This window comes from Salvelinus fontinalis, chromosome 9, assembly GCF_029448725.1.
Source record: "Salvelinus fontinalis isolate EN_2023a chromosome 9, ASM2944872v1, whole genome shotgun sequence".
NCBI lineage: Eukaryota > Metazoa > Chordata > Actinopteri > Salmoniformes > Salmonidae > Salvelinus > Salvelinus fontinalis.
Genome location: NC_074673.1, coordinates 56,746,774 through 56,818,862, shown reverse-complemented (window position 1 = coordinate 56,818,862; position 72,089 = coordinate 56,746,774). Strand labels below are relative to the sequence as shown.

The window sequence follows — 72,089 nt, the reverse complement described above, 5'->3', positions numbered from 1 at the left end:
AACCTGGTTCATGTTATATTCGTATTTGTGGATTAAATGACTTCTACGCGATGCCTTTTATGAAGGTTTTCAAGTTTGTTTTTGTGCCATTTGCACTTGAAGTCAATAAAAAGAAGTGAATACGTCAGACTTTCCCAGCGCTATATAAGATTCTCTATTGAGGGTAGGTCATTCTGATGGAAAACTTGTTATACTGGCTGAATTTCTGCCTGCTTGAACCGCACTAGCTCAGATACACAAGAAAACATTAAATGACCCTGGGAATTGATAGGACATCGCTCAGAGATGCACAAAAATGATATAACATTCAAAAGTCAACAAAGTAACACCAAAAACTTTTCAGCGCTAATTGAACCACAGAAAAGACAAGGCTATTACCACTTCCTCAAACCTCTTTCCATTGACATCACTGTCTCGTTAACACTGATATTATCTGACAAAGCAAGTAAATGATAGCTCTGGTCTCTGTACCTTGGCCTTGCCACGGTAACTTCCTATCAAATCATGCTGTCACAAGCATCATTTTTGATTCCTCCGTTTCGCCACTTTGCTCAGTGTCCCTCGCTTATGGCTCTCAGAGTAATGGTGATGCGGTGCTTCGTAGCATAAAGAGGCCTTTCATTCTCCGTCGATGCACAAACACACAAACAACATCAACATGATGAGATTATCTACTGACAGAGAACAACAAAGTCCCCAAAAATGTTTTATTGTGTTTTCCGTGTCATTTTAATACAAGCCCGGTTACGGAAAGCCCTGTATTGTAAACAATGCATGGAATGCATTAACAATACTTGGCCTAGAAACATCCTAAAATAGCTCATACACATAAATTAAGTGTATCACTTGAGAACATCACTTGAGAACGTCTGTGTTGTTGACTCAGAATTCAAAGTTTTGGAACAGAGCTGTTTTCAACGGAACAGGCCTCTGAATTTTTCAAACCCAATTACCTGCCCTGAGAATTTGGACAGATTACTCTCCAGATTACTGATTACTGATGATCACGTGATTAGGCACTCACAGCTGAACATATAGCCAGCCTCCTGCAGTCTAAAAAGTGTATGGTTGAGGTATTGTCCCTAGGGGACAAAAAGGTAAAAAAACACAATGTACATTCAGCGGTACTTATATGATCTGATTGTTCACTACCTTTTATAGTGGGCATGGTTTACACTGTGATGTATTTGTGCCAACCATTAGTGGAAGTGTTATACCAGTTTAAGTGGTCTATGGTTATTTAAAAGCACAATATGTGAGATTCTTCAATGAAATAGCTCTAAATGCCAGTCTGGCCTCGGTGGCCGCAGCTCGGTGGCCGCAGCCATTGGTCGGGTCGCCTTTCACGGGAAAATTGGCCTGCGTGCTCTAAAAGGGACACATACGTAATAGGTGTGGCCACTTGCCTTTTCTCAAATTTTATTGGTCACATACACATGGTTAGCAGATGTTATTGCGAGTGTAGCAAAATACTTATGTTTCTAGATCTGACAGTGCAGCAGTAGCTAATATCTAACAAATTCCACAACAAAACCTAATACACACAATCTAGTAAAGGAATGGGATAAGAATATTTAAGTATAAAATATATGGATGAGCGAGCAGTGACAGTAAAGAATAGATAGTGAAGGATACAGTATACAGTATATACATATCAGATGAGTAATGTGAGATATGTAAACATTCTTAGAGGCATTATTAAAGTGACTAGTGTTCCATTTATTAAAGTGGCAAATGATATCAAGTCTGTAGGTAGGCAGCCGCCTCTCTGTGCTAGTGGTGGCTGTTTAACAATCTGATGGCCTTGAGATAGAAGCTGTTTTTCAATCTCTCTGTCCCAGCTTTGATGCACCTGCCCATAAAAACAACATCCTCTCTGGGCAGCTTTAAAAATAAAAGTAAAAAATATGTTTGATGTCTTCTGTGCCCATATGAATAACCCCTATGATGTAACTGGAATGATGCGAAAGATGTTCTTCTTCTCTGTTTTTGTTGTATTATTTCACTGCCATACTGTGTTCGATCTTGTCGAGCCTTGTCTCAAGAGGACCACAATGGAAATAAGTCCCAGACTTTATTGTGTCTTATCCTCAATGATTTTACTCATGTATATGTATGGCGCTTTCAAGTTTTACGTGTGCTTCTTTTTTTAAATGGTTGAATTAAAAACTAAACTAAACCTGCACTGACCTCACCTTCTGGATGGAAGAGGGGTGAACAGGCAGTGCCTCGGGTGGTTATTGCCCTTGATGATCTTTTTTGCCTTCCTGTGACATCGGGTGTTGTAGGTGTCCTGGAGGGCAGGTAGTTTGCCCCCGGTGATGCGTTGTGCAGACCGCACCACCCTCTGGAGAGCCTTACGCTTGTGGGTGGTGCAGTTGCCTTACCAGGGGATGATACAGCCTGACAGGATGCTCTTAATTGTGCACCTGTAAAAGTTAGTGAGGGTTTTGCGGTGACAAGACACATTTTTTCAGCTTCTGGAGGGTGGACCATTTCAGAGGCGATGGGGAACGGGCAGTGGCTGAAGGAGGCCAGATGGAGCTTGCCTTTTGAGTCTTATTCTGGGCACATACCGTGCATGCGGTGATGAAGGCAGAGGCGTCAGGGACCATGGTGCGCCACCAGAAGCGTTGTCGGAGGAAGGCCAGGGTTCGACGGGACCCCGGCTGACATGTAAGCCTGGAGGAATGAGCCCATTCCAGGACCTGGGACCGGGCCGAATCAGGAAAGAACATCCGGTTAGCCTGGGCACCCTCTAGAGTCCGGCTGAGACAGCCGAATTCTTTCTCTTTGCTCTTGTTTTCCTTAATAGGATGTCTGTGGGCGGAGCCGGGAAGGTCGTCAGAGAAATGGGACACACCTGGGCTCGGGTGTGTCCCAGGATAAATGCACCTCTTCCCCATTCATTGGGAAGACTCTCTCCATGCAGACACAGATTTTGGTTGTGGCATTTTTGTGGCTGTTTTTGGTTGTTTGCGTTGGCACCTTTCAACACCCCTCATCACATTTATGCACGCAACCACTCACTTTACTGATTACTGACTACACACACACCATTGATAATTATATTTAGTTTACTTTAGTTAATAAATGTATTTTGTTATTCCTTATCTCCACGTTGTCTCCCTTTTTGTTACGCACTTTGAGCCGGTTCGTGACACCAGTGAGTCCGACTCACCCGTCGCCGATGATTCTCGAGGGAACTCGGGTGGCTTCGGAGCTTCTCGGAAATACAGCCTTCGGGGACTTCAGGATTCCTTTGGAGGTGAGCAAGCAGCAGCGGACGAACGAGTGTGACCCAGACCCGACCTCCTCTCACTCCTGCGTTCACGTAGATGCCCATCAATCCTAACGGTAAGGGCGATGAGGGAATCGAGGCCGAAAGGTAGCTCCCGAGCTGCAAGCTCATCTTTTATCTCCCTTGATAGTCCGTAAAGGAAGGTATCGAACAGGGCCTCTGGATTCCAGGCACTCTCGGCGGCCAATGTCCGAATATCTACAGCGTAGTCTGTCACACTATGGGAGTTCTGAATTAATTTCAGTAGTTTTCCTGCCACCTCTCTTCCGGGCACCGGAGAATCTAAAACCTTCCTCACCTCCGCCATGACATCTTCCAGTTTATAGCAAACACCGGATTGTTGCTCTCAAACAGTCGTAGCCCAGGAGAGTGCCCTTCCAGACATTAGAGTAATAAAATACGCTATCTTTGACTGATCTGAAGGGAACGAAGATGGCTGTAGTTCAAAAATAAGGGATCCCTGGGAAAGAAACTACCGGCAGGTTCCAGGATCCCCAGCATATTGCTCCGGAGGAGGTAAGCGGGGATCTCGGGTAGCCGAGGTAGGCTGACCAAACCCACCACTGGTAGGGGGGTTATTGAGCGACTGGGAGGTCTCAGATGTGGCTTGCTGCCTGTGAGACAATTCATGGAACTGCTCCATTAACGCCTTGAACCCCTGGACAGGCAAGAGTTCATAACCAGGTCAGAGTCCAAACGGTACAGGGCGGCAGGCAGGCTCAAGGTCAGGGGCATTCAGTATGGACAGGCAGGCTGGCTCAGTGTCAGAGCAGGCAAAAGGTCAGGCAGGAGGGCTCAGTGTCAGGGCAGACAGAATGGTCAGGCAGGAGGGCTCAGTGTCAGGGCAGGCAGAATGGTCAGGCAGGAGGGCTCAGTGTCAGAGCAGGCAAAAGCTCAGGCAGGAGGGCTCAGTGTCAGGGCAGACAGAATGGTCAGGCAGGAGGGCTCAGTGTCAGGGCAGGCAAAAGGTCAGAACCCGGGAGGACTAGAAAAGAGAGACTAGGAAAAACAGGAGCTTGGAAAAACGCTGGTTGACTTGGCAAGACAAGACTAACTGGCAACCAACAAACAGAGAAAACAGGTATAAATATACTACTACTACTAATAATAATAATAATAATAATAATAATAATAATAATAATAATAATAATAATAGGTAATAGGGAAGATGGGTGACACCTGGAGGGAGGTGGAGACAATCACAAGGACAGGTGAAACAGATCAGGGTGTTACTGCTGGTGACACTGTCTGTGATTCATTTACAATTCAATGCACACTTAACCAGCATGGCATCAACAGCATTCTGCAGTGATATGCCATCCCATCTGGTTTGCGCTTAGTGGGTCTATCATTTGTTTTTCAACGGGACAATGACCCAACAAACCTTCAGGCTGTGTAAGGGCTATTTGACCAAGAAGGAGAGTGATGGAGTTCTGCATCAGATGACCTGGCCACCACAATCACCTGACCTCTACCCAAATGAGATGGTTTGTGGTGAGTTGGAACACAGATTGAAGGAAAAGCAGCCAACAAGTGCCCAGCATATGTGGGAACTCCTTCAAGACTGTTGAAAAGCATTCCAAGTGAAGCTTGTTGATAGAATGCCAAGAGTGTGCAAAGCTGTCATCAAGGCAAAGGGTGGCTACTTTGAAGAATCTAAAATCTATTTTGATTAAAAAAATATATTGGTTACTACATGATTCCGTATGTGTTATTTCATAGTTTTGAAGTCTTCACTATTATTCTACAATGTAGAAAATTGTAAAAAATAAAGAAAAACTCTGGAATGAGTAGGTGTGTCCAAACTTTTGACTGGTACTATATATATTTATACTCTGGATTCTGACATTGCTCATCCTATTCTTCCATTCTTTTACTTTTAGATGTCTGTGTCTTGTTAGATATTACTGAACTGTTGGAGCTAGGAAAACAGGCATTTCGCTACACCGGCAACAACATCTGCTAAACGTGCATGCGACCAATAACATTTGATTTGATTAGTCGCTACTCAGCAATGTTGATTCTAAGATCTAGCCTGCTCATTTTAAATGTAAGTAATTTAGCTGACACTCTTATCCAGAGCGACTTACAGTAGCGAGTGCATATATTTTCGTACTGGTCCCCTGTAGGAATCAAACCCACAATCTTTGTTACAAGCACAACGCTCTACCAACTGAGCCACATGGGACTCAGACTGCATTGTGAAGACAGCATCATCAAGTATGGGTGTCTCTCAGTTCACACACTTCCTCACTCTCCTGGAGATCCCACTCAGGCAACATACACATGAAACCAGTGGTGGAAAAAGTACCCCATTTTCATACTTGAGTAAAAGTAAAGCTACCTTAATAGAAACTTACTCAAGAAAAAGTGAAAGTCACTGACCAAAATACTAGTCGACTAAAAGTCTAATAGTATTTGTTTTTACATATACTTATTTATCAAAAGTAAATATATACTGACCAAAAATATGAATGGAACAATTTCATCGATTTTACTGAGTTACAGTTCATATAAGGAAATCAGTCAATTTAAGTGAATTCATTAGGCTCTAATCTATGGATTTCACATGACTGGGCAGGGGTGCAGCCAAGACCAGCCAATCAGAATGAGTTTCTCTCCACAAAATGGCTATATTAAAGAACAGAAATACTCCTCGGTTTCATCAGCTGTCCGGGTGGCTGGTCTCGGACGATCCCGCAGGTGAACAAGCCAGATGTGGAGGTCCTGGGCTGTTGTGGTTACACGTTTCTGTGGCTGTGAGGCCAGTTGGACATACTGCCAAATTCTTTAAAACAACGTTGGAGGTGGCTTATGGTAGAGAAATTAAGATTAAAGTCTCTGGCAGCAGCTCTGGTGGACATTCCTGCAGTCAGCATGTCAATTGCATGCTCCCTCAAAATTTGACATATCTGTGGCATTGTGTTGTGTGACAAAACATTTTAGTGGACAATGGGGACAATGGCCTTTCATTGTCCCCTAGCACAAGGTGCACCTGTGTAATGATCAGTAGAATGTAGAAAGGGAAGCCAGGCTTCCCCAAAAATACAGAAAAAGTTATAATTTGTCTTTCGTCCGTGTTTCATAAATTTTCCTTCAATTCACAAGAGGCTGAATGTATCTCACAGGAGAAAGCATCCGAGCGAGCGAAACAGTGCCCCTCTATCTCTCTGTGTAGGCCATCTATCTGATACTGTCTGTTCAAAACAACATTGTTTCCGCCTATAGCATTGAATGCAAAAGAAGCCAGCGAGCATGTGGCCTCCCTTGACAAAAAATAAGTATAATAATGTAAACTGAGCAAGCTCAACTGTGAATGGTCCTGGCGAAAGAAAAAAAAGAAGCCAGCTTGGATTTGGCATCTCTCCTATCAAATCTCTTTGAGAGTATACGTCAATAACAAAAACAACTTGAATTGTTGCATCACGTTGTGTTGTTGTCCTCCGGATAGGGATTTGAACTTGTGGTTTTACTTAATTCTCCGTAATGTCCAATGATTATAACGGCGATTCTGATCCAACCATTAATTCATACATTGTTGTGCCCCTGGCCTGAGAGGATGGAAGTTCAATATGGACAGTAGCTAGATGTAAAAGACTAATGTTAACTAGCTAACGTTGCCCAATAATGGAAGTTCGGCTAGCGATTAAACATTTTAGCCAGGTAGCTTAGGACAACAACAAATAAAAGCGTGTACTGTATGACAAAGTGAAAGACCGTTTCATCAACATGAAAGAGAAGAGGATGGTATTGGCGTTTCTCTACAAGTAGGGTGAGTCAACATGGTTTACTACTTGTACGAATGCGCACACAAACAGAAATCAGAACCACGGACAGCCACATATTTAGCTTATGTTGATTGGACTAAATTGTTTTTGGTATCTTTTAGTTGTCACTGTATTAGACTAAGCATAGGTGGTTTGATGATGTTGAAATGGTGCTGGAAAAGTGGAGGCAGCTCCTGTTTTCTTTGCAACTTGCGGTAACTCTCTGTGGTTCTAAATCAATAGTTGTTTAGTGGTCCGAAAATGTCAGAAACATTAAACTTGCTTAACCATGCTGTAGGTCATGTAACTGTCTGTTACATGCAATATGCGTTGTGGACTTCACAGAGGTTGCTATCTGGTTTTGTGATAAAACAAAGTGTGTGTGATGGAGAAGTCCGTCACTGGCCGCAGGCAGCATTTGGTAAGCTAACAGATCAACACGCACACTCATCTCTCCTCCCTGCTTCGTTGTCAGCTAAGTTAGCAATGTGGGTCGACACACAAGTTAACTTAGCGATGTCAGTTCATACATTACACACATTATTCTTACCCCCAGTAACAGTTTGGTATGGTATAAGGAATAGGCAGACAAGCTTTCATGTTTAATTTAAGTCACGTTTATTGTACTCCCGTGGCTTATTTTTCAAATTGGTATGTTTTGTTTCTAAACGTCTGCGCAAGAGTGAAGGTTTCATCGAGTTGTGAGATAGTACTTTAGCACATATAACACACTGTGGTTGAGGAAAGGCACTACTCCCAATATAAGTGAACCCCAAATCAATGTAGTTCATGTTTGTGCCTCTTCGATGGTCCAACGTCCATTGATCAACAAATGTAGAATTACTGATGCCAGCATTGGATGTGCTCGTGGAAGCAGAACAACTTGTGTCGTCGACAGGTAATAGCAGTACTACCAGTAGAGCTAGTATGTGTCTCTATGGTTGCGGGCCTTACTTTTTTTAACCATGTATCAATTTCCGAGCAAGCGGAATGAGCAGAAGCTACGTTTGGCTACATATGGACCGTTAGTGGAATTCTTGCGAGAGAATAAGAGTTAATGTGATTGGATGTTAATTATTTGACTAGGCTTCCTGTGTTTGACATTGTGTTATTATTTCGACTGAACACTAGATGGTTTAATTTGACTTTTGGCAGTGAAACGAGGCTACTCATGTGAGAAAAAAACCTCACCCAAATGTATAGTCCCGTTGGAAAATATAAATGGACTGTTTGAAAATGTGAATCACATTTTTATTTGGCATACCCCCGACGGCATTGTGCCTACCCCTGGGGCTACCCCATTTTGGAATAACTCGATTAAGCCAAAAATAAATATGACGAAGTCCAAGGCAAAACTAGAACAATCTGACAACCTAGTAGAAGACAGGGACGCACAACTTGATACCCTGCAAGCAGTTTTGAACGACACCACTCAAAGCAATAATGTTTTAGTCCAAAAACTGCAAACCAAGGACGATCAGTTAATGAACACAATGACAAAGTTGGATGAAAAAACAGCGCAACTCATTGAAGTCGCTGATCAAATGAATGATGAGAAAACCCAGGTGTGGAATGTGGAAAACTTGAACTCTAAGCAAGCGGAGGAAATCTCATCGCTGAATCTCTCGCTCTGCACTCAAGACCTCTCCCTGCAAACCATGGCAGATAAGTATGAGGCAGAACGGAGCAAGTGCGACACTCACATGTCTAAAATAAATACTCTAAGCGCCCAAGTGGACTCCGCGATGCAACAGAATACCACCCGTCGGAAGTAACTCCAAAACAGTCACAGCATGACTACCTGCAGCGTGACTACCCAGTATTGAGCAGGAGCACTCACTCCAGTTAGAGGGTGTGGAATCAAGGATTTGAGCAGTGAATGATGACACACAAACACGGTATCTACCATGAAACAATAACACCAATAGCCACAGCAGTAAAACTAACTATAAAGAATGTTCCCAACCAAACAGGTACGGCAACAACCTGTTCCTTTACCTTTACCTTACTTTTCCTTTACGCACCGAAAGGGTCAGGGTACAAGAGTAACAAGGGTGGCAAAGGGTTCAATGACGACCGAAGCAGAAACCGGTGCTCTCTAGAAGCTCTGCTAAGAGAAGTAAAGAAGCGGGGAAAAAATGAGAACGAGGACAAAGATAAGTCGCCATGACTAGGCGTGGACTCGCCGAACAAAATAACACCATTTGCGAGGACATAAACGATCAAATTACCCCCGCTCTCACTCGAAACCATATCCAGCACCTGCTTGATCAAGAAAAAAGCCCACCAGCTTTGACTATAGACTCAGATACAAATGTTGCAACACACAACGTAAGCAACATCGCAATAGCCAATTCCACTCAAACTCTGATAGAGGACCCATTTGATAGAGGACCCACTCCACATTGTTGGGGATATGACGAGGAAAAACAACTCAAACAGGCCATACCTCAAAACAGTCTTGGAGGACTGCTTAACCTGTGATGCGCTGATTGACTCAGGCTCGACAATTTCCCTCATTTCTCAAACTTTGCACGACGAACTCAAAAGGGCAGTGGACCCAGCAAAACATTGGTTAAAAACGGAAGAATGCGACACTAAACTGTGGCTTCACTCAGGCTACCTAGTCTCTCGCCAGGTGTCTCCTACATAAACTAAACTTCCTTATCCACCCGGTGTACGTGACTAGCTTTGACACCGAGCAGATGCTAATTGGGGTAGATTTAATAGACCGTTTGATACCACTAATGGATTGGAAGACCGACCAAGTCTGGTCACAAATAACCATGCCACCTCCATTGACACCTCCGCCTTCATCAGAGGCTACTTACACCAGGAACGTACAATCCCTCCATTAGTGCTCAGACTGTCCGCAATAGGCTGAGAGAAGCTGGACTGAGGGCTTGTAGGCCTGTTGTAAAGGAGGTCCTCACCAGACATCACCGGGAACAACGTCGCCTATGGGCACAAGCCCACCGTTGCTGGAACAGACAGGACTGGCAAAAAGTGCTCTTCACCGACGAGTCGCGGTTTTGAATCACCAGGGGGGATGGTCGGATTCACGTTTATCGTCGATGGAATGAGCGTTACACCGAGGCCTGTACCCTGGAGCGGAATCAATTTGGAGGTGGTGGGTCCGTCATGGTCTGGGGCGGTGTATCACAGCATCATCGGACTGAGCTTGTTGTCATTGCAGGCAAATCTCAATACTGTGCATTACAGGGAAGACAACATCCTCCTCCCTCATGTGGTACCCTTCCTGCAGGCTCATCCTGACATGACCCTCCAGCATGACAATGCCACTAGCCATACGGTTCGTTCTGTGCGTGATTTCCTGCAAGACAGGAATGTCAGTGTTCTGCCATGGCCAGCGAAGAGCCCGGAACTCAATCCCATTGAGCACGTCTGGGACCTGTTGGATCGGAAGGTGAGGGCTAGGGTCATTCCCCCCAGAAATATCTGTGAACTAGCAGGTGACTTGGTGGAAGATTGGGGTAACATCTCACAGCAAGAACTGGCAAATCTGGTGCAGTCCATGAGGAGGAGATGCACTGCAGTACTTAATGCAGCTGGTGGCCACACCAGATACTGACTGTTAATTTTGACCCCCCCTTTGTTCAGGGACTCATTCAATTTCTGTTAGTCACATGTCTGTGGATCTTGTTCATACAAATATTTACACATGTTAAGTTTGCTGAAAATAAACGCAGTTGACAGTGAGAGGACGTTTCTTTTTTTGAGTTTAGATTTACTGGTAAATGAAAAACCTGTATAGTCTGTTTGGTGCCTAATAATAAACCTACAACAGTAATTATAATAAGCCTTACCTACGAAACTCAAGTTTATTGTCATCATATGATAGCCAAACAGATGTCACAATGAGTTCTAGACCTAATATGTATTGGTAAAAAGTGACATAAAATTTGTGACATATGTGTTTCGTTAAAATGAAACCGAAACAGTATGATTCTATCAAGATTAGTTCAAGCTTTTTTAGCTCTCCCAGTCATGTTTCACACGATAACTTATTACCCAGGCTGGCTAGAAGTGACACACAGTCGGGAACACCGCTCAATCAAAACAGTAACCAGTCACAGAGAAATCATCCAGTACCTGATCCTCCCATGATCCTCCCATGATTCTCCCACTTCTCTCCATACGCCCATTAAGGGTCATTCCAGCATGCAGCTGCCTATACTTTACCAGACCAGGCACTGATATGGTGTCATTTCCTTCTCACAAATTGAAAGCGCAAGGGGGTATGTGCAGAACACGGACAATAATGTTGAGAGCAGGTGGAGAGTTGAGAATTCCCCCCCAAAAATCAAGCCGTTGTCACGACTTCTGCCGAAGTTGGTCCCTCTCCTTGTTCGGACGGCGTCCGGCGGTCGACGTCACCGCTTTCTAGTCACCACCGATCCATGTTTCATTTTCGTTTTGTTTTGTCTTGATCATACACACCTGGTTTCCATTCTATTAATTATGTTCCTTATTTAACCCTCTGACTTCCCTCTCTGTTTTGTGCGTTATTGTTTGTCATGTGGGTTTGTGTTGATAGTGCTCTGGATGATTGTGTTTGTTCCTTGTTTGGAACTTTACGTATATTTTGAGTAAATTTGGACTATTACTCATATCTGTGTCCTGTGCCTGACTCTGCATTTTCCCATTCACCAACAACCTCACAGCCGTAGAGGATCATGTTGGCGAGCTGAGAGAGAGTAAAGAGCTCAAACAAACATGTGTGCCCAGAAAATGGAATTGAGCGCATAAAAATTAAGTGTGGAGCATATGAAAAGACAATATGTTCAAATCGTCTTACCCGGAACCTTTCTTAACACTTGTAATTATCATTTTTCACTTGCTTTTTTCAAGTGGCAAATGTCATTTTCTTTACATGTTTGTGTTTTTTTTTCACTCGTCCATTCTGTGTATTTACAGGTGATTAGAACACTTCTGGTCATTTTTACATATATTCATTACACCTGTCCAGTGAGTATTTACAGGTGATTAGAACGCTCGTTATGGTCATTTTTACATATATTCATTACACTTGTCCAGTGTGTATTTACAAGTGATTAGAACGCTGTAATCCAGAGACTCCACCCAGAGACTGGGTGGGCCGACCACTGGGGGACGAGGGCTGGCGGGGGGGATGAGGGGGACGGGGGCGAAACCCCCCCCACCGATGGCCAAGGCCACCAGATGGCTCCATTACATCCAGCCAGCTCCCTTCCTCAGCGATATGGGGGAGAGGGCCAGAGAGGGCTGCCTACCCCTGCCCAAGGCCACCAGGGGGCACCATTACATCCAGCCAGCTCCATGCCCCAGGGTGATGAGGTAAGAGGGCTGAGGTCAACCAAGACAGTGGGGGGCTGTCCCCAAGAGTGGCGGCGGGGGGGGGGCATCCCCCACCAACGGCAACCAGGGGGCGCCACTACATCCACCCAGCTCCCTTCCACAGGGACGTTGCCTAACCTCCGCCAGTGGCCACCAGGGTGCGTCACTACATCCAGCCAGCTCCCTGCCCCAAGGATGTGGGTGTTGAGGGCCAGAGAGATCTGAGGCCGACCCGGGAAAAGGGCCGACCCCCGGCCACGGCCACTAGGGGGAGTCACTGCATCCACCCAACTCCCTGCACCAGAGAAAGGGGGAGAAGACGGCCGGAGAGGGCTGGGCCCAACTCAGGGAAGGGGGCCGACCCCCGGATAGGGTGCCCAATCTCTGCACTCTGCCAAGGCAGCAAGCGGGCGCCACTCCATCCAGACAGCTCCCTCCCAGGGAGGGGCACTAGGGAGATTGGGGGAGAGTGCCAGAGAGGAATGGGGCCTACCCAGGAGAGAGAGACCAACGCCCGGAGAGGGGGGCTGACCCCCTGCCCCCACCACCAGGTGGCGCCACAACATCCACCCTGCTCTCTGCACCATGGAAGAGGGGGGAGACTGCCAGGGTGGGGTGGCCGACTACCAGAGAGAGCCCGACCCCTACCAGTGGCCACCAGGGGACACCACTAGATACACCCAGAGAGGGCTGGGGCCGACCCAGAGAACGGGAGCTGGCCCCCGGACAGGCAAGGACCAGGAGGCACTACTTCATCCAGCCAGCTCCCAGCCGCAAGGACATAGCCCAGTGAGTGTGGGCCAATCTCCAGAATGGTCCTATCCCCCGCCTACGGCCAGCAGGGAGTGCCACTACATTCAGCCAGCTCCCTGCATGGGCTGGGGAAACCCAGAGAGGGAGGGCCAACCCCCGCCCATAGTAAAGGCCACCAGTGGGTACCACTACATCCAGCCAGCACCCTGTCCCAGCTGTAGAGAAATAGTAATGGCGTATTTTTGTAGGGACTAACTCCGCCATGGTTCGTTCGACAGCCCGGGGTAATGAATGGAGTTTGTAGGGGTTTTTGATTATGGCCAAAAACTACTTTTTTGGTAAATACAGGCTTAGGAAATGTTATACATTTTGTTCTATGAGATCATCTTCATCAGCTAATGTCATAATTTGGGATTTTTTAAAAACATTTATGTTTTGAAAAAAGCACATAAAGCACATATAGGCTTCACAATTGATAAAGGTCATGTTAAATGACTGATATTATCTCATAGAAGTAAACGTAAAATATCTCCTAAGCGTGTCTTAACCTCAGACCTTATTTTCAGTGTTTTGTCATACGTCATATTTCTACCATTATAATAGTACATTTACATTTGAGTAATTTAGATGCTCTGGTAAAATGTTACTAAATACAAATAACTCATATCTCTGGTGCATATTTTAGCATTTTTCTTACTGTTACACACATTTTCAGCCTTTGTTGGTCTTATTACACCAATATTTACTAATTTATGGCATTGAAAAATCTATTCAGTTCCTCCACATTGAAATGAATGGTGGCCAACTTGAAAATAGGCTGCTATGACTGATTTTACACAAAATCTATGATGACTCTCTGCAAATTTTCCAATGGGTAATCTTGTGAAGAAATCATCTAGCATGTGATAATAAAGCACACCCAATACTGCCTCAATATACCCCAAAATGCATACAGGTATGACCTTTGACCCCTCAAGGTGGACCCATGGAGATGTCATTATTGTAAAAATTATTTTATACCTTAATTTGTGTTGTAATATTAAGTTAACATATCAATGGCCTTATTTTGGTACTGGTACTCCTTATATATGCCTCGTTATTGTTACTATTTCGTTATTTATATACCAAATATTTTTCTAACTTTTTAACTCCGCTTTGGTGGGAAATGGGCTTGTAAGTAAAGACACCCGTCGTATTCTTTTATTTTGCAACGATTGTTCCCTGATAATACAAAATTACATTTCAGACCCTCTATCCTCTTGACCCAAACAACCAATGCCAGTGATAACCACATGTAGATATGTCACATGCACAGGGTCTCAGGTATAGTTGCAGGGTACAGTGAAATACTTCAGCTCTGAGCGTCAACAGTGCATCTGAGTGAAACAATAAAACATTTAATAATAATCATTTAGCTACCTCCCATAAGTGGGTATTATACCAGAATATGACCCTCAATGATTTTCACCAAGGTCCATGTATAAAACTTTGCCACCCCAAAGTGGACAAATAAGTCAAACTAATTTGAGATGCTTACAGTGACTCAAATTAAGAAGAAAATGTTGAACCATGTTTGTCCTTGACCTGCATTGTGCAGTCCATATTTTGCTTTAAGTGTGCTTTGTATGCGTTTTCTGCTGTTAATTCAGAACCCGTTTAGTTTCTGTATAACATGAGCAATACAAAAAGGCTATTGCTATTGATATCATAAAAGTGTCCTAGTGGTTAGCTGACTAATTGAATGACTGACTGACTAATAGACTCCCGGTGATGACAACAATACAACTCTAGAGCTCCATTCCAAGATTATAGTTTATCGTTTTTCACATTAATTAGCTATCCATCATTTTTCCTTGTCTGAAGTATTAAGCTGCATGTGAAAACACATTTTAAATGGCACTTTCCATCCACCAGATGTGGTTGTTTTGTGAAAAGTACCTACTTTTTCAAAAACTCCATGTGTTTGATGGATAAATTAAAACAATATTGGTCACCATACTTTCCAAACCAGAAAGGCTGGATGAAAATATTTTCCAAAAGGGAAATTATAAAACATTGAGAGACATAAGCTTTTTGTGCGTATGGAAAATGTCTGGGATCTTTTATTTCACTTTAGGTGTTGCATTTATAGTTTTGTTAAGTGTATATACGTCCATGTGAAAACGTGCTGCAAACTGAGACGTCATTGCTCAAATTGGTAATCCAATGTTTTGAGAATTGCTGGCTAGCCCTGTTTCCAGTACATAAAATGCAAATATCTAATATTATCTTAAGGCTTCCTCTGCACCGTTTCTTTTGTCACTGATAGGCTGTACATTTACCTGCTTATTGCCTGACATTGTCCAAGTTCTGATTTCTCATAATTCTCCCTTCCTCCTCTGATGTATTTATTCCATGTTGCCCACTTCCCCACCAGACAGTAGCAACAAACTATTAAAAATGGTGCTAATTTCATTCATCAACTTTTTTTAAAGGGTAGTAGACATTTACAGTATATATTTACAGATCATAGTCTAGCCCAAAACTAATGACTGTTTCAGCATGTAAAAGGTAACAGTAAAAAACAAATATCATTTTTGCAAACTTTAAAAGAAGGCAACATAAAATGAGTGAGTTGTGACTGAATAGATATGTAATAAACATTTCAAAACAATACATTATACTATAGACCTGCTAAGTTACTCACGCCCAGCATAAAACACTTTAGAAACAGACTCTAACCAGAATAGAAAGAGTGGGAGGCCCCGGTGCACAACTGAGCAAGGGGACAAGTACATCAGTGTCTAGTTTGAGAAACACACCTCACAAGTCCTCATCTGGCAGCTTCATTAAATAGTAACCGCAAAACACCAGTTTCAACGTCAACAGTGAAGAGGCGACTCCAGGATGCTGGCCTTCTAGGCAGAGTTCCTCTGTCCGGTGTCGGTGTTCTTTTGCCCATCTTAATCTTTAATTTTTATTGGCCAGTCTGAGATATGGCTTTTTCTTTGCAACTCTGCCTAGAAGGTCAGCATCCTGGAGTCGCCTCTTCACTGTTGACGTTGAGACTGGTGTTTTGCGGTTACTATTTAATGAAGCTGCCAGTTGAGGACTTGTGAGGTGTGTTTCTCAAACTAGACACTGATGTACTTGTCCCCTTGCTCAGTTGTGCACCGGGGCCTCCCACTCTTTCTATTCTGGTTAGAACCAGTTTGTGAGAGAGTGGTACACACGTTGTACGAGATCTTCAATTTCTTGGCAATTTCTCGCATGGAATAGACTTAATTTCTCAGAGCAAGAACATACATTTGTCTTATTTTATTGATTTTGTCCATAAGGCCTATGTTTTGTCCATTTGCCACATATGATCATAGGAAGTCGGCTTCCGAACCCAAAAGTCAGTGAACCAAGTCCAAATGGCATAAGAAACATCCAAATTATATATAATTTATCACTATGTTAAGCTCTGAATCAACCTAGAAGGTCCATAGGAAGTAAGAATTTCTCATTGATGTTGATTCAGCATGTCCATTTCATAATGGGAAGTCATTATGGAGATACACTGGCAATGGACACTGTCAACTTGCAGAAGAGCTGTTCACACAGACAATATAGCATATGTGTAATGGACACTGTCCAATCGCTTGTTGGTGTTGATTTCAGCCTTTCCATTTGGTGATGTTACAGTTGAAGTCGGAGGTTTACGTACACCTTAGCCAAATACATTTAAACTCAGTTTTTCCCAATTCCTGACATTTAATCTTTGTAACAAATCCCTGTCTTAGGTCAGTTAGGATCACCACTTTATTTTAAGAATGCTAGAATGATTTATTTCAGCTTTTATTTTGTTTCATCACATTCCCAGTGGGTCAGAAGTTTACATACACTCAATTAGTATTTGGTAGCTGATAGAAGAATTTGTATGTTCAAGATAATGACTAAAGTATTCCACCCTGAAACCATATAATAATCCAATAATGACTGTGACTAGACTTTTTAAAGACTAGGTCATTGTGTTACTATTTCGCAATATGAGCAGGGTATAGTTGAGACATTCAAGGACACCTGAACTGTCGACTTGTGATAACGGTGAAACTAATAACTGGAAAGAGGCCTCCCAACCCTAGGGAGGAAAAAGCACTGTTAGAAATGGCTAGGCTTGCAGAAGATGATGAAACATGTTGCAGAAGGGTGATATTGTATGTGAACTTTGGAAAAATACAGCCCACCTAAAGAGGTGGAGTTTCTACTGATGTGAGTTCATTTGTGTGTGTTTGTGCTATAAAAAGATTGTGTTCTCCTTTGAAGACAGAGCGCTCTCTGAATAAAGTGTTGATCTATTGCAGACTGGGACTTTGTCTAATTCTTCATTAACCAGAGCCTTACAACCTCTGGGAATTGGTCAAAGTGATAAAATATTTCAGTTAGAACATTGGGACAGAAATTCTCGTGACAGTAGCATTGCCTTTAGATTGTTTAACTTGGGTCAAACGTCATTTTGGGTAGCCTTCCACAATAAGTTGGGTGAATTTTGGCCCATTCCTCCTGACAGAGCTGGTGTAGCTGAGTCAGGTTTGTAGGCCTCCTTGCTCGCACACGCTTTTTCAGTTCTTCCCACAAATTTCTATAGGATTGAGGTCAGGGCTTTGTGACGGCCACTCCAATACCTTGACTTTGTTGTCCTTATGACTTTGGAGGTATGCTTGGGGTCAATGTCCATTTGGAAGACCCATTTGCGACCAAGCTTTTACTTCCTGACTGATGTCTTGAGATGTTCAATATATCCACATAATTTTCCTACCTCATGATGCCATCTATTTTGTGAAGTGCACCAGTCCCACCTGCAGCAAAGCACCCCCACAACATGATGCTGCCACCCCCATGCTTCACGGTTGGGATGGTGTTCTTCGGCTTGCAAGCCTCCGCCCTTTTTCCTCCAAACATAACGATGGTCATTATGGCCAAACAGTTCTATTTTTGTTCCATCCAGACCAGAGGACATTTCTCCAAAAAGTACGATCTTTGGCCCATGTGCAGTTGCAAACCATAGTCTGACTTTTTTATGGAGCAGTGGCTTCTACCTTGCTGAGCGGCCTTTCAGGTTATGTCGATATAGGACTCGTTTTACTGTGGATATAGATAGTTTTGTACCCGTTACCTTCAGCATCTTCACAAGGTCCTTTGCTGTTGTTCTGGGATTGATATGCACTTCTCGCACCAAAGTACGTTCATCTCAAGTAGACAGAACGCGTCTCTTTCCTGAGCTGTATGACAGCTGCGTGGTTCAATGGTGTTTATACTTGCGGACTATTGTTTGTACAGATTAACGTGGTACCTTCAGGCGTTTGGAAATTGCTCCCAAGGATGAACCCGACTTGTGGAGGTCTACAATTTTTTTCTGAGGTCTTGGCTGATTTCTTTTGATTTTCCCATGATGTCAAGCAAAGAGGCACTGAGTTTGAAGGTAGGCCTTGAAATACATCCACAGGTACACCTCCAATTGACTCAAATTATGTCAATTAGCCTGTCAGAAGCTTCTAAAGCCATGAAATAATTTTCTGGAATTTTCTAAGCTGTTAAAAGGTATAGTCAACTTAGTGTATGTAAACTTCTGACCCACTGAAATTGTGATACAGTGAATTATCAGTGAAATAATTTGTCTGTAAACAATTGTTGGAAAAATGACTTATGTCATGCACAAAGTAGATGTCCTAACCAACTTGCCAAAACTATAGTTCGTTAACAAGAAATTTGTGGAGTGGTTAAAAAACAAGTTTTAATGACTCCAACCTAAGTGTATGTAAACTTCTGACTTCAACTGTAAATCCTTCATTAAATACATTGTAAATTTACAATTGTACACTGTCCATTTGCAATGTCTTTAACCATCACGAATTGGAGATGCTCTAATATACTGCAGAAATGCCCAATTGACTGGCCAGTTCATGGGATGGCAGGATGGCCGAACAGTGACAGTGGTTTCTCTCCATCGTTGATTTCAGCCTGTCCATTTTGTGATGCAAATCCCTCATTAAATATATTGCTAATGGACAATGTACACCACTCATAGCACCTTCTGTTAAAACCATATCAAAACTTTCAAAAACATAGTTACATTCGAGCTGCGGGGTCCATGTGAAAGCCTAGCTGAGGCGACCCCGAATCCCGAGTTTCGGGTCAATAGGTCATTCGGAGCCCGAGCAGCGACCTTAATTAGTGATGAAAATTCACTTATTTCGGTGTTGCTACGGGGTCCCTGGGCGAGCTATCGGCCAGAAACGTTTAAGGTCAGTCTCTATGGGTTTCAATGCACCTCGTTTTGTGATTCTGGGACTTTTCATGTAGGCTACTGTGGCTATTTGAACATAATATAGACATAACAGTGGCCTACCATCAAAAACAATGGAGATAATGCATCCAATAACACTTTAAAATGGAAATAGCAGTTCTGTCGTTCAGCCTACAGTATCAGCCAATGTCTGGTGTTCAACGTAGGCCTACAGAGACTTTTTTTTAAAACATGCAGAGCTTGACATTAACCTGTCCATCCACTTGTCCTTCGGACAAGGTGGTGACTGAAAATGTTTTTGTTTGATACAAGAAACCACAAAATAAAATGCATAATTATTCCCATACCATTATTAGAGAATCAGACAAATTATGTTACCCTCTGCCTGTTGGCTACTTAGCGAAGGATATGAACAAATGTGCACACGTGGCTACATGTAGCTCTCGCTTTGATCTCAAAACAAGTGCATCTACTCTCGACCGCTGTTGCTGTAAACAGTCCAGTTCAAAGTGAACGGCACAGATCCATATACGGCAATGGTTTATTTGCATATAGTCCTACTGAAGCTCCGATTGGGTATGGCGCACCGGTCTGCGTAGAGCCCTCAAACTCAACTCTGGACCTCGAAGCCAGTTCGACTGCATTTTTTCATTGTCACCATCTAATCAGGGACTGATTTAGAACTGGGAACCCAGGCGTATGCAATTATCAGGTAGAACAGAAAACCAGCAGGCTCCGGACCTCGTAGGGTAAGAGTTGTGCCTGAGTGGTGCCTATCAATGCAATAGAATCCTACTCCGATGCGTTCTGCTTACAACAAAATCTCTTGTATAGTTAGTTTAGCATACTAAAGTTTTGCATAGTTCGTTTTGGCTCGGTATGTTGCATTGAAAGTGGCTAATATTGCGTTGATTCGATCACAATTCCCACAGTAAAGGGAAACGTTAACAGTGTTAACAGGGAAAACTCCAGAAAGTTGAGTTCAATCTTGTGCTTCTCTGAATATTATGATATTTCTACTGTGCCGCAGGCAGCTTAGAGGGAACATTGGGCACCCCGGCAACTTTGATAAAAGACAAACACTATCAGTTGTATCGAGATGGCTATGCATATTCATGGCATGAGGCTAGTAGCATAGCATCGCTCTATACTGAATGCAGGCGGTTGACGTCAACAACCCTCATTTAATTTTCAAAAAAGGATTACAATAATGAGATGACTCCACCAATCCAAAGAAAGGATAGGTGGGAACTAGACAGCCCGCTGTTCCGCTTTGTGGATAACGAATCCCATTATTAGGGAGGAGAGACATGCATCTTGTCAGTATATCCATAATCTTTGGGTATAATAAGGACTAAAGACTGCCTCCATGATGGCTAACCTTTGTTTTCAACGTAATCTACTCACGTTCGCATACGCCATTTCGTGGTTGCTGCCATCTTTCTTACTGGGATTGCCTTGCCTGCGCTGGATAGCAGTATCGCGCGGACATACTCTGTCAGAGCATGTGGACAACCGGCACTTCCCCTGGCTAGCCGGGGTCTTGACCTCAGAGCATGAATATAACATGTAAATATCTTTGGTTGAGAGTGATGAAGGGGGGGGGGGGGGGGGGGGGGGAATTATAAAAATTGAATAATTAAATGGCTGTTTTGTGCACTAAGGTGATGACTAAAGTGTCTTGTTAGGAATTTTCAAATTTGACTTACACAAATTACACAAATTCACACATCACACACCACATCAGATACACAAATTCCACATCAAGGTATTGCAGTTTAAGTGCTGTGTTTGTTGAGTGTCCTTCCCTATAAGCGTGCTGAAAGTATGTTGTCAATTTGTTTACTGTGAAATAGTATTGTATCTGGTCAAACACTATTTTTTCCAAAAGTTTACTAAGGGTTGGTAACAGGCTGATTGGTCGGCTATTTGAGCCAATTAAGGGGGATTTACTATTCTTAGGTAGAGAAATAACCTTTGCTTCCCTCCAGGCCTGAGGGCACACCCTTTCTAGTAGGGTTAAATTGAAGATATGGCAAATAGAAGTGGCAATATCGTCCGCTATTATCCTCAGTCATTTTCCATCTAAATTGTCAGACCCTGTTGGCTTGTCATTGTTGATATACAGCAACAAAAATTCATCTCTTCCACACTCACTTTACACAATTCAAAATAACAATGCTTTGTCATTTTTCTTTGTCATTTTTCTTTGTTTCGTAGTGTAGTTTCTTCTTCTTTTTATTGAGTTTAGTCACATGATTTCTCAATTTGCCAATCGGTTCTACAACCAGACCTATTTGCCATCATCCCTCAACCATAAAATTGTTCAATTCCTCATCAATCCATGTCGATTTAGCAGTTTTTACAGTAATTTTCCTAATGGGTGCATGCTTATTAGTAAACTGGGATAAGCAATTTCATAAATGTGTCAAGTGCAGGGTCTGGTTGCTCGTCATTACACACCACAGACCAGCAAATATTATTCACATCAACAACAGAGGAATCACTACATAACTTATCGTATGACCTCTTATACACTATATTAGGCCCAGCCTTTGGAACTTTGGTTATCCTAGATATGGCTACTATATTGTGATCACTACATCCTATGGATTTGGATACTGCTTCAAACAAATGTCTGCAGCATTAGTAAAGATCTGAAGAACAGATGTTGATGATTTCATTCCTGTACTGTTTGTGGGTTGAGTGGTAACCTGAACCAGGTTGCAGGCACTGGCTACAGTTTGAAGCTCTCTCTTGGATGGGCAGCCTGATGAAAGCCAATCAATATTTAAAATCAACCAGAAAGCATAACTCTATTGACAGCACATACATTATCAAGCATTTCACACATATTATCCAGATACTGACTGTTAGCACTTGGTGGTCTATAGCAGCTTCCCACCAGAATGAGCTTTAGGGGAGGCAGATGGACCTGTAGCCATATTACTTCAACAGTATTTAACATGAGATCCTCTCTAAGCTTTACAGGAATGTGGTTCTGAATATAAACATCCGCACCTCTGGAATTTCTGTCTTTTCTGTAGATCTTATAACCAAGTATTGCTACCACTGTATCAAAGGTATCATCTAAGTGAGTTTTAAGAGATTGTCAAAATATGAATGTCATCTGTTAACAAATGATTGATTTCATGAACTTTGTTTCTTAAGCTACATATGTTAACGTGGTCTATGTTCACACTTTTCTGGGATGCTTGATTGTTTTTCCTGCTTTACTGGGAAGCTTAGAAGAGGTAGACATGCTCTGGTTATTTTTATTAGTGCAGGGTGAGCTGCACACAGTGGACTTCCTACTATGGCACACCACCTCAATGCTAACAGTATAACTCTGGTTCATAGGCACATGATTACCGCGTACAATAGCTGTAGGATCAGCAGAGGCATTACGGGCAGTAAGAGGGACATACATTAGGTTACTTACATTGTGTCTTCCAACGCCCCTGGGATAATGTACATTTGCTGAAGCATTTTGACAACTCAGCGACACAATGGTAGGGATTAACTGAGCTGGGCTTGGGTCATTGATAAGTGATTGTCTCAACGCAGCCTTATAATGCTGTGAAATGATCCAGGAACCTAAATGGATTTGGGTGGATCCTATCCTCCTTATAAAACAAGTTTTGTTTCCAGAAGGTATCAAAATTGTTAATGAATGTTACACCCACAGAGCTGCAATAGTCTCCTAGCCAGTTAAGGGGGGCTAAAAGTTTGCTGAACCGTTCAATGCCACGATTTAGGGAGGGCAGAGGGCCAGTATAGTATTATGGGCCGTTTGTTGGTGTTAAATAGGGACTTTAAAATCCATCTTCAGCTGTTCTGAGCTGACCTACATAATGTAATTTGACCCCCCATTAATCCCCCATACCCCCCTGACAGTATCAGCCCCCAGTGACTGACTCACAGCCTCGGGAAGCAACCAGGTGATATCCTGAACTTTTTGCCACAGGTTAAAAACACTAAGTCTTTGCCTCACCATCGAACTCCCTATCACAATCGCCGGAATGAACCAGCCTCTGCCGTGTCTCGAAGCAGAGGACAGAGCCACAGAACTCACCTGAGTTGGAATTGTCCATAGAGCTCCGAGACAGGATTGTGTTGAGGCACAGATTTGAGGAAGAGTACCAAAAAATGTCTTCGGTATTCAAGGTCCCCAAGAGCATAATGGCCTCCATCAGTATTAAATGGAAGCAAGTTGGAACCACCAAGACTCTTCCTAGAGCTGGCCACCCGGCCAAACAGAGAAGGTCCTTAGTCAGGGAGGTGATCAAGAACCCGATGGTCACTCTGAAAGAGCTCCAGAGTTCCTCTGTGGCGATGGGAGAATCTTCCAGAAGGACAACCATCTCTGCAGCACTCCACCTGTAACGCAGACGCTGGGAGTCAGGAAGCAAGTACAGGGGGTGAATTTAACAATAAATAGAACATGGAACAATACAAAACAAGAGTAGCGTCGGGACATGAGAAACATAACTAATACTGCCCGGGGAAAGAACCAAAGGGAGTGACAGATATAGGAGAGGTAATCACAGAAGTGATGGAGTCCAGGTGAGTCTTATGAGGAGCAGGTGCGCGTAACGATGGTGGCAGGTGTGCGTAATAATAAGACAACTGTCAACAACCAGCGCCAGAGAGGGGGAGCGGGGGTAGACGTGACAACACCAATCAGGACTTTATGGTAGAGTGACTAGATGGAAGCCACTCCTCAGTAAAAAAGCACATGACAGCCCGCTTGGAGTTTTCCAAAAGGCACCTAAAGAATCTCAGACAATGAGAAACAAGATTCTCTGGTCTGATTAAACCAGGATCTAACTTTTTGGCCTGAATGCCAAGCGTCACATCTGGAGGAAACCTGGCACCATCCCTACAGTGAAGTATGGTGGGGGCAGCATCATGCTGTGGGGATGTTTTCCAGACTGCAGTGAAGGTTTACCTTCCAACAGGACAACGATCCTAAGCACATGGCCAAGACAACGCAGGAGTAGCTTTGGGATAATGTCCTTGAGTGGTCCAGCCAGAGCCCAGACTTGAAACTGATCGAACATCTCTGGAGATGCCTGAAAATAGCTGAGCAGCAATGCTCCCCATCCAACCTGACAGCTTGAGATGATCTGCTGAGAAAAATAGGAGAAACTCCACAAACACAGGTGTGCCAAGCTTGTAGCATCATACCCAAGAAGACGAGTCTGTAATTGCTGCCAAAGGTGCTTCAATAAAGTACTGAGTAAAGGGTTTATGTAAATGTGATATCACATTTAATAGATTTTAGAATAAGGCTGTAACATAACATAATTTTGAAAAAGCACTGCATTCACTAAGTATTCAGACCCCCATGCACTGTCAACTGTGGGACCTTATATAGACAGGTGTGTGCCTTTCCAAATCATGTCAAATCAATTGAATTTACCACAGGTGGACTCCAATCAAGTTGTAGAAACATCAAGGATGATCAATGGAAACAGGATGCACCTGAGATCAATTTCAAGGGTCTGAATTTTTTTAATATTTTTTTTATAAAATTGCAGAATTTCTAAACCTGTTTTTGTTTTGTCATTATGGGTATTGTGTGTAGATTGAGTTAAACAAATATATCATCCATTTTCGAATAGGCTGTAATGTAACAAAATGTGGGAAAGGCAAGGGGCCTGAATACTTTCCGAATGCACTGTATGTCTGACTCTGGCATTATAACTGAGAAGAATGGGATAAGTGGTCGTCATTTTATCTCGGCAGGCTTTTTATTCGAGAGAAACAGTGGTGTAGTTGACCTTGGTCAGTCAATCGACTGCTCTTCCCTCTGCCAGCCACTAGCTGACTTGTCGGTTTAACCCCTTCAACTTCTGGCAAATCTTTGTTTTCATTGCAAGAATTTACTATCTGTGATGTGCTAGATCCCTGCCCTGCATTTAATGCAAATAAAACTGGAGCTGATATGCTTGATCCATTTTTGCTGCAGCTCTCTGCCCCCGATTGCTGAATTATTAACCCATAGGTTTTACCTGACGATTATATATCTGGTACTATCCCCAAGGTTTGGAAGGCGGCCTATGTTCTCCCATTCACAAAGGTGGTGACTCTTGTGATCAACCTGACAGAGCTTGAGAGGATCTGAAGAGAATGGGAGAAACTCCACAAATACAGGTGTGTCAAGCTTGTAGCATCATACCCAAGAAGACTCAAGGCTGTAACAAAGTACTGAGTAAAGGTCTGAATACTTCTGTAAATTTGATGTTTTTTTTTAATTTATTTTTTATAAATTTGCACAATTTTGAAAAACCTGTTTTTGCTTTGCATTATGGGGTATTGTGTGTGTAGATGGGTGAGGAAAAACAACAATTGAATCCATTTTAGAATAAGGCTGTAAAACGTAACAAAATGTGTAAAAAGTCAAAGGGTCTGAATACTTTGAATCATATGTTCTAATATGCATTAGTGTTTCGAATTAACCATCACCTTTGAAATGCTGTGCATTCCATTGTGTTAGGCTTTGAAACAACATCCACAACAATCTTTTACTGTTTCAACCTGCTGTTGAACTTCTTTCCTCAAACGGATCATCACAGTGAGGTGAGTTGTACATGTACGATAGGCCTACTGTTTTGATGGTAAGTGTTTGTAATTTTCTATTGAATTTGCATTGATGTCAAAGTGGTTAGAGGAAGAATAGAGCCCTGAGTACGAGGCCATTAGGAACGGATGGTAGTTACAGTAGCAAGTTGGATACTACCAAAGTATTGTAACGACCCTGGGTTTATAAGCGCGGAAATCGACTCTGCCGCTCGAGCATGCTTTTGCGGCACAGTCGATAGCGCGCCGGACCTCGGGCTAGGAGGTCGAGGGTTCGAGACCTGCTCCCTGCCTGTTTCATTACATTGGTGTCGGAAGTGATCGGACCTCGCATCCACGACAGTGCGTGTGCTTGGCCGGTGAGCGCGTTCCTGTAAGACGTAAAGTCGCAAGCTAGCGCGAGGACGCGCTCTTTGAAAGGAGGGAGTAGTGTAACGACCCTGGGTTTATAAGCGCGGAAATCGACTCTGCCGCTCGAGCATGCTTTTGCGGCACAGTCGATAGCGCGCCGGACCTCGGGCTAGGAGGTCAAGGGTTCGAAACCTGCTCCCTGCTGTTTCATTACAGTATGTCCAGAGTGCATAAAAGGAGATTACCGTGACTCAACGGTCAACTGTAATTTTGATCACGTGGAATTTTACTGCAGTCATGACACATGACTGCCGGTAATATGGTCACTGCAACAGCCCTACAGCCAACAGGCCTCACAACTGCAGACCACGTGTAACCATGCCAGCCCAGGACCTCCACATCCAACTCCTTCACTTGCGGGATCATCTGACACCAGCCACCCGGGACAACTGATGAAACTGTGGGTTTGCACAACCAAAGAATTTCTGCACAAACTGTCAGAGAGTCTCAGGGAAGCTCATCTGCGTATTCGTCGTCATCATCTGTCTGCAGTTCGGCGTCAAAACCGACTTCGGTGGGCAAAATGCTCACCTTCGATGGCCACTGAAGAAGTGTGCTCTTTGGGTATGAACCCTGTTGTCAACTGTACCGGGCAGCTGGCAGACAGTGTAGCGTGTGTGGGTGAGCGGTTTGTTGACGTCAACATTGTGAAGAGTGCCCCATGGAGGTGGGGTTATTGGTAAGGGCAGGCATAAGCTACGGACAACACACGAGTGATTTCCTTATATGAAATGTAACTCTGTAAAAATGTTGAAATTGTTATTTATATTTTGGTTCAGTGAAGACGTTCATTCTGGTTTATGAACATCTACAACCAGGAGCTCAAATTTCTTGGGAACAGAAAGATTTGAAAACCATGAAATTTGATTTTACATATGGCCCCTCTTTCCTTTAATCTGTCACATCTAAATAGATGAATCACTTACTTCAATGTCTTTATCAGAGAAGGAACCATTTAACCATGTTTCCTAGAGAACTAGAATGTCAGGCATGAGCCCTAAACCTGAGTGTCAATTGTGTCCATTTTTTCTATCATACTTGTCACATTTAGTTGCATAAGCGTCAGCCCCCTATGAAGTGTAAAGTCAGAGAGGGTATTAAGATCGTTCCCATAAGAGCTAACAGGCATAGGGTCATCGGCAGCTATTTGTTGAGTGAGATGAGACTTCGTTCAAGTCCCTGGCCAACCACGTGACAGCAGAGCAGTCTGGACATTTGACAGACCTCCCTCAAGTTGCTGGATGCAGGGGAGAGAACTGGGAGAGCAGTGTTGGTGGAGTTGCTTTGTGAGATGGTGGAAGGTGTGAACCCATGTTCACAGTTATTCCATTGTTATATGAATGCCAGCTGAAAAGTACCAGCGACCCCGCTTTGGCCAAGTCAGAGCAGGTCCGCTGAGGCCATGGCCAAGTGTGTCACTGGAGCCGGGCCGTGTAGGTGGAAACAAACGTCTGTGCCTTTTTGGTAAATTCTCAGTGGAAATTTGTCACAAATAAAGCCAGAACAAATGTTCAAATTTTTCATTAGATTTTATTGAAAACTTTATAAAATAACATGCGACAGCAGCATTTCATTTTTTGTTTATTATCCTTTACATGTTCACATTTATTCAAACGGTAGAAAATGGCTTTAACAGCCCTCTCAGACCAACTGCACAGGCAGATGCTGTGACAGAAGGGATCTGCTGCCCTCTTGTGTCTAAGAGTGGGAGTTCACTTACCCGACACCACGCTATAGGCCTTTTTTAAAATGTTTACCTTTATTTAACTAGGCAAGTCAAACAGATCTTAGTCTCGGAAACACGACCCTAGGCAGCACAGTGACCAAATTTACATGCGCACAGTATTCCAGATAGTAGCTCATATCCCGCTTAAGGTCTTATTCTGGAATGAATAAACTGAATATTCTTCATTTAAGTTATAGGTTAAATGGAATTGTAACAGAAACACAGACTGACAGGAGGGCCTATAACCTCTCACATGCAGTGCAATATAATACTAACACTAGCAGTAAAATTATACAACAAATGTCTTGGAAACAAGAGTGAAGAATATTAATATTATACTTTTTAATACTACTTTAAAAATTTTTTTTTTATTTATAAATCTCTCGAGTTTAGTACGGAAAATCGGCAAAATAAACGATGATTGAATTATTTTGGTTGTACGAACTGTGCAGGTAGCCTACCTTTTGGAAGTGATTTGACAAACCAAATGAAAATATCACACGTCACCCGTGATTTGCAAAATTGAGCCTCTGCACTCCACCAAAAACACCAGTAAACAGGATACATGTCCCAATATCCCGTCTAAGATCAGCATATCCCAGACACCTTATCCGGGTTCCTCATAACCGAGATACAAGCCTTTTCAGGTTATTATAAATGGGATATGACGTTCATATGCATACACTCAAAAACAGTACACTTCAGTATCCTGAATAATAACGGGATATTGGTGCGCATGTAAAAGTGGTCAATGACTAGGTTCTGGTTTCAATGATGGTCTCTTTTGGCATAGAGGAACTACATCACTGCTTATGCCACTACTTTATCCCCTTGAATAAAATACTAAATAGATTTTGGCGGCAACTTTTGATTCACAAAGTTTTGGCATGTCTGCCTCGTGATTAGTTGGGAGAGTCCCCAGATTCCCCCCCCCCCCTATCAACGTAGGCAGTGGCATAGTTCCTCTATGCCGAAAGAGTCCATCATTGAAACCAGGCTCTAGTCTCTGTTGCTTGGGGTCGGCTTTTGGAGAATAAGCAGGTTTGGGGATCAATCCCATTTCAGTGCCGTCATTTGAAAAGTAAACATAGAAAACAACAATTATCAAGCCAATACTTTGAATTTCAATCATCAGTTTCCTGGATTGAAATTCTGATCCTTAGCAACGGGCACGGTAGACTGAATTCCCAGGCCCACGCCTAAAATAATAAAAAATAAAACGAAATTCTTAGTGTCATCTTCAAGACACTCCAACATATGACATAGTACAAGAAAACAGGTACAGAATTAGGGATACTTCAGCTAAACAGTGTTTTTTTGTTGTACTTTGTACAGGCAGCCTGCACATTCAAATGGGGCAAAAATGTTCTGAAACCAATTTAAAAAAACTAATTTGGAAAGTATTCAGAGCCCTTGACTTTTTCCACATTGTTACATTACAGCCTTCATCAATCTACACACACTCACAATACCCCATAATGACAAAGTGAAAACAGGTTTTTAGAAATGTATTACAAATAAAAAACGAAATACCTTATTTACATAAGTACTCAGACCATTTGCTACGAGACACGAAATTGAGCTCAGGTGCATCCTGTTTCCATTGATCATCCTCGATGTTTCTACAACTTGATTGAGTCCACCTGTGGTAAATTCAATTAATTGGACAGGATTTGAAAAAGGCACACACCTGTCTAAATAAGGTCCCACAGTTGACAGTGCATGTGATCAATGGAAACAGGATGCACCTGAGCTCAATTTCGAGTCTCATGGAAAAGGGTCTGAATACTTAAATAAGGCATCAGTTTTTTTATTTATACATTTGACATTATGAGGTATTGTGTGTAGATTGCAAAATAAAATAAAAAATCTTTAATCCATTTTAGAATAGGGCCGTAACATAAAATGTGGAAAAGGTCAAGGGGTCTGAATACTTTCCAAAGGCACCGTGTACACACTACCGGTAAGAAGTTTTAAAACACCTACTCATTCAAAGGTTTTTCTTTATTTTTTACTATTTTCTACATTGTAGAATAATAATGAAGACATCAACACTATGAAATAACACATATGGAATCATGTAGTAACCAAAACTGTCAAACTAATCAAAATATAACCACCCTTTGCCTTGATGAAAGCTTTGCACACTCTTGGCACTCTCTCAACCAGCTTCATGAGGTAGTCACCTGGAACAGATTTCAATTAACAGGGGTGCATCGTTAAAAGTTAATTTGTGAAATTTCTTTCCTTTTTAATGCCTTTGAGCCAATTAGTTATGTTGTGACAAGGTAGGGGTGGTATACAGAAGATAGCCCTATTTGGTAAAAGACGAAGTCCATATTATGGCAAGAACAGCTCAAATAAGCAAAGAGAAACGACAGTCCATCATTACTTTAAGACATGAAGGTCAGTCAATACGGAACATTTCAAGAACTTTAAAAGTTTCTTCAAAGTGCATCAAGAGCTATGATGAAACTGGCTCTCATGAGGACTGCCACAGGAATGGACGATCCTGAGTGTTACCAGCCTCAGAAATTGCAGCCCAAATAAATGCTTCAGAGTTCAAGTAACAGACATCTCAACATCAACTGTTTAGAGGAGACTGTGTGAATCAGGCCTTCATGGATGAATTGGTGTCAATAAACCACTACTAAAAGGACACCAATAAGAATTAGAGACTCTCTTGGACCAAAAAACATGAACAATGGACATTAGAGCGGTAGAAATGTGTCCTTTGGTCTGGAGTCCAAATTGGAGATTTTTGGTTCCAACCGCCGTTTCTTTTTGAGACACGGTGTGGGTGAACGGATTATCTACGCATGTGTATTTCCCACCGTAAAGCACGGAACTGGTGTTATGGTGCTTTGCTGGTGACACTGTCCGATTTATTTTAAATTCAAGAGACACTTAACCAGCATGGCTACAACAGCATTCTGCAGTGATACACCATCCCATCTGGTTTGCACTTAGTGGGACTATCATTTGTTTTTCAACAGGACAAACGACCCAACACACCTCCAGGTTGTGTAAGGACTATTTGACCAAGAGTGATGGCGTGCTGCATCAGATGACCTGGCCTCCACCATCACCCGACCTCAAGCAAATTGAGATGGTTTGGGATGAGCAGAGTGAAGGGAAAAGCAGCCAACAAGTACTCAGCATATGTGGGAACTCCTTCAAAACTGTTGGAAAAGCATTCCAGGTGAAGCTGGTTGAGAGAATGCCAAGAGTGTACAAAGCTGTCATCAAGGCAAAGGGTGGCTACTTTGAAGAATCTAAAATATATTTTGATTTGTTAAAAAACAAAAATGGGTTACTACATGAGTCCATATGCGTTATTTCATAGTTTGATGTCTTCACTATTATTCTACAATGTAGAAAATTGTAAAAATAAAGAAACACCCTTGAATGAGTAGGTGTCCGAACTTTTGACTGGTACTGTGCACAGACAGACACACACATACATACATGTATACACATATACATACATATATAGACACATACATCACACATATACACTATACATACATATATGCAAAATGTTCAGAAACATTTCTGGAAGGAGAGAGGGAAAGCATTACAATTTAAAAAAAGGAAACTTTTGAGAAATATATATATGTAGACTTCAAATGGCGATAAACTCCTCTCCGACTCTAAGTTGCACTACAGCCCAGTTTATAACCACCACATAACATGTTAAATAATTGGTGTTTAATGAGAAGCCGCCTTCATTTAAGGTTTAGAGCTGCTGGTATTACATTCACAATATATTATAAATGGCATTAAGCATGTTCTAGGTCAACAGGCGGTTTGGAACAATTTTAGCACAAGTCCTCTACTCTCCATCCAGTGACATACACACTGTAATACCTATTGCGACTCACAACTAGTTATTTTACACCGGATGGCGCTTGTAATTACAGACGGAACCAAGGTGCCGAAGCTCATGTCCCAGCAAGAGTCACCATCGAGCTCTGAGCAGTGCAAAGAAAGACTGCCCATTTTAGTCTCATCTTTGTGATGTGCTTTTTTCTCTCCCTCATTTATTGGGAAGGTGATCGCCAACACAAGTGGATTCAGTCTGTAGCCAACATCCACAATGTGGACACCTCTCCACGCAAAAAGAAGTCCCTTCGTGTCATCTCGGCTCGATATTCGCCCGTGATGAACAAACAGTGCGGCGAGGGGCAACGGGTTATGTAATACTGTAGCTACCACTTCAACTTGAAAGCCCACGCTAATTGGTACCCGTCACCTGGCTTTTGGCTATTCCGAGACGCGTTTCCCCATGAATGACGCCAGTGTGATTAATTAAGACCTTAAAGAGCCTAATTAAAAACAGGTGTGTCAGACATGGTTAACATTTCTCCAATGGCTGTGTGTGCGCCCCGCATTCTTTAAGGACATTTAGAATTGTACAGACGTTCATTCTGTATTTAAAGCTTTTTTTGGGGGGGCCGGCTTTGCATCCCTCCTTTGAGTCCAATTTGGTTCGAATACCATCATCTGTCATGTTACAGCCATCATTACCACACGTTACTATGATATAACGGTTGCACGGTTGACTTAATTGCCCGAGCGCAGGTTGAGTGGCACAACCCAAATGGTTTAGACCAGGGTTTCCCAAACTCCATCCTGGTTACGCCCCCTGGGTGCACGTTCTGTTTCTGCCATAGCACTACACAGCTGATTCAAATAACCAACTCATCATCGGGCTGTGATCATTTGAGTCAGCTGTGTAGTGTTAAGAGGAAAAACATGCACCCAGGGGGGGGGTCCCGGGCCCGAGTTTGGGAAACCCTGCTTTAGCAGAATATGGCTTGAGCAGGGATGAGTTCAAAGCTTTGGCTGTTGTTTAGCTTGTAAGTAAGTATGTCTGCTGGCCCCTTGGGGGTTCTGCTCCTCTCCCTCCCAACCCTTGCTTCATCCTGATTACATTTTAAGTTAACATAATTCTGCCATGGTGAAAACAAAATCTATCATCTGTCCCAACCCAATACCCTTTGTGATCCCAGTTTCGCAAACAAAAACAATAATCATATTTGACCCAATTCAATTTCAACTCATAACAGAATAAGAAAATCGCCGCCCGTAAAGTTCCCAGCACGATTACACAATAAACGTACATGAGGTAAATCCCTGTAGTATGGGATAGCTAGCCGACACCACAACCCCAAATCCCTGTTCGGTGTTATGTTCTGTGATTAGTGTTAACAGTGAAAAGCCAGCACAGGAATGACTATGACATTGTTCAGGTAGGCACAGGAACAACATCCCCCTTCCCCCAGACACACCTCTCCTAACACCTCTACACTTGTGATCCAGGTGACCTGTGTGTGTGTGTGTATGGCGCTGCAGCGCGGCTCTTTTTTGTCCCTTTCCCCACCCCCTACCAGCGGCAGGCTCCGCCTCTCAGGACTTCCTGTGTCGGAGTGACTCGGAGATGCCGTTGAGTTTGCTGCGTCCCGACGGGGTTGCCGTGCCACCGTTGCCGCGTCCCGACGGGGTTGCCGTGCCACCGTTGCCATGGGGACGGCCGCAGTCCCCCGTGACCTCCTGCTTCCGTCGGCGAGCGTCTTTGTAGCGGAGAGTGATGTCACTGCGGGTAGAGCAGAGGAGGAGAGTCAAGGGGGACACAGTGGCACACACACACACACGTTAGGATGTTTACCAGCCTATATAAGCCTAAACGTTAGCACATTTCTTCACACACTTACAAATACCCTGATTCTAAAGCACCCCCAATGGTTTTGAACACGCTCACCCCCATCCTCCCTAAGGGACAGTGTAGAATAGTAAGACATACATAGGTTGTGTGTTTCTCAAACAGCTGGGGAGGAGGACACGACTTTTCAAGTCTCTGTTTAAAGATGGCATGTCCAGACTACATGCGGCTATATTCCTCTGTTCGCTTCAGAACCATGACTAAAGACAGTTGGTGGAAGGTGCAGGGTGAGGAGTTGTTGATCTGATTGGCTATCAGAGGATGGCGGGTGGAGTCAGCATGCTGACTGACAGATTGAAGGGCAACAGTCTCATAGCAACAATCTCCCTATTTTCATAGCAACAGTTCCCTGTGAAGAAACCCTTGGCCACACTTGAAAAACGGCCAATAATACAGCCAGGACGGCCAACACTCTTCTAGAGAGCTACTGGGTGTACTCCGGCCCTGCTTTAACACACCTGATTCAGTTAATCAAGCTTACCCGACTCCTGAGCTGCTGATTTGTAGAATTATGTGTGTTCAAGCAAAAATGTTGACCGCTGAGGGTAGTAAAGGACTAGAGTTGAGAATCTGCATGCACCCAAGGAGGGTAACCCTCCCTCCAGAAGGAGGGTAGCTCTCCAGGAGGGTTGGCCACACTGGATTTGCCAGGGAGAATTGTTAGAAAAGCCCTCAGAGATAACATGACACGTCAGCTTTAGAAAACCGGCCGTGAGCTTCAAGCCATTTTTCTACTTCTTGCAGGGTGACATGGCATGTTACAGGAAATAATCATTGACACGGCATCTCACACCACCAGCTCATGCCATGTCATACTTTATAAACTGTGTTGGTGGCTGAGGAATGAGTCCTACAGTGCATTCGGAAAGTATTTAGACCCCTTCACCTTTTTCCACATTTCATTAAGTTACAGCCTTACTCTAAAATTGATTAAATTGTTTCCCCCCCTCATCAAACCACACACAATAACCCATAACGACAAAGCAAAAACAGGTTTAGAAATTGTTGCAAATGCATAATATATATATATATAAATGATATATATCACATTAACATAAGTATTCAGACCCCTTACTCAGTACTTTGTTGAAGCACCTTTGGTAGCGATTACAGCCTCGAGTCTTCTTGGGTATGACGCTACAAGCTTGGCACACCTGTATTTGGGGATTATCTCTCATTCTTCTCTGCAGATCCTCTCGAGCTCTGTCAGGTTGGATGGGGAGCGTCGCTGCACAGTTATTTTCAGACCTCTCCTCAGATGTTCGATCGGGTTCAAGTCCGGACTCTGGCTGGGCCACTCAAGGACATTCAGAGACTTGTCACGAAGCCACTCCTGCAATGTCTTGGCTGTGTGCTTAGGGTCATTGTCCTGTTGGAAGGTTAACCTTTACCCCAGCTTGAGGTCCTGAGTGCTCTGGAGCAGGTTTTCATCAAGGATCTCTCTGTACTTTGCTCCGTTCATCTTTCCCTCGATCCTGACTAGTCTCCCTGTCCATGCTGCTGAAAAACATCCCCACAGCATGATGCTGCCACGACCAAGCTTCACTGTAGGGATGGTGCCAGGTTTCCTCCAGACGTGACACTTGGTATTCAAGCCAAAGAGTTCAATCTTGGTTTAATCAGACCAGAGAATCGTGTTTCTCATGGTCTGAGAGTCCTTTGGTGCCTTTTGGCAAACTCCAAGCGGGCCGTCGTGCCTTTTACTGAGGGGCTTCTGTCTGGCCACTCTAAAAATAAAGGCCTGATTGGTGGAGTGCTGCAGAGATGGTTGTCCTTCTGGAAGGTTCTCCCATATCCACAGAGGAACTATGGAGCTCTGTCAGAGTGACCATCAGGTTCCTAGTCACCTGCCTGACCAAGGCCCTTCTCCCCCGATTGCGCAGTTTGGCCTAGCGGCTAGCTCTAGGAAGAGTTTTGGTGGTTCCAATCTTCTTCCATTTCAGACTGATGGAGGCCACTGTGTTCTTCGGGACCTTAAATGCTGCAGAAATGTTCTGGTACCCTTCCCCAGATCTGTGCCTAGACAATCCTGTCTCGGTACTCTACAGACAATTTCTTCGACTGTATGGCTTGGATTTTGCTCTGACATGCACTGTCAACTGTGGGACCTTATATAGACAGGTGTGTGCCTTTCCAAATCATGTCCAATCAATTGAATTTACCACAGGTGGACTCTGATCAAGTTGTAGAAACATCTCAAGGATGATCAATGGAAACAGGATGCACCTGAGCACAATTGAGTCTCATAGCAAAGGTTCTGAATACTTACGTAAATAAAGTATGTTGTTAGAAATTTGCCAAAATTACTAAACCTGTTTTCACTTTGTCATTATGGGGCTTTGTGTAAATTGATGAGGATTTTTCTTTTATCAATTTTAAAATAAGGATGTAACGTAACAAATTGTGGAAAAAGGGGTCTGAATACTTTCCGAATGCACTGTAGTCATAGCTTTCCAAATGTTCCAGAACGGCACTTTGAAGTTGACCACTTCCACTTCATTTAAAAGTGTTTTCACTGATCAAACCCTTTTCTAATTGAGGAACAATCTGAGAGAGAAAAGACAAAAAGGCCCGAGTGTGAAGTCAGAAAACAAAACAGGAAGAGGATAGTAGTACGACACGGCATAACCGAAAACATGCATCATGAGATGGATTGATTCTGTGGAGGGAAAACATGGATCCATTTTGGATCCAGAGAAGGTGAGGTGGTGGGTGATGGCACCACGGCAGACCACAGCTACGTAGGAGAAGAGACACAGCCTCGCTCCTACACCTACCTCACTGGACATGAACATTGCCCCTAAAAACGAGAAGGGACAGGAGGGGTGGAGAAAACAGACAAGAAGCTTTAACATGCAGGGCTAATATACCCAGTCACGTGCAGCATGGGGGGGAAGGGGGCAACATATTTTTTTTTTGCACACTCAGCCATGTAAAAAAAAATACAACCATTATACCATATGGGGAGGTGAGGGGAAAAAAAGGAAACCCCCTCCATAAAATGGACAAAAAATACATATTAAAGGAATAGAAAAACATAAATAAAATAATAAATGGGCAGCAATTGAACATAAGGTTCCATGAAGAATCAACATAAATGTATATCTTCATAAACATGAATTTCATGCAAGGCATTTCTTATCAATTAACAATTCATTAATGTTGATGGAATCGGAATGTTAAGTGTTACCAAAGCACATCTGCATGGCACAGGTAACAGAAGAGACCAGAATGACTCCAGTTCATGAACCCAACACCGCTGAAGACCTCTTTCACACCAAACATGTTACGGTATATCCACACTCGTGTCATTATTACTACGTTCTACAACAGAGGACTCAGAAGAGGAGACCAGGCAGACTGGTTGGCAGCTTACCGGATGAAGAAGCGCCACAATGTCCAGCTGAGGATGAGGACGATGCCCAGGAACCAGCATTGGGTGACAAAGAAGGGGATGGGCAGCATGATGGTCCTGGGGTCGTATTTGACTACGATGAGGAACTCGGTCACGGTGATGGCTGCCACCAGCCAAGCCTGCTGCCCCAGCTTCCTATAGAACTTCCTGAGGGAGGAAGGAGGAGACAAGAGGCGGAGGATGTAATTGCTAGACAGGGGAAAGGGGGATAACCTAGTCAGTTGTAAAGATGGTGTTACTAATACTCACGGGTCGTCCATGAAGTCGTAGATCTCCCTCATGGCCACGCCGCCCACGTTGACAAAGAAGACGAGGCGAAGCAACACCAGGTAGTGCTCCGGAGGCATCCACAGCACAAACTTCAGGTAGAAGGTGTTCAGCTCCGCCAGCAGGAACTAAGGGAGAGAGAGAGAGATGGAGAGACAGGCAGGGAGATTGCAGAGAGATTACAGGTCAGAGAGGAGGAAAACTTGAGTAGAGAGAGATAAGCGACAGATTAATGTGGGCGAGAGTGAAAGTGAGAGCGCAACATAGACAGAGGGTGACGGTCGACAGAGTTAAGTGAGAGGGAAATGAGAGAGAGAGAGCAACAGTGGGAGAGAGAGAGAGATTGAGTCTCACCATGAAGATGATTCCCAGGACAGCCAGCCACCTGCGTAGGTTGGAGGCAGGCTTCCACTCAAACTTGACCCAGCTGTAGGGTGTGAACTGGAAGGCCATGCGCTTGATCTTCCCCCTGATTAACAGACACACACATATCGTACAAGATCCACCCCGAATAAGAAACGAGAACATTCTATAAAAAAAACTACTACTGCAAACTCTTTGATAGGAGAATATTAGTTAAGTAAACAATGGCCATATCTATAACTCTTATGACATTGGGACTTGGAACATCTTTGGGCACAAGCTTAACGAAGTGTAACCAAGGTGCGCGGCGTACTTGTATGTGGGGATGTTCCACAGCCCCTGCCACTGGTAGGGCTTCATAGACAGCCAGCCTAAGGTCTTCATCCCAGCGTAGATCCCCAGGCCATTACACACCAGCACATCCATTATCCACTGAAAGACAGACATGACATTTAGGATTCACAGAACAAGACATGGCATTCAGCGTTCTCGAAAAGACAAAATCCTAACTCAAGTGTTCTGCACATAGCATTCAGCATCTGACTAAACACATCATTCAGTATCTACTTCGAGGGAGACATAGCACTCAACATCAACTGACAGGCACGTCATTCAGTATCTACTGACAGCGAGACAGATCTACTGACGGGGCGTCAGGTAGTCTAGTGGGGTTAAACGCATTGGGCCAGTAACCGAATGGTTTCTAGATCGAAGCCCCGAGCTGACAAGGTAAAAATCTGTCGTTCTGCCCCTGAACAAGGCAATTAACACACTGTTCCTAGGCCGTCATTGTAAATAAGAATCTGTTCTCAACTCGCCTAATTAAATAAAAGGTTAAATAAAAAATAAAATGAACATTCAACTGACACACTTGAAATTCAATAAAGCCAGTTGCTTTTGAATTGCCTCCCAGTATCAAACCTGACTCAAACATCCATTATTCAAACTGTAATCAATAACTAAAATCAACACTGGACAAACGTATCCTTGTCGGGACCCAATTGTGTGTTATGAAGAACAGGTACGTACATGGTCCCACCAGCACTCAGAGAAGTTGGGGAGCTGGTGCTCCAGACTGTACTCCAGGAACTCAAACATCACACTGATGATCATACACATCCACCAGTCTCTGATCACAAGTGTCTGGACAGAAGAAGAGAGGGAGATGGAGACCGCGAATTCGGTTGTGGTGGACTTCCGTAAGCAGTTGCCCACCACTGTGTATGATGATTTTATATTGCTAACTCTAAGTATGAAATACAGGCATAAATATACAGTACGCTACTCAGACCCACCTTAATATACCAGCCAAGAAAGTGCGCTGGGACAAAGCCATCCATCTTGTCCTGCAAAAATAGCATTCGTGTAAATATTTTTTAACCTTAGTCAACAGTGACCTTTGGGACGGCCATTTTATAAGCTACCATTGCTATTGTGCTACAGGTTAATGTGTGCGCGCACGTGTCTTACCCAGATGTTATGCCAGGGGTCGGTAGTGTTCCCCGGGTCGTAGATGAGGCAGTTGCCGCCATAGTCCCTCTCCGGCAGGGCTACCCCCAGTTTGGGGTCAATGTACTTCATAAACTGTCTCCCATCACGGACCGTCTAATGAATGAGGGAAAATTAAGTATACACAAATAGATAGTATTTAGTGCTAGTCTATATGTACTTGTCTATGTATACTGAACAAACAAAAAAACGCAGGATGTAAAGTGTTGGTCCCATGTTTCATGAGCTGAAATAAAAGATCCCAGAAATGTTCCAGACACACAAAAAGCTTACTTCTCTCAAATGTAGTGCACACATTTTTTTTTTTACATCCCTGTGTGTAAACATTTCTCCTTTGCCAAGATAATCCATCCACCTGACAGGTGTGGCACATCAAGAAGCTGATTAACCTGTTTGGGCTGCAGGGGCAGTATTGAGTAGCCGGATAAAAGGTGCCCATTTCAAACGGCCTCGTACTCAATTCTTGCTCGTACAATATGCATATTATTATTACTATTGGATAGAAAACACTCTCTAGTTTCTAAAACCGTTTGATTTATATCTGTGAGTAAAACAGAACTCCTTTTGCAGCAAACTTCCAGACAGGAAGTGGAAAATCTGAAATCGATGCTCTGTTCTAGGCCCTGCCTATAAATGTCCTTGATATATATCAGTATACATGCACTTCATACGCTTCATGCACTTCTTCCACTAGATGTCGACAGGCAGTGAGAGAAGAAATGGAGTGTATAACTTGATCTGGGATCGAATAAATGCTCTTTGTATGACGCGTCACCAGTTTCCTGTTTTCTGGAGAGCGCGTGAAGGGACCTGGTTTTGCCTTCTGTACAGCTGTCGTTATAGATGACTAATATCTCCGGCTTTGATTTTATTTGATACATGTGACAATATCATCGTAAAGTATGTTTTTTCAATATAGTTTTTTTAGATTATTGAAATTTTTTCGGGACGTTAGGCGTGTTGCTTTGTCTGCGTATGTTCAGGAAGGAGAGCTTCGCGCCACTTTGCTAGCTTTCCGTGCTAATTGACTGGAGAAGAGGACATTCTAAATCCAAACAACGATTGTTCTGGACAAAGGACCCCTTGTACAACATTCTGATGGAAGATCGTCAAAAGTAGGACCCATTTTATGATGTTATTTCATATATCTGTCGAACATGTTGTACTAGTAGTTTGCGGCCAGGTTTTGGGCACGCTCTCGCCATAACGTAAACTGCATATCGTAATGAAGTTATTTTTAGAATTCTAACACGGCGATTGCATTAAGAACTAGTGTATCTATCATTTCCTAAACAACATGTATTTTTTAGTTATGTTTATGAATAGTTATTTGGTCAGAATATGTGAGTGTCTGAAAAATATCTGGACATTGTGGGAAAAAGATGCTACGTTAGCATAATGTATAACCACTGATTTCAGCTCTAAATATGCACATTTTCGAACAAAACATAAGTGTATGTATAACCTGATGTTATAGGACTGTCATCTGATGAAGCTCATCAAGGTTAGTCAAATTATATATCTTTTGCTGGTTTGTTAGGATCGCTAACTTTTGCTGCTGGGGAATGGCTTGTGTTTCTGGCTATTGTGGTAAGCTAATATAACGCTATATTGTGTTTTCGCTGTATAACACTTTAAGAAATCGGAAATATTGGCTGGAATCACAAGATGCCTGTCTTTCATTTGCTGTACACCATGTATTTTTCAGAAATGTTTTATGATGAGTATTTAGGTATTTGACGTTGGTGTCTGTAATTACTCTGGCTGCTTCAGTGCCATTTCTGACGGTAGCTGTGATGGTAGCTGCAATGTAAAACTGATTTATAGCTCAAATATGCACATTTTTCGAACAAAACATAGATTTATTGAATAACATGTTATAAGACTGTCATCTGATGAAGTTGGTTCTTGGTTAGTTTGGTTGGTTTTGTGCATGCTACCTGTGCTGTGAAAAATGTCTGTCCTTTTGTATTTAGAATAAGGAAAAATGTCTGTCCTTTTTTTATCCTTTTGTATTTGGTGTTGAGCCAACATAAATACACGTGGTGTTTTCGCTGTAAAACATTTTAAAAATCGGACATGTTGGCTGGATTCACAAGATGTTTATCTTTCAAATGCTGTATTGGACTTGTTAATGTGTGAAAGTTAAATGTTTCTAAAAAATATATTTTGAATTTCACGCCCTGCACTTGAAGTGGCTGTTGTCATATTGTGCCCGGCTTCGGGCTTGCAGCCAGAAGAAGTTAAACAGCTTCTTTTTTTTTCACCTTTATTTAACCAGGTAGGCTAGTTGAGAACAAGTTCTAGTTTGCAACTGTGACCTGGCCAAGATAAAGCAAAGCAGTTCGACAACAGAGTTACACATGGAATAAATAAAAAACACAGTTAATAATATAGACGAAAAATAAGTCTATATACAATGTGAGGAAATGAGGTGAGATAAGGGAGGTATAGGCAAAAAAAAGGCCATGGTGGCAAAGTAAATACAATATAGCAAGTAAAACACTGGAATGGTAGATTTGCAGTGGAAGAATGTGCAAAGTAGAGATAAAAATAATGGGGTGCAAAGGAGCATAATAAATAAATAAATACAGTAGGGGAAGAGGTAGTTGTTTGGGCTAAGTTATAGAAAGGCTATGTACAGGTGCAGTAATCTGTGAGCTGCTCTGACAGCTGGTGCCTAAAGCTAGTGAGGGAGAGAAGTGTTTCCAGATTCAGAGATTTTTGTAGTTCGTTCCAGTCATTGGCAGCAGAGAACTGGAAGGAAAGACGACCAAATGACGACCAAATGAGGAATTGGCTTTGGGGGTGACCATTGAGATATACCTGCTGAAGTGCGTGCTACGAGTGGGTGCTGCTATGGTGACCAGTGAGCTGAGAAGGCGGGGCTTTACCTAGCAGAGACTTGTAGATAACCTGTAGCCAGTGGGTTTGGCGAAGAGTATGAAGCGAGGGCCAACCAACGAGAGCGTACAGGTCGCAATGGTGGGTAGTGTATGGGGCTTTTGTGACAAAACGGATGGCACTGTGATAGACTGCATCCAGTTTGTTGAGTAGAGTTTGAGGCTATTTTATAGATGACATCACCGAAGTCGAGGATCGGTAGGATGGTCAGTTTTACGAGGGTATGTTTGGCAGCATGAGTGAAGGATGCTTTGTTGCGAAATAGGAAGCCGATTCTAGATTTAATTTTGGATTGAAGATGCTTAATGTGAGTCTGGAAGGAGAGTTTACAGTCTAACCAGACACCTAGGTATTTGTAGTTGTCCACGTATTCTAAGTCAGAGCCGTTCAGAGTAGTGATGCTGGACAGGCGAGCAGGTGCGGGCAGTGATCGGTTGAATAGCATGCATTTAGTTTTACTTGCATTTAAGAGCAGTTAGAGGCCACGGAAGGAGAGTTGTATGGCATTGAAGCTCGTCTGAAGGTTTGTTAACACAGTGTCCAAAGAGGGGCCAGAAGTATACAGAATGGTGTCGTCTGCGTAGAGGTGTATCAGAGAATCACCAGAGCATCATTGATGTATACAGAGAAAAGAGTCGTCCAGAGAATTGAACCCTGTGGCACCCCCATAGAGACTGCCAGAGTTCTGGACAACAGGCCCTCTGATTTGACACACTGAACTCTATCTGAGAAGTAGTTGGTAAACCAGGCAAGGCAATCATTTGAGAAACCAAGGCTGTCGAGTCTGCCAATAAGAATGTGGTGATTGACAGTCGAAAGCCTTGGCCAGGTCGATGAATAAGGCTGCGCAGTAATGTCTCTTATCGATGGCGGTTATGTCGTTTAGGACCTTGAGCGTGGCTGAGGTGCACCCATGACTAGCTCTGAAACCAGATTGCATAGCAGAGAAGGTACAGTGGGATTCGAAATGGTCGGTAATCTGTTTGTTAACTTGCCTTTCAAAGACCTTAGAAAGGCAGGGTAGGATAGATATAGGTTTGTAGCATTTTGGGTCTAGAGTGTCACCCCCTTTGAAGAGGGGGATGACCGCGGCAGCTTTCCAATCTTTGGGAATCTCAGACGATACGAAAGAGGTTGAACAGGCTAGTAATAGGGGTTGCAACAATTTCAGCAGATCATTTTAGAAAGAGAGGGTCCAGATTGTCTAGCCCGGCTGATTTGTAGGGGTCCAGATTTTGCAGCTCTTTCAGAACAGCAATCTGGATTTGGGTGAAGGAGAAATGGTGGGGGCTTTGGCGGGTTACTGTGGAGAGTGCCGGGCAGTTGACCGGGGTAGGGGTAGCCAGGTGGAAAGCATGGCCAGCTGTGGAGAAATGCTTATTGAAATTCTCAATTATAGTGGATTTATCAGTGGTGACAGTTTTCCTAGCCTCAGAGCAGTGGGCAGCTGGGAGGAGGTGCTCTTATTCTCCATGGACTTTACAGTGTCCCAGAACCTTTTTGAGTTAGTACTACAGGATGCAAATTTCTGTTTGAAAAAGCTAGCCTTAGCTTTCCTAACTGCCTGTGTATATTTGTTCCTAAATTCCCTGAAATGTTGCATATCACGGGGGCAATTTGATGCTAATGCAGAACGCCACAGGATGTTTTTGTGCTGGTCAAGGGCAGACAGGTCTGGAGTGAACCATGGACTAAATCTATTCCTAGTTCTACATTTCTTTTGGAATGGGGCATGCTTATTTAAGATGGTGAGGAAGGCACTTTTAAAGAATAGCCAGGCATCATCTACTGACGGGATGAGGTCAATGTCATTCCAGAATACCCCGGCCAGGTCGATTAGAAAGGCCTGCTCACAGAAGTGTTTTAAGGAGCGTTTGACAGTGATGAGGGGTGGTCGTTTGGTCGCAGACCCATTACGGATGCAGGCAATGAGGCAGTGATCGCTGAGATCTTGATTGAAAACAGCAGAGGTGTATTTGGAGGGCGAGTTAGTTAGGATGACATCTATGAGGGTGCCCGTGTTTACGGATTTGGAGTTGTACCTGGTAGATTCATTGATCATTTGTGTGAGATTGAGGGCATCAAGCTTAGATTGTAGGACGGCCGGGGTGTTAAGCATGTCCCAGTTTAGGTCACCTAGTAGCACGAGCTCAGAAGATAGATGGGGGGCAATCAATTCACATATGGTATCGAGGGCACAGCTGGGGGCAGAAGGAGATCTATAGCAAGCGGCAACAGTGAGAGAATTGTTTCTGGAAAGGTGAATTTTTAGAAGTACAAGCTCGAATTGTTTGGGTACAGACTTGGATACAGACTACAGAACTCTGCAGGCTATCTTTGCAGTAGATTGCAACACCGCCCCCTTTGGCAGTTCTATCTTGGCGGAAAATGTTATAGTTAGCGATGGAGATTTCAGGGTTTTTGGTGGTTTTCCTAAGCCAGGATTCAGACACGGCTAAGACATCCGGGGTGGCAGAGTGCGCTAAAGCAGTGAGTAAAACAAACTCAGGGAGTAGGCTTCTAATGTTAACATGCATGAAACCAAGACTTTTACGGTTACAGAAGTCAACAAATGAGAGCACCTGGGTAATGGGAGTGGGGCTAGGCACTGCAGGACTTGGATTAACCTCTACATCACCAGAGGAGAAGTAGGATAAGGGTACGGCTAAAGGCTATACGAACTGGCCGTCTAGCACTTTCGGAACAGAGTAAAAGGAGCAGGTTTCTGGGCTCGATAGCATAGATTCAAGGCATAGTGTACAGACAAAGGTAAGATAGGATGTGAGTACATTGGAGGTAAACCTAGGCATTGAGTAATGATGAGAGAGAGTGTCTCTAGAGACGTTTAAACCAGGTGATGTCATCGCATATGTAGGAGGTGGAACAACATGGTTGGTTAAGGCATATTGAGTAGGGCTAGAGGCTCTACAGTGAAATAAGACAGTAATCACTAACCAGGACAGTAATGGATGAGGCATATTGATATTAGAGAGAGGCATGCGTAGCCAAGTGAACATATGGGTCCAGTGAGTGGTTGGGCTGACTGGGGATACGGCGATTCAGACAGTTAGCAGGCCGATGCTAACAAGCTAGCAGTTAGCAGACCGGGGCAGGCAAGCTAGCAGTTAGCAGACCGGGGCTAGCAAGTTAGCCTTTGGGGGACATCGCGATGGGGGTAAATCTGTTTTTGCCTCTTTGTGCGGTGACATCAATAGACCAGTCGTAGAATTAGTAGGGTTCCATTTAGCTAGCAGGCCTAGCAGGTTAGCAGAATGGTCCTTCAGCGGGCGTCGCGCCTGGAGTCCTTGGGAAGATTATGTCGGTATTCCAGTCGTAGAGGATCGGCGGGGTTCTGTGCCCCATACCGGTAGTAGAAGGGGTCCGGATATTGTAGCCCGGGAGTGGGCTTCGGTGGTAGCACAGGAGCCCTGGCCGGGCTAGCTTCAGGCTAATTGATGCTTGCTCCGGGATGGAAACGCTAGCCAGGAGTGGTCACCCGGGATTGCGGTTAGCTAGTTGCGAAGATCCAGATGAAAATGTTCAGAGTTTGAGGTAGGAATCCAGGGATATGGAGAGAAATAGGTTCGTTATGCTCTGGTTTGAGTCACGTTGTTCGAACTCGCGAGAGCTTTCCGAGGTAAAGGTTAGCTGATGACCGCTAGCAATGGTTTGCTAACTGATAGCTGGTAGGTAGTTATCTTCAATTGGCTATCTTCAGTTGAGGGATTCCAGATCCGAAGTAAATATAAATACTTTCGAAAAAAGCAGATCCACACCACATTGGGTGAGGCGGGTTACAGGAGAGTATTTAGAAGTTGATGTTTAGGAAAATATATATTTTTTTTAAATATGCGAAGAAAAATATGTAAAAAGATATATACAAGGGACAGGACAAAGACAAAGACGTCTGACTACTACGCCATCATTACAGGTGCACCTTGTGCTGGGGACAATAAAAGGCCACTTTAAAATATGCAGTTTTGTCACACAGCACAATGCCACAGATGTCTCAAGTTGAGGAAGCGTGCAATTGGCATGCCAACTGAAGGAATGTCCACCAGAGCTGTTGCCAGAGAATTTAATGTTAATTTCTCTACCATTAACTGCCTCCAATGTTGTTTTAGAAAATGTGGCTGTATGTCCAACCAGCCTCACAACCGCAGACCACGTGTAACCACGCCAGCCCAGGACCTCCACATCTGGTTTCTTCACCGGCGGGATCATCTGAGACTAGCCTCCCCGACGGCTGATGAAACTGAGGAGCATTTCTATCTGTAATCAAGCCCTTTTGTGGGGGAAAACTCATTCCGAGTGGCTTGGCCAGACTCCCAGGCCCACCCATGGCTGCACACCTGCCCTGTCATGTGAAATCCATAGATTAGGGCCTAATTTATTTATTTCAATTGAATGATTTCCTTATATGAACTTTAACTCAGTAAAATAGTTGACATTGCTGCAGTTGCGTTTAGATTTTTGTTCAGTATACTTTGAACATAACTTCTCAATGTACATAGATAGAAGTTAACTAGTTTCTGGAAGATGTGTTTTCTTTCATTCCCTTTCGCATCTAATCATGTCATTGATCCTTTTCCTTTTTGATTGCCCCCCTTTACTAAAAAGACCTAGTTGTCAGTGCTACCAGAGAGAACTTGCCTCTGTATTTCAAAGCTGATTGGAGTGATTATTCATTCAAACAATTCTATTGCAACTATAATAGCACAAACAATTCAGTGCTCGGGTGTGTGTGTTGGTGTGTGTGTTGGTGCACTCGACCCACCTGGAATAGCACAAAGATAAGGAATAGCTCGTAGACAACGGAGACACACAGCCAGAAGCGCCAGTATGCTGGAGAAAAAGAGAGAGATAACAAAATATTATACATTTTAGCATAATCTACACTCCTGGGACATACACAAGGTGCTTTCCTTGTTAACCTCTTGGAACTATAGGGGGTGCTGTTCCGCATTAGCATATTTGTGTCTCCAAATTAAACTGCCTCGTGCTAAATTCTTGATCGTACAATATGCATATTATTGTTATTATTGGATAGAAAACACCTTCTAGTTTCTATAGAAGTTGAAATTTTGTCTCTGAGTTGTACAGAACAATTTCTACAGCACTTTTCATGACAGGGTTCAGATTTCAATTTTTTTTACCTCTGATCTGGGGTCTGTTTTTAAGGCGACAGTGAATGCTATGAAGAAACCGACACTGCCTACGTCTTCCTCTGGGTGTCTGTACGTCATCACGCTTTCAATGGAATCGATGGGATATTCACAGCCAGTATAAAAGACCAAAATGTATAGAGACCGCCCTTTCTCGTCGTGCGCCTGAAGCGTGAAGGGCATCGGACCTGCCTCGTTCCAAATCGTTTTCTAACCAGCAATATTTCTCCGGTCATGTTTTCACTCGTTTTAGGTGTTAAAAACATCAAAATGTAGTTAATTTGAACCGTTTTATAGCAATTTATATCCGTTTAGTGCGATTTTAGAGGAATTTATTTGTTGTGCACTCTGAAACTTTGGACACGTTTTGGGGTGTCGGTCGTTGGTGGTGGACATTTCGAAGGACAGAGGACATCTATCGACCAAAAGACGTTTATAACATAGAAAGGATACATTGCCCAAGAATCTGATGGAAGAACACCTCAAAGTAAGCAATATTTAATATGATAAATCGTGTTTCTGTCGAAATATTTTAAACGCACATTTCGCCATTTTGTTTGGTATAGCTTCACTTGGCGAACCCTGTATTGAAAAGTAAGGATAATTTTAAAAATGTAAATCAGCGGTTGCATTAAGAACTAATTTGTCTTTCGATTCCTGTAAACCCTGTATTTTTTAGTCAAGTATATGATTAGCTATTAATTAAACCAGATCACTCTGAAAGATGGCGACCGACATTTTCAGGCTTGTTTTGCTACTATTTTCATTGTGTAACCACGGTTTTGTATGGCTAAATATGCACCTTTTCGAACAAACTGTATATGTATATTGTAAAATGATGTTACAGGAGTGTCATCGGAAGAATTCTGAGAAGGTTAGTGAAAAAATTAATATCTTTTGGCGATGTTGACTTTTATCGCTCACTTTGGCTAGAATCAATGCTGGGCTGCTATGTGCTATGTGCTACGCTAATATAACGATTTATTGTGTTTTCGCTGTAAGACACTTAGAAAATCTGAAATATTGTCTGTATTCACAGGATCTGTGTCTTTCGATTCGTGTATGCTGTGTATTTTTACGAAATGTTTGATGATTAGTAGTTAGGTAAACACGTTGCTCATTGTAATTATTCTAGTCCATTTGTGACGGTGGGTGCAATTGTAACCTATGGCAGCTACCTGAAATATGCACTTTTTTCTAACAAAACCTATCCCATACCATAAATATGTTATCAGACTGTCATCTAATGAGTTTTTTTGTTGGTTAGGGGCTATAAATATCTTAGTTTAGCCGAATTGGTGATGGCTACTGGTGTTGGTGGACAAATAAAAGATGGTGGATTATGCTAATGTGTTTTTAGGTAATAGATGTACATCTTTACATATTGTGTCTTCCCTGTAAAACATTTTAAAAATCGGAAATGGTGGCTTTATTCACAAGATCTGTATCTTTCATCTGGTGTCTTGGACTTGTGATTTAATGATATTTAGATGCTACTATCTACTTGTGAAGCTATGCTAGCTATGCTAAACAGTGTGTGGGGGGTGGGGGGTGCTCCCGGATCCGGGTTTCTGAGGCAGTAGAAGTTAATTCTTTAGAGTCTAAAACGTTGGAATAGACGTGGAGTGCTAAACTGACATATGGAATTGTTTTAAGATGGTCATACTATCGATCATTTAGCGATTTGATTTCGAATTTTAGGACCCCCTCAGGTATCCCACAAACATATAGATTTTGGCCTTTACAACTAACTAAATCCCACATTGAATAACACATACATAAATGGCAAAAAGGACAGTCCAAAAATGTATCATAAGAAACCAGGTTGACTCATCTGTCCTAAATCTAGCAGATATAAAAAATAACTCACAAAACTACCTTCATACTTCCATTCCTTTTTTTTACCGGTACCGGTTACCTTCAGATGAGTCCCGTGACAGATATCTTCCGTTTAAACTGACAGATATTGCTGGGAATTTTTTAAAATGTAAATTAGATTGATGCACTGGTGAGTCAATCGACTCTAGGGGGTTAACGGGAAAAAACAGTAAATAACCCCAAAACTGAGTCACTAATAAGGACCGCAAGTATGTACAGTACTGGTGAAAGTACGCAACCTTGAGGGACTCCCGTATTCACCGTTCTAGATGTAGAGATATGCAGAGTTAAAATTCACTTGTTGAGTACAGTTTACAAAGAAACTATTAATCCACTTGACCAGTAGAGTTGACACCCAAATTCACCAGTTTATCCACCAGTAGGTACAGTTGGATGGTGTTAAACGCGCTATCTAAGTCAATGAATACAATTTCCACAACACTATTTGCCTTTTGGCCTGTTGTTTTTAGGTACTGGGCCAATCAGTACCTGGAATTATCCCACGGTTCAGTGATAGCTGGAACAGCTTTTGGAACGGTAACGCGTACTGGTCAGCGTATGGCTGAAACGCATTGCTGCTGATGCCGTCTGGACCATATGATTTGTGGTTTGACACATTGAAAGTGTTGCTTGACGTTATTCACAGCGATCTATATATCCACAGCTGGTATGCTGTCTATACTGTCCAAGGACACTTTCTGCTGCGATGTAAAATCACACTTCAAACCTACAATAGAAACTGTTCACATAAACTGAACATGTTCCACAGACATGTGACTAACAGAAATGGAATAATGTGTCCCTGAACAAAGGGGGGTTCAAAATCAAAAGTAAGTCAGTAGCTGGTGTGGCCACCAGCTGCATTAAGTACTGCAAAGCATCTCCTCCTCATGGACTGCACCAGATTTGCCAGTTCTTGCTGTGAGATGTTACCCCACTCTTTCACCAAGGCACCAGCAAGTTCCCGGACATTTCTGGGGGGAATGGACCTGGCCCTCACCCTCCGATCCAACAGGTCCCAGACGTGCTCAATGGGATTGAGATCCAGGCTCTTCGCTGGCCATGGCAGAACACTGACATTCCTGTCTTGCAGGAAATCACACACAGAACGAACTGTATGGCTGGTGGCATTGTTATGCTGGAGGGTCATGTCAGGATGAGCCTGCAGGAAAGTTACCACATGAGAGAAGAGGATGTCTTCCGATTGCCTGCAATGACAACCTCAGTCCAATGATTCTGTGACACTGCCCCTGACCATGACGGACCCTCCATCTCCAAATCGATCCCGCGCCAGAGTACAGGCCTCAGTGTAACGCTCATTCCATCGACTATAAACGCGAATCCGACCATCACCCATCGTGAGACAAAACCGTGACTAGTCACTGAAGAGCACTTTTTTCCCAGTCCTGTCTGTTCCAGCGAAGGTGGGTTTGTGCCTATAGGCGATGTTGTTGCCGGTGATGTCTGGTGAGGACCTGCTTTACAACAGGCCTACAAAGCCCTCAGTCCAGCCTCTCTCAGCCTATTGAGGACAGTCTGAGCACTGGAGGGATTGTGCGTTCCTGGTGCAACTCGGACAGTTGTTGCCATCCAGTGCCTGCCCCGCAGGTGTGATGTTTGGAGGTACCGATCCTGTGCGTCCACTGCGAGGATGATCAGCTGTCCGTCCTGTCTCTCTGTAGCGCTGTCTTAGACGTCTCACAGTACGGACATCGCAATTTATTGTCCTGGCCACATCTGCAGTCGTCATGCCTCCTTGCAACATCCCTAAGGGCACATTCATGCAAATGGGACCCTGGGCATCTTTGTATTGATGTTTTTCAGAGGCAGTAGAAAGGCCTCTTTAGTGTCTTAAGTTTTCATAACTGTGACCTTAATTGCCTACCGTCTGTAAGCTGTTAGTGTCTTAACAACCGTTCCACAGGTGCATGTTCATTAATTGTTTATGGTTCATTGAAAAGCATGGGAAAAAGTGTTTAAACCCTTTACAATGAAGATCTGTGAAGTTTTGGATTTTTACTAATTATCTTTAAAAGACCGGGTCCTGAAAAAGGGACGTTTCTTTTTTTGCTGAATATACAATGGCTCTTTGGTTTGTAGCCTGTGATGGTTTGTAGCCCTTGCCAGGCTTTCCTACTGTCCTTGAAAATGTTTTCTTATTTGTCTTTGTATGCTGCCTTGCACTCCTTGATCTTGCTTTTGAGTTGCCTCTGAATATTTCTCATTTTCTCTTTAGTGCCACCTGATTCAAAAACAACTTTTTAAATTCCAGAGTTACCCACGGTTTATTATCGGGGAAGACGTTGAGACTTTCTTTTTGGGAATAACGAGATCCTCACAGAAACGGACGTACTCAGACAGTATCCGCTGGCACTTCCAGGTCATCGGCAATGTCCATCAGGGCCGCCAAGTCAGTGGACTCTACAGTCATGGAGGGCGTCAGGAATCCAGCTTTTAATCTCCCCTTTTTAGCCTTCTCGCGCTACAAACACGGTTTGTAGAGTCAGATGAGCTGAACTATGTTATGATCTGAACTCCTAAGATTGGGTAGTGCCTTGGAAAAATATGCACCTGTGACATTACCACAGAGGTTCAGACAGGTTTAATTTCAGGTAGGACATGTAACATATTGCTGATATGATGGTAAATGTTCAGATTGCACATGTTAAAGTCTCCCATGATTAGCTTTACTGCTTCTTTACTAGCTTATCAATGCTAACTTAACCCCCATCATAAATGTTTTAATACAAAAGGGGTAGCACTCTAGATTATAAGAGGGCATTTAAATTCCTCACAGCTAGGCCCCAAAACTGAACCCCCACAAATTGTTTCACAGGACTGAGCTACTATTCAAATCCCAATTCAGAACTTCACAGCTGAATGGGACAAGTTGTAAAAGACAAATTCCCAGTTTCCACTGTTCCTGACCAACGCACATGCCGTGATTAAATAAACAAAAAGGTGTTAAACTGGTGGTGCTTGAAACGACACACAGAAAAAGGCCAAATCTGGCTCTGCAAGGCTGCGCGATTTTGGGGGGGGGGGGGCAGATATGTGATCATGAATTGCAATTTTCCAACACTGACGAAATTACCAAGTTAAAACAACTGTCCGGGTAGAGAACATCACTTCTAAAATGAGATCATATGGATTAATACATACTTTGCTAACAGAATACAAGACCAAATGAAACAAATCTTTTCCAACATTGTTATAGGCTACATATGATAATAGGATCATTACACCTACATATAACAAACACATTTTTTATACGATCATCAAAATAGTGTGCTTTAAGCGTAGCACTTATTACATTATGGAGTTTTTAATTTAGCATTTGTTTTTAAACAATTAGCAGCACTCATGTTTTGAACACGCACTGATGTAAAGACGCAGAGTTCCTAAACGTCATAGTGTACCGTCTTTGGTAAAGCCCTTTCTCTCCTCACCAGCATCTAACTGCGCGCTCTAAGTGGGGACACTTGTCACTGGCCATCATGTGCATGCCATGCATAGAGTAAGAGAGGCCGCTTGTTGTATTAAAGGAGGATCAAAGGAGAAAAATCGCAGCCTCTTACGATATGGATATTGCACATGTCAATTTCAAATCTGAATTAGATTTACCGTGCAGCCTTACTCTGCAGGCTCAACGAGTCGGAAAACGTGTTTGTCGGTAGACGACCGAGGGGTGAATGGGTTGAGAGCGAGAGTATCCAAGGCCGGGTGTCAACACCAGCCCAAATTCCTGCCCTGCGCCTGCCACTCCCCACCGCAAAAGGCTATGAGAGGCTCACCTCCACCCCTCCATTTTTATATTAGAGTTGTGAACGGAACATTCCAGTGTCTGTTTCAGTCACACACTGCTGGGTGCAGCCGGGGGATGAAGCCAGTTCCTCTGTCTCTGTGTTCAGACTGAACCGTTTCACAGTGGAACCACAGGTGGTTCCAAAACAGGCCAATTGTAGTTTGCAAAAGACTGCACAAAAAAGACCCAGGAGTGTGTGACAGAAACTGGGGGATTCTGTTCAAAACCCCTAGTGAACGGGTCAATAGTAGGACTGCACAATTGATCGAAATTGCAATGTTGCCATGTGCAATTTCCATATCGCAACAGGCTGCAATTTTTGGAAAAAGGGTCCCCTGGGAAACTCCAACCAACACTTCGGCTCCTACCAGGTCACGACAAATTCTACTGTACCTGGTGTTCTCATTAGCTGTCATTCCAAACACCAACCATAGAAATACAATTTGTCTCTATGATTCCAGCAGTTCACCTAAGTGTTTTGAGCGAAATCACAAGTAAAATCGCAATATTTGGTAAAAAAAAATAATTAAAACGCAATTAGATTTGCCCATATCGTGCAGCCCTAGTCAACGAAATCTTGAACTTTACCCAGCACCAGGATGTTTTTGCCAAAAACCTGGTGGCCTCTACCAGGAGGCTGAACCTTGGTCGCAAGTGGATCTTTCAGCGAGACAATAACCCCAAGCCCACATCAAAATATGTGGCTTGAATTGAAGAGGGCAGTCCATAAGTGCAGATGAAGGGTATCTGTGGCTTGAAGGTTTCTGTAATGGTTCAAGATCCCTTCCAATGTGTTCACCAACTCATTAAAATCATTTTTGGAAAAGGGCATGGTGCTGTTAAGCATCACAAGGGGAGGTATTGAAAGATAATGAAAACATGGGTTCAATCATTTTCACCCCTACCTTTGAGAAGATATCACTTAAAATATGAGCATTTGTATAAAATAATGTAATTTCCCAATTAGTTGTGTTGTGAAAATATAAGGGTGGTATACAGAAGATAGACCTATTTGGTAAAAGACCAAGTACATATTATGGCAAGAACAGCAAAAAAAAAAAAAAAGACAAACAGTCCATCATAACATGAAGGTCAATGAGGAACATTAAGAACTTTTAAAGTTAACTTGTTATGGATAGGGGACCACATTTTCACATTTGGATGAAAAGCGTGCCCAGAGTAAACTGCCTGCTACTCAGTCCCAGTTGCTAATATATGCATATTATTAGATTTGGATAGAAAACACTCAAGTTTCTAAAACTGCTTGAATGATGTCTGTGAGTATAACAGAACTCATATGGCAGGCAAAAACCTGAGAAACAAATCCAACCAGGAAGTGGGAAATCTGAGGTTGGTTGTTTTTCAACTCATTCCCTATTGAAGATAGTGGGATATGGGTCAGGTCGCACTTCCTATGGTTTCCACTAGATGTCAACAGTCTATAGAACCTTGTTTGATACTTCTACTGTGAAGTGGGGCCGAATGAGAGGGGAATGAGTCAGAGGTATGGCAGAATGCTCTGAGCTCGTGACACTCGTTCACGTGAGAGGTAGCTCGCGTTCCATCGCATTTCTGAAGACAAAGGAATTCTCCGGTTGGAACATTATTGAAGATTTATGTTAAAAACATCCTAAAGATTGATTTTATACTTTGTTTGACATGTTTCTACAGACTGTAATATGACTTTTTGTCTGAACTTTTGCCTGGACCTGCCCGCGCGTCGTGAATTTAGATTGTGTACTGAACGCGCGAACCAAAAGGAGTAATTTGGACATAAATGGACTTCATGTAACAAATCAAACATTTGTGGAACTGGGATTCCTGGGAGTGCATTCTGACGAAGATCAAAGGTAAGTGAATATTTATAATGCTATTTCTGACTTATGTTGACTCCAACATGGCGGATATCTTCTTGGGTTGTGTCGTTCTCTGAGCGCCGTACTCAGATTATTGCATGGTTTTCTTTTTCAATAAAGTTTTCAAAATCTGACATAGCGGTTGCATTAAGGAGAAGTATATCTTTAAATCTGTGACTAACACTTGTATCAATGTTTATTATAAATATTTATGTTATTTGATGTGGCTCTGTACAAATTCATGGGATGTTTAAGAGGCAAGCCAAATGTAAACTGAGGTTTTTGGATATAAATATGAACTTGATCGAACAAAACATACATGTATTGAGTAACATGTTGTCCCGGGAGTGTCATCTGCTGAAGAATATCAAAGGTCAGTGATTAATTTTATCAATATTTCTGCTTTGTGTGACTCCTCTCTTTGGTTGAATTTTTATAAAAAAAAAAGAAAAAAGAAAAATCGCTGTATGCAGACTAGTTGCTGACCTAACAATGATATATTCTGCTTTCGCCGAAAAGCTTTTTTGAAAAATCGGGACACTGTGGTTGGATTAACGAGAATTGTATCTTTAAAATGGTGTCTAATACTTGTATGTTTGAGAAAATTGAATTATGAGATTTCTGTTGATTGAATTTGGCGCCCTGCAATTTCATTGGCTGTTGGCGAGGGGTTCCAGTCCTAGACAGGTTAAAGTGCAGTCGCAAAAACCAAGCGCTATGATGAAAAAGGACGATCCAGAGACACCTCTGCTGCAGAAGATAAGTTCATTAGAGTTAACGGCACGTCAGAAATTGCAGCCCGAATAAATGCTTCAGAGTTCAAGTAACGGACACATCGAATGTTCAGAGAGTGCGTGAATCAAGCCTTCATGGTCAAATTCCAGCAAAGAAACCACTACTAAAGGACACCAAGAAACACAAGCAATGGACAGACCGGTGGAAATCTGTTCTGAGTCTAAATTTGAGATTTTGGGGTCCAACTGCCGTGTCTTTGTGAAACGCAGAGTAAGTGAAAGGATGATCTCTGCATGTGTAGTTCCCACCGTGAAGCATGGAGGTGGTGAGATGGTGTGGGGGTGCTTTGCTGGTGACATTGATTTATTTAGAATTCAAGACACACTTAACCAGCATGGCTAACACAGCATTCTGCAGCGGTACACCATCCCATCTGGTTTGCGCTTAGTGGGACTATCATTTGTTTTTCAACAGGACAATGACCCAACTAGTGTTGCACATTTTGGGGAATACTCAGAGGTGGAAACTTTCCGTGGGAATTAACGGGAATATATGCAAATGAACATTAATAACATTTAAATGTAGATGTAGTTTTTAAATGTAGTTTTTTGCAGTGGATATATTTACCATATCATATGGAGACAGAAACATAAACCTTCTACAGTATCATAAGTATACATTGCAAATGATTAATACTTCTAATAGAAATAAAAAAACAATTTAGTTACGAATTGAACTTTAAATGAGTCGATTCTTCGCATGGGATAATTTCACTGAACAATAAAAGAAATTGTATATTGAATGATCCCCAATTATCCATTGCATCTCCCAAAAACGTTTTCAACATACATCTGTAAAACGATAGTCTAGAAACTAAAGCTTTGGTTGTCTTCCTCTCAGGCTTCCATGTCTTATCCTTGATCCTCCTCAATGTCCAACTCTTGGCCATCAGTCTCTGAGGCCTCATCTTCACTGTCACTTTCCAACCTTGAGGATGGCTCGATGTCAGGCTCAAAAAGTTTCAAATTTGCCCAGGTGGCCACCAATTTTTCAACCATTTGCCCACTGAAGTTGGTTACGACGCCAAACTGCAGTCAGGTCAAGACCCTGGTGGAGATGACGAGCACGCAGATGAACTTCCCAGAGACGGTTCCTGACAGTTTGTGCAGAAATTCTTTGGTGTACAAACCCCCAGTTTCATCAGCTGTCCGGGTGGCTGGTCTCAGGCCATGCCGCAGGTGAAGAAGCCGGGTAGTGGATGTCCTGGGCTGGCTTCGTTACACTTGATCTGCGGTTGAACGTACTGCCAAATTCTCGGAAACGACATTGGAGGCAACTTATGGTAGAGAAATGAACATTCAATTCTCTGGCAACAGCTCTGATGGACATTCCTGCAGTCAGCATGCCAATTCCCTCAAAACATGAGACATCTGTGGCATTGTCTTGTGTGCGTGCACCTGCACATTTTCGAGTAGCCTTTTATTGTCCCCAGCACTCGGTGTACCTGTGTAATGATCATGCTGTTTAATCAGCGTCTTGATATGCCACCCCTGTCAGGTGGATGGATTATCTTGGCAAAGGAGAAATGCTCACTAACAGGAATATAAACAAATTTATGCACAAAATTTGAGAGAAATAATTTTATTCAGTATAGATACACTATATACACACACACAAAAGCATGTGAACACCCCTTAAAGTTTGTGGATTTGGCTATTTCAGCCACACCCGTTGCTGACAAGGCTATAAAATTGAGCACACAGTCATGCAATCTTCAGACAAACATTGGCAGTAGAATGGCCTTAGTGAAGAGCTCAGTGACTTTCAATGTGGCACCGTCATAGGATGACACCTTTCCAACAAGTCAGTTCGTAATACATACAATTTTAATAAATGTATGCCCTGCTAGATCTGCCCCGGTCAACTGTAAGTGCTGTTACTGTGAAATGGAAACGTCTAGGAGCAACAACAGCTCAACCGCAAAGTGGTAGGTAAAAAGCTCATAGGATGGGACCGCAGAGTCCTGAAGCGTGTAAAAATAGTCTGTCCTCGGTTGCAACACTCACTTCCAAGTTCAAAACTGCCTCTGGAAGCAACGTCAGCACAAGAACTGTTCGTCGGGAGCATCATGAAATGGTTTTCCATGACCGAGCAGCCGCACACAAGCCTAACATCACCATGAGTAACGGCAAGCATTGGCTGGAGTGGAGTAAAGCGCGCCGCCATTGGCCTCTGGAGCAGTGGGAATGTGTTCTCTGGAGTGACAAATCACGCTTCACCATCTGGCAGTCCGACGTACGAAACTGGATTTGGCGGATGTATTGTAATCCCTATGTAATCTGACGCAGTGTATGTAATCTGTATGCATTTCACACACAGCCGGTATAGTCTTCATGGCCCACTCCATTATAATGTAATTCCTATGTAATCTGATGCAGAGTATGTAATCTGTATGTATTTCACACAGGCCGGGATAGTCTTCATGGCCCACTCCATTGTAATGTAATCTGATGCAGTGTATGTAATCTGTATGTACTTTACACATAGTCGGGATAGTCTTCATGGCCCACTCCATTGCAATGTAATCCCTATGTAATCTGTATGTACTTTACACACAGTCGGGATAGTCTTCATGGCCCACTCCATTGCAATGTAATCCCTATGTAATCTGTATGTACTTCACACACAGCCGGTATAGTCTTCATGGCCCACTCCATTGCAATGTAATCCCTATGTAATCTGTATGCACTTTACACACAGTCGGGATAGTCTTCATGGCCCACTCCATTGTAATGTAATCTGATGCAGTGTATGTAATCTGTATGACTTTACACACAGTCGGTATAGTCTTCATGACCCACTCCATTGCAATGTAATCCCTATGTAATCTGTATGCACTTTACACACAGTCGGGATAGTCTTCATGGCCCACTCCATTGTAATGTAATCTGATGCAGTGTATGTAATCTGTATGACTTTACACACAGTCGGTATAGTCTTCATGACCCACTCCATTGCAATGTAATCCCTATGTAATCTGTATGCACTTTACACACAGTCGGGATAGTCTTCATGACCCACTCCATTGCTGTGCCTCCAAACATCTCTATTGATCTAAAAGCAGACAGGCATTCTTTCTCTCCCCACTAAAGACATTTTCAGAGGAAGAAGAACATACCTGCTCTTTACACCCTAGTATCTCTATTTGCACATTCATCATCTGCCCATCTAGCACTCCACTGTTAATTGCTAATTGTAATTACTTCGCCACTACGGCCTATTTATTGCCCTACCTCCCTAATCTCACCACATTTGCACACAATGTATATAGACTTTTCTATTGTGTTATTGACTGCATGTTTGGTTCATATCATGTGTAACTCTGTTGTTTGTGTCGCACTGCTGTGCTTTATCTTGGCCAGGTCGTAGCTGTAAGTGAGAACTGGTTCTCAACTGGCCTACCTGGTTCAAATAAAGGTGAGATATAAAAATAAAACACCAGAGAGCACTGCACCATTAGAGAGTTTGATTTAACACCTGTGCTTGCCACGGCAGTTGGCAACTTTTTAATGGTTTGACATGTACACAGTGCTGCTGCAGCACCACCGCCGTTGAAAGCAGTGACTCACCGTATCTTGGGAAGAATATTAGAGGGATGCCGCTTTTCAGTTTCACAAAAGCGTCAACTTCCTCTTTTCTTCTTTCAAAGTGTAAAAGTGACCATGTTGACTCACTAGCGGTGTCTCGTTGGACAGGATGTTGTTTTGCTGCGAGCGTGTCCCGTATCATATGTCAATGCACACAGCCTACGTATCAAAAGGCTTACACTGTCTGCAACTTCTGAGGACTGGCAGGCTCGTATTAACTGAAGTACAACAGCATGGAGAAGCAGAAATGTGAAGGGTATTTGCCCTGCGGGTGGAGGTGGTGTTACCTGGATGTGGTCTGGTGAACGGGCCATCTTTGGCTTGAGTCACTCCAAAGCAGAGGAACACAAGGATACTGGCCACGATCCCTCTGGTAGAAAAGCACAAGCAGACTTAAGTAAATAGAACAACGAATGATAAACTCACATACAGCTCAGTCCTCTTTACAGGACGACTAAAATATACATTTAGAATATTATGACGTCTAAATACATGGACTGGAATACATGGTTTGCATTGAAATAGTATTTGACCAATGTTTTGGCTAAAGAGCATAAATCATAATTTTACTTTCAACCCTCCTTAGAGGTTCTTTCTGTAGGTCAAGGTGGGTGAAAGAGCAAGTTTGAGAGGTCGAAGACCAGGAAAGTTAACGACAGGGCCCAGGCAAGCTGAGTATATGTGGCATGCTCGCTATAAGGCATTCAGGGTTGTATCTCAATCCACACAGCCTCATCTCCTTTCACCACACCCATCTGAGAGACCTGGATCGACACAATATTGCAAACGGCATTACGCCTAGGAGGGCATGTGTGCTTTTATCCATCATGTCCTTTCAGATCAGTGCACGTGACTGAAGAGGCGACAAGGTGAGAAATCCCAGGTGCGTGAGTCAACCACCCCCAGGGGATCAGTACATTCAGGTGAAGGCTTTCAGCCAGGCATGCAGTAGGGCAGTGCCATCGGTTGTGACCCGGGGGGGGGGGGGGGGGGGGGGGGGGAGTTGTAGCGGGCTCTAATCTGGGCCTCGCTGACCACGGCAAATCCCGTTAATGACCGTCGGATTGTCAGTACAGATAACAGGAATAGCTGGTTGGGGTTAACTCCTAAGTAACGCCGGCACGCATACTACACACAGAAACAAGCGTGCAAACACACTTCCTCTGTCTGAAGACTCCCCAATGCTGCCAAATTCCTCTGCTCGCAAAACTCACTGCAATTGCTTAAGACCATGCAAAGGCTCTTCAAGTTCTTACTTACATTATAGTCCCAAAATGTACAAAAAAAAAGTAGATGTTAATGACTAGTACCAAAGCAGGGGAGTGGGAAAAGAAACAGTCCTCTGGTCTCCGAAGCATCCATTAGTCAAAACCTAGCTTTTCCCCCACATTATATCTACGCCTTGCCATCTTAGATGTATTCTCCAACAGTCGTTAATATTTAAGCGCTGGCCATCTCTTTCATAATAGTGCGATTTCTACTAGGCTTCACAGCATCTTTACGCTACAGAACTTAGTACGAGTTGAGCACGTATTACTACCGTGCAACATATATTTTGACATTTCAAAATAAAGTGCTCAAGAACGGAACAGTCCAAGCTAAAAAAAAATAGGAGGAACCTAAAAGTCTGTGTGCTGACTGCGCTACAAGCCAGCTGGGCTGAAGGTGACTGGCTGGTTCGGAGGCGGAAGTGACTCATTTGACACAAGCAGTCGTGACTAAGTGCGTGTAAGTGCATGATTATACAGGACGTCATGGAAGAGACGGCGTGAGTGCGGAACCGAATGGCTGACCTTTTAGTGTTGTACGTCGTATCCTGGGGTGTCTCCTCCAACAGAGTGACATAGACCAACACGCATGTGAGAATGAACAGCACAGTGACTGTATGTGCTCTCCTGCAACGAGAGAGAGGGAGGGTGAGGAGAGAGAAAGGCAATCAATGACAGTGTGGCAAGTAGAATCAGCAACATTCATTGGCTGGACATGCAATGAGCAGACGTGACTAAGAGAAAGTTGAGCTTTTTGGGCGAATTCAGTTCAATGACAACAGATAGTTAATGTCCACTTTGCCATGCATGTGCTGATACTGGGCTGTTATACCATTCCTCCATACAGCATCCTAGTTTGAGTACACTTAAGAGAGTTTCCTTTTCCCCACAGTTAAGTGTGCTGCATAGGAACAGGCCACATTGCATGTTTCAAGTATGCACACACAATCTACAGACACTGATTACCCAAAAGGACTGGTAGGGGCAGGGAAAAGAAAAAACAGAGGGAATGTTAACGATAGGTCGGAGGTTGTTCAAGAGGGTAAATGGTGTGAAAGAGCAATAGAGGAAGGAGGGAGAAGGGTGGAAGAACGGGAGAGGACATTGAGCGCAGGGGTCACAGAATCCCTCTGAGGTACGACGCCTGTCTGCCAGCATTCTTGAGAGAGACGGGGTGAGAATAGGGCTAGGCGATACATCCAATTCATTAAATTCATTTGGACTTATGTTTACGCGCGATATTCCAAACGCAATTTATTTTAAAAAATTTAAACAAGCGTTTATGCCCGCTTGTTCTCATGTGGTCTTTTTGGTCTCATCTCCTTCTGTGCTGGGTGCACCTTCCCATTTACACCAGAGATCTGTATACACAGTGCCTTCAGAAAGTATTCACACCCCTAGACTTTATCTACATTTTGTTGTGTTACAACCTGAAGAAGTTAAAATCGATTGAATTGAGATTGTGTCACTGATCTATACACAAAATACCCCAGAATGTCAGTGGATTTTTTTTTTTTTTTACATTTACAAATGAAAAGATGAATTATCTTGAGGCAATAAGTATTCAATCCTTTTGTTATGGCAAGCCTAAATAAGTTCAGAAGTAAAATTTAAAAAATTAAAAAGTCTAAATAACTTGCAAGGACTCACTCGGTGTGCATTGATAGTGTTTAACATGATTTTTCAATGACTACCTCAGCTCTACGCCACACACATACTGATAATTGTAAAGGTTCCTCAGTCAAGCAGTGAATTTCAAGCACAGCTTAAACCACAAAGACCAGGGAGGTTTTCCACAAAAGGGCATCTATTGGTAGATGGGCAAAACGAAAAAAAAAAGCAGGCATTGAATATCCCTTTGAGCATGGTGCAGTTAATTATACTTCTGATGGTGTATCAATACACCCGTCACTACAAAGACAGGCGCCCTTCCTAACTCAGTTGCCGGAGAAGCCCCTCCCGGTGCCACTCAAAACAACAAAGATGAGATCACTTTTCCCTCTCTGACAAGTGGTTTCAACTCGCTAATTGCATTTGAGGTTTGGTCTGGGTCATATGGACACCGGAACACATTTTACTGTAACAGAGAAGATAACCTTTACTCCTCAAAGCAGACACTACTAAAACGGGAAGATTCAAATTAACATTGATTCTGGAAATTGAATGCTTAATTTGTCACACATGGCATTGCTGTACCATGTACCGCTAGAAGCATTTTAGCCAAAGACTGTTATACTACCTGTCAAGTCTGTTTTACAAATGTGCAATCATTGCGAGAAATAAGGTAGGCCACTTGATTTCAAATCTGAACAAAGTGGACAGGCTAGCATGCTATTCAAACAGTTGGAGACAGACAGAAGGGTGTGTATGACGATTCAACTGTTCTGCCTTGTTAGTTAGCAAATAGATCTAAGTTGGCTAAACTTGAAATATAAAGATCAGCTAGCTACTGATTAGCACGTGGGCTTGTGATTGAGAGATAGAAAATTGACAAAGTTGTCAAAAACAATAATGCCTGCTGCAAGAAGTGAGTCAATATTAGTGAATGTGGCAGGGCTTGAAAACTAATAGACTACGAAGGGAAACCCAGCCGGGAGCTGCCCAGTGACACGAACCTACCAGACGAGCTAAATGCGGCAATCAACACTGAAGCATGCATGAGAGCACCAGCTGTTCCGGCCGACTGCGTGATCACGCTCTCCGTAGCCGGTGGGCAAGACCTTTAAACAGGTAAAAATTCAAAGCTGTGGGGCCAGACGGATTACCAGGACGTGTACTCAAAGCATGTGCGGTCCAACTGGCAAGTGTATTCACTGACATTTTCAACTCGTCCCTGACCAAGTCTATAATACCTACATGTTGTTTCAAGCAGACCACCATAGTCCATGTGCCCAAGGAAGTGAAGGTAACCTGCGTAAGTGATTATCGCTCGTAGCACTCACGTCGGTAGCCATGAAGTGCTTTGAAAAGCTGGTCATTGAGCACATCAACAGCATCCTCCCGGAACCCTAGACCCACTCCAATTCACATACCGCACCAACAGGTCCACAGATGAGGCAATCACACTCTACACTGCCCTTTCCCAGCTGGACAAAAGAAACACCAATGTGAGAATGCTGATCATTGACTACAGCTCAGCATTTAACACCATAGTGACAACAAAACTCATCACTAAGCTAAGAACCCTTTGACCAAACACCTCGCTCTGCAACTGGATCCTGGACTTCCTGACGGGCCACCCCCAGGTGGTAATGGTAGGCCACTCTAATCCTCAACACTGGGGCCCCTCAGGGGTGCGTGCTTAGTCCCCTCCTATACTCCCTGTTCACCCACGACTGCGTGGCCAAACACGACTCCAACACCATCATTAAGATTGCTGACGACACAACAGTGGTAGGCCGGATTACCAACAATGATGACGGCCTGTAGGGAGGTCAGAGAACTGCAGTGTGGTGCCAGGAAAACACCCTCTCCCTCAATGTGAGCAAGACAAAGATGCTGATCGTGGACCATAGGAAAAAGCGGGCCGAACAGGCCTCCATTAACGTCGACAGGGCTGTAATGTCCACATCACCAACAAACTAACGTGGTCCAAACACACCAAGGAGGTCGTGAAGAGGTCACAATGTTACATTTTTGCAGTTCTACTACATGATATCTTTCAAAAAAAGGCCCATTAGAAAGGATGACCAACACATACTGACCAGCTCATGTTATAGACAGAAGCGTGATACATGGCAGATCAATCCAAATTCCTCTTTGCATGTCCAGCCAATGCATTATCTCAGCCAATCATGGCTAGCGGGAAGATTCCTGTCTTTTTCCGTGGCTAAATCAACTAGGCTCAATTTAAAAATTGAATTCATATTTCCAGATGGAATACAAGTTCGTTATTAGGCACACGAAAGTTCCCATGTTCCAGGAGGCATTTCTGCCCCAAAAAATGCCTTTTGATTAAAAAAATATGTTTACGTTCAAAATGGCTCCTGTGAAGTAGTGACACGCAACATACGCCTAGTTTCCTGAAACAAATCACATTTACATAAGAATTCAGACCCTTTACTCAGTACTTTGTTGAAGCACCTTTGTCAGCGATTACAGCCTTGAGTCTTCATGGATATGACGCTACAAGCTTGGAACACCTGTATTTGGAGAGTTTCTCCCATTCTTCTCTGCAGATCCTCTCAAGCTCTGTCAGGTTGGATGGGGAGCGTCTCCAGGGATGTTTGATTGGGTTCAAGTCCGAGCTCTGGCTAGGCCACTCAAGGACATTTAGAGACTTGTCCCGAAGCCACTCCTGCATTGTCTTAGGGTCATTGTCCTGTTGGAAGGTGAACCTTCGCCCCAGTCGGAGGTCTTCATCAATGATCTCTCAGTACTTTGATCAGTTAATCTTTCCTGACTAGTCTCCCAGTCCCAGCCACTGAAAAACATCCCACAGCATGATACTGCTACCACCATGCGTCACCGTAGGGATGGTGCCAGGTTTCCTCCGGTCGTGACGCTTGGCATTCAGGACAAAGAGTTCAATCTTGTTTTCATCAGACCAGAGAATATGGTTTCTCATGGTCAAAGTCCTTTAGGTAGCTTTTGGCAAACTCCAAGCAGGCTGTCATGTCCCTTTTACTGAAGAGTGGCTTCCGTCTGGCCACTCTACCATAATGCCCTGATAGGTGGAGTGGTGCAGAGATGGTTGTCTTTCTGTAAGTTTCTCCCATCTCCATAGAGGAACTCTGGAGCTCTGTCAGTGACCATTGGATTCTTGGTTACCTCCCTGACCAAAGTCCTTCTCCCCCGATTGCTCAGTTTGGCGGGACAGCCAGCTCTAGGAAGAGTCTTGGTGGTTTCCAAACTTCTTCTATTTAAGAATGGAGGCCACTGTGTTCTTGGGGACCTTCAATGTTGCAGAAATATTAATGGTATCCTTCCCCAGATATGTGCCTCGACACAATCATGTCTCAAAGCTCTACGGACAATTCATTCGACCTCAAGGCTTGGTTTTTGCTCTGACGTGCAATGTCAACTGCGGGACCTTATTTAGACAGGTGTGTGCCTTTCCAAATCATGTCCAATAAATGTACTTTACCACAGGTGGACACCAATCAAGTTGACCACAGGTGGACACCAATCAAGAAACATCAAGGATGATTAATTGAAAACAGGATGCACCTGAGCTCAATTTCAAATCTTTTAGCAAAGGATCTGAATACTTATGTAAATAATGTATGTTTTTATATATTTCTAATACATTTGCAAAAAATGTAAAAATACGTTTTTGCTTTGTCATTATGGTCAAAAGTTTTGAGAATGACACAAATATAAAATTTTCACAAAGTCTGCTGCCTCGGCTCATATGATGGCAATTTGCATTTACTCCAGAATGTTATGAAAAGTGATCAGATGAATTGTAATTAATTGTAAAGTCCCTCTTTGCCATGCAAATGAACTGAATCCCCAAAAACATTTCCACAGCATTTCAGCCCTGCCACAAAAGGACCAGCTGACATCATGTCAGTGATTCTCTCGTTAACACAGGTGTGAGTGTTGACGAGGACCAACAGTTCTATTTTTGTTTCATCAGACCAGAGGACATTTCTCCAAAAAGTAAGATCTCTGTCCCCATGGAGTGGCCATCACAAAGACCTGACCTCAATCCTATAGGACATTTGTGGGCAGAACTGAAAAAGCGTCTGAGCAAGGAGGCCTACAAACCTGACTCAGGTACACCAGCTCTTTCAGGAAGAATGGGCCAAGGGGTATAAATACTTTGAATACACACTTTTACACTTATCATATGATGCTGCAACGCCGTTCTTCATTTGACTCTTATCTATCCTGATGCCTCGTTACTTTACCCTGCCTTCATGTACAAATCTACCTCAAATACCTCATACCCCTGCACATTGATCTGGTACTCCCTGTATATAGCTCCATCCTGTGCATTTTATTCCTTGTGTTACTATTTTCTTTTATTATAACTTATTTTACTCTGCATCGTTGGGAAGGGCTCTTAAGTAAGCACTTCACAGTTAAGTCTACACCCGTTTTATTCGGGGCATGTGACAAATATTTTATTTTAGATTTGATCCGAATCACATCTGTGAAAGAGCTGTTAATTTGGCTCTCTGATTTGCATACTGCTACGAATACTTTTTGAGCTCCAGGCAACAATTATTTGGAGAGATCTTATAAAAACCTTATCTGAAGATGGTAATTCCTGTCTGCAGGAACAATAGGTAGTGAGGAGAGAGCCCATACTAATTTTTGTAAAGTGTTAAAAAAAAAATCAACTTTTTTTTTTATTGAACACACATTTCACAATCTGAGATAATGGTAGGTAACTTTTTAGGCATGTCGCTTTCAGTTTAACAGAGACAAAAGATCTGTCTCACCAAAAACACTCAAAATGTCCATCACAAATACACGGGGGCATAAAAAACCTGTCCGAGCTTGTATTCCAGTGGCATGTGACAAATTTACATTTAACCTTGAATTCATAGCCCACATAAATAGCAGAGCTGTCCCTTTCTAAAGAGCCCCAGGCACTGTCACGTCAATAGCCAACAATGACAGCCTTCAGTTTGGGAGAATAAAATGACCTGCCATTGATCAGCAGCACTCACCAGAAAAAGGTGTTGGTTCCGTCATCGAATACTTCAGACTCCGTGTTTCGCCTAGAAAGGTTGTCTCGGGAAACTTGTTTAGCAGATTTGTGTTTGGTTGGAGTCGCCGGGGTCACTGCGTGGTGGGGAGAACCGGACACTGACGGGTCCGATGAGACATTATTGACCTGCTCCTCCGCAGCATTGGCAGGTTTGCCAGTGACAAGCGCCATGCTGCTCCTCTTCGAGTCAGGCTTGGTCATTGTGACCTGAATCCCTAGGTTGAGTAGATATCTTCTGTTATAACAGAATATCTTCTGTTATTTCACTGCGTGTCATCCAAAACAGCCCCACCCAAGTCTGTCAGCATCTGAAGCGGGTTGAGATAGTAAAACACACCGTTAATTGAAAAGCACATGTGAAGTTCATGGGAGCATGTTAAATCTGGTGTCAAATGAAAGTTAGGAGTCTATATTTGAGAAATTACGGCATATGTAACCACCTCAAAGATTTTCCATCCTAAAAGTTAGGGATAAGCAAAGGCTTTTATATTTGGACCGAGTTTGGGAAACCCTGCCATTGATTTCCAGTCAAGTCTGTGGTATCTGCTAGTATGATAGCAGATACCATAGACTTCGAGTCATTGCGCAAACGCTAGTTAGGATTGTCTCGAAAAAATCCGCGAGTTCATCCGACTCTGGGGATGTAGATAAAGGGGCCTCGTTGCCTAAATATCCCTTTAAACAGGTGCAAGAAATACATCAAAACATAACAATGCTGAAGACCCCTGCCAACTAATAACTTAAATATTTAGTTATTGAGAAATTATTTGCCTTGTGTACGTTTAAGAAACATTGCCCTGGACCTTTAAGGAATACTTCGGGATTTTGGCAGAGGCTCTTTATATACTTCCTCAGTCAGAACTTATAGATACCATTTTATTTATCTGCGTACAGTTTGAAGGAAGTTGCTAACTAGCACAATTGCTACCTAGCGATAGCGCAATGACTGAAAGTCTATATACCCATTAGACTTCCATTCATTGCGCTAACGGTAGTTAGCATTGGCTCACGAAACTACCTTCATACTGGACACGGAGACATAAAAACGGTATCCACGAGTTCGTCGGACTCGTGAGGAGTAGATGAATGGCCTCATTGCCAAAATCCCGAAGTATTCCTTTAATTCTGTTACCAAAAACCCACATATCTTTAAGATATTTTCTTATTTCTCTCATGCAGGGATGATAATGATAGTCTACCTTTTCTTGTGTGAACTAAGACCTTCCCGTTAATACACGTTTTTACTGATAGCTATATGGCTTATGAATTATTAAGTGATTAAAACTTAAAATTCTGTCACCAAATTGAATTGGCTACAAAGGGAAATCATTATCACAAATACAGATATAAATTCCGAAATTAACCTAGGGCTCTCCCATCCGGACCCGATATAGATAAACGAACCTCTGTTGTAATGGTGAGAGGATAGTGTGTAATCGAACTGAGATTCACGATCAAGGGCAGGGACGTCCAATGGACCCCGGATAGCACTGGTCCTTCATGAATGACATGTTAGAACAGTGTTACCACGAGCTGTTTTCTCTAATTGACCTTGTAAATGCCCGGGCCAGACAATTCATGCCAACACAAGCAAACATGACACAATGTATACATTTATATTAACGCGATGACTTGCTACAAATGTTCCCGTGCCACAACGATTATGCTATAATAACATTGTTGTATTGATACATTGCCGAAGAACAAAAAAAACATCTCGCTAGCTAGCTAGCCATTTTCCACCCACCACAAATCTAAGAAATGTACCACTTATTCCAACTGTTCATACCCCGCAAATGTTGTGTCACTGCAAATAAGATAGCTAAATACATCAGTTCAATGTCAGACTGTGGCTAACTGGATAGTTACATAAATGATAGTCATTACGCAATTTGCAAACCACTGATGATAGCCTATAAAGCCAGACCCAGTGTCTACAGCTCTCCAAGCTAGCAACTGTAGCTAACGTTAGCTAATCCAACCTGGACACATGGGCATTCCGTCTAGCGGTCTAGAGTGATGACTCGCGAACAAAAAAAATAGAATGTGAGCGTCGTCAAATTCGCATATAACTGGCTTGTAAACGACGGGTTGATCACATAAGGCGACTCCCCTCTTAGATAGTGCTACACAAATAATTGTCTCTCCACGCAACGTCCAGTTTGTGGAAAAGCTACTGTTGCTACCCAACTTACCTGTAACGTTGGCTCGAAAATGATTTCAGGAGATGCGAACAAACATATTGTGGTGGCCGCTTTTGTCGTCACTTCCTTCTGGATCAGCATACACATAATCCCATTGCGTCACCAAATGTGTCGTTTTCGTCATTTATTTTACTCAAAGATAACTGTGCCACAGATTTTCTTTAGAATATTTATAGTGAATAAGAATATCTATATTACTGACATAGATCTATATAGATATTGATTTTCTAATCTGTATAAGTAAAGACTATAAAATATATATTATATAGCTCATAGCTTCCCTAATACTCTTCTTATGTGATTCATAATTTCAGGTTCAAACATCTCCCCCATGGTTTCTCTTTTGAACATTTGAAGAGTGTTCAGATGTATTCTGGAGAAAAGACAGGTTACAATTAATGCAGAATAGGTCTGTCAGCAGGCAACAATACAACTGAATAGCCAAAAATAATTTGAATTTAACCCAAATGTTCTTGATTCCCCTTTAGCCTATAGGCTAAAACAGATTAAGTGCCTCAACATCAGTCTGTCTTTTATACTTAGTCACTCCACTACTGTCAGAACATGTCTTGGGCTAAAGTGTTAAAAACTTTTGTCAAAGTGATAGATCTTGTCATGATTGATCTTTGACTGGATGTGTAGATAGCAGAAGATTATCATAGCGAACATCTGTTCACCAGACTGAATATGGAATATCCTACAGAAATCCTGGCGAAAATCTCCAAAAAGTGTCACACCATCTATATCTTCCTTTTGTGTGGGTTCAAACAACCACTGATGAGCTGGAGATTTAACACAAAGGTCATTTACCCACTGCACAGTCCAACTGGCTGACCCAACCACTAACACTATTGGCTCTTCTCTTGGTTTTATTTGATAATAGCCTGATAGATGGTCAATCTATAATGTAGCCTATCTTTAGATCCATACAGTTTTGCAATATCACATGAATTCAAAAGTTGTTGTTTTTTGCCTTGCCTTGCGGTCCCAGACTAAATTAATGAGGTACTAATATGAGGTCTCCAAAGTCTACGTAAAACAAACCAAATAGAAATAGAAGAACTGAGCAAATATGATCTTTGGCAGGGGGCCATTGTGAGGGGATTTCTTCAGTGCAACACAGAAAGCAAACTTTCCCAACACAATTGCGTCCACACTGTTTCTTTGAGTTAATGTATAACTGGAGTTAATCTCCAGCTATTCTCATGTAGCCATGCCTCCTATTGGTGCATGGGTCAGCTGTTTGTTCACCTGCAGCTGCCCACAATTGCTAATAACCCATCCACAACTACCGGACTATATGTGATCAAGTGAAAATCTGAGGCTCACACACACGACACGCTAATATAGAAAAAACTGCTATAGGCTACAGTCAGAGACAGCGGAACGTTTTGACAGGTGCAGGATACATTTTTTTCTGATTTAGATACGCTTCTGCCTAGAAATTCCGACATTTTGTTATCTTATTTGTTCGTCAACTTGTCTATAGTTCAGCCTGGTCTTGTATAAGCAAACGTTTAGTAACTCAAAGGTTGCATGCTCAAATCTTGGACAACTTTCAAATTTTAGCTTATTACCAATAAAAAAAACTTTGCAACTACTTAATACTTTTTATAGCTACTTTCCAACGACTTAGCATATAAGCTAACCCTTCCCCTAACCTTAACTCTTTAACCTAAATCCTAACCTTAACCCAGGGCTTGCAAACTATTACAGACTACAAAGGGAAGCACAGCCGAGAGCTGCCCAGTGACACGAGCCTACCAGATGAGCTAAATTACTTCTACGCTTGCTTCGAGGCAAGTAACACTGAAACATGCATGAGAGCATCAGCTGTTCAGGATGACTGTATGATCACACTCTCTGCAGCCGATGTGAGTAAGACCTTTAAACAGGTCAACATTCATAAGCCCGCAGGGCCAGACGGATTACCAGGATGTGTCCTCCGAGCATGTGCTGACGAACTTGCAAATGTCTTCACTGACAGTTTCAACCTCTCCCTGCCTGAGTCTGTAATACCAACATGTTTCAAGCAGACCACCATAATCCCTGTGCCCAAGAGCACTAAGCTAACCTGCCCAAATGACTACCGACCCGTAGCACTCACGTCGGTAGCCATAAGTGCTTAAAAAAGGCTGGTCATGGCTCACCTCAACACCATTATCCCAGAAACCCTTGACCCACTCCAATTTGCATACCGCACCTACAGAGCCACAGATGATGCAATCTCTATTGCACCACACACTGCCCTTTCACACCTGGACAAAAGGAACACCTATGTGAGAATGCTATTAATTGACTACAGGTCAGTGTTCAACACCATAGTGCCCTCAAAGCTCATCACTAAACTAAGGACCCTGGGACTAAAACATCTCCCTCTGCAACTGGATCCTGGACTTCCTGACGGACCGCAACCAGGTGGTAAGGGTAGGTAACAACACATCCGACACACTGATCCTTAACACGAGGGCCCCTCAGGGGTGCATGCTCAGTCCCCTCCTGTACTCCCTGTTCACACATGACTGCACGGCCAGGC

At 43.0% G+C, this 72,089-nt stretch overlaps 1 protein-coding gene across 3 annotated transcripts; it reads right to left on the bottom strand.

Moving 5' to 3' along the window:
* Positions 1 to 27,932: 27,932 nt before the first annotated feature.
* On the bottom strand, positions 27,933 to 69,648 carry ptdss2 (phosphatidylserine synthase 2). 3 transcript variants are annotated; one of them, XM_055934926.1, is made up of 13 exons: positions 69,545 to 69,648; positions 67,309 to 67,657; positions 61,211 to 61,312; positions 59,705 to 59,787; positions 47,109 to 47,176; positions 39,389 to 39,523; positions 39,214 to 39,264; positions 38,948 to 39,061; positions 38,232 to 38,350; positions 37,910 to 38,024; positions 37,538 to 37,683; positions 37,250 to 37,435; positions 27,933 to 33,747 (listed from the first exon to the last, which is right to left on the bottom strand). In XM_055934926.1, the coding sequence occupies exons 2-13, from the start codon at positions 67,548 to 67,550 to the stop codon at positions 33,561 to 33,563; spliced, it is 1,548 nt and encodes a 515-aa protein (XP_055790901.1). In that variant the 5' UTR covers positions 67,551 to 67,657; positions 69,545 to 69,648; the 3' UTR covers positions 27,933 to 33,560. The 3 variants fall into 3 exon arrangements, with proteins under 3 accessions (XP_055790901.1, XP_055790904.1, XP_055790903.1); XM_055934929.1 differs by lacking the exon at positions 69,545 to 69,648 and adding an exon at positions 69,332 to 69,538; XM_055934928.1 differs by lacking the exon at positions 69,545 to 69,648 and having other exon boundaries at positions 67,309 to 69,090.
* Between the last annotated feature and the right edge of the window lie 2,441 nt (positions 69,649 to 72,089).

Excerpts from the sequence above, each read along its gene's own strand:
- ptdss2 (XM_055934926.1), bottom strand. The coding sequence starts at position 67,550 with ATGACCAAGCCTGACTCGAAGAGGAGCAGCATGGCGCTTGTCACTGGC. Across the intron at positions 47,177-59,704 it reads GTTCACCAGACCACATCCAG|CATACTGGCGCTTCTGGCTG; the intron begins GTAACACCACCT and ends CTTTTTCTCCAG. Across the intron at positions 33,748-37,249 it reads TTGTGGCGCTTCTTCATCCG|TGACATCACTCTCCGCTACA; the intron begins GTAAGCTGCCAA and ends CTCTACCCGCAG.